A 72,089-nucleotide genomic window follows, 5' to 3' on the forward strand; every position below is an offset into this window, starting at 1 on the left:
TAAGGGGAAAATAATACTGGGAGTATGCTATGGGCCCCCTAACCTGAGGGAGGAAGTGGAGACGGATCTCCTATCACAAATTGGATTAGCAGCAAGGATGGGAAGTGTTATCATAATGGGGGATTTTAATTATCCAGACATAGACTGGGCGGAGGGAACCGCGCATTCATTTAAGGCTCGCCAGTTCCTTAATGTCTTGCAGGACAATTTTATGGGTCAGATGGTAGACGCACCAACTAGAAATAAAACATTACTGGATCTACTGATTACCAACAATACAGACCTGATCACAGATGTGGAAATACGGGGCAATTTAGGTAACAGCGATCACAGGTCAATTAGTTTCAGTATAAATCACACAAATAGGAAACATGAAGGGAACACAAAGACACTGAATTTCAAAAGAGCCAACTTCCCTAAACTACAAACCTTGCTAAAAGGCATAAATTGGGATAAAATATTAGGAACAAAGAATACGGAGGAGATATGGGTTTGCTTTAAGAGCATATTAAATAAGGGCATTAGCCAATGTATCCCATTGGGTAATAAATTTAAAAGAGCGAACAAAAATCCTGGATGGCTTAACTCCAATGTAAAAATGCATATAAAAGCAAAGGAGAAGGCCTTCAAAAAATACAAGGTTGAGGGATCATCCTCAGCATTCAGACTTTATAAAGAATGCAATAAGAAATGTAAGGGTGCAATTAGGACGGGTAAGATAGAACATGAAAGACACATAGCGGAGGAGAGCAAAAAAAATCCCAAGAAATTCTTTAAGTATGTAAACAGTAAAAAAGGGAGGACAGACCATATTGGCCCCATAAAGAATGAGGAAGGACATATGGTTACAAAGGATGGGGAGATGGCAAAGGTATTGAATTTATTCTTCTCCTCAGTCTTCACGAGTGAATCGGGGGGCTTCAGTAACCAAAACTGCAGTGTTTATCCTCATGACACAACACAGGAAGCACCTCCATGGTTAACAGAGGACGGAATTAAAATTAGACTTGAGAAACTTAACATTAATAAATCACCGGGACCAGATGGCTTGCATCCGAGGGTACTTAGGGAACTCAGTCAGGTGATTGCCAGACCGTTGTTCCTAATTTTTACAGACAGTCTATTGACTGGAATGGTACCAGCTGATTGGAGAAAAGCCAATGTAGCACCAATATTTAAAAAGGGCCCAAAAAACATCCCTGGGAATTACAGACCAGTTAGCCTAACATCAATAGTATGTAAACTCTTGGAGGGGATGATAAGGGACTATATACAAGATTTTAGTAATAAGAACGATATCATTAGCAGTAATCAGCATGGATTCATGAAGAATCGTTCTTGCCAAACCAATCTATTAACCTTCTATGAGGAGTTGAGTTGCCATCTAGATAAAGGAAGGCCCGTAGACGTGGTGTATCTGGATTTTGCAAAAGCATTTGACACAGTTCCCAATAAACGTTTACTGTACAAAATAAGGTCCATTGGCATGGACCATAGGGTGAGTACATGGATTGAAAACTGGCTACAAGGGCGTGTTCAGAGGGTGGTGATAAATGGGGAGTACTCAGAATGGTCAGGGGTGGGTAGTGGGGTTCCCCAGGGTTCTGTGCTGGGACCAATCCTATTTAATTTGTTTATAAACGACCTGGAGGATGGGATAAACAATTCAATCTCTGTATTTGCAGACGATACTAAGCTAAGCAGGGCAATAACTTCTCCGCAGGATGTGAAAACCTTACAAAAAGACCTGAACAAATTAATGGGGTGGGCGACTACATGGCAAATGAGGATCAATGTAGAAAAATGTAAAATAATGCATTTGGGTGCCAAAATATGAATGCAATCTATACACTAGGGGGAGAACCTCTGGGGGAATCTAGGATGGAAAAGGACCTGGGGGTCCTAGTAGATGATAGGCTCAGCAATGGCATGCAATGCCAAGCTGCTGCTAATAAAGCAAACAGAATATTGGCATGCATTAAAAGGGGGATCAACTCCAGAGATAAAACGATAATTCTCCCGCTCTACAAGACTCTGGTCCGGCCGCACCTGGAGTATTCTGTCCAGTTCTGGGCACCAGTCCTCAGGAAGGATGTACTGGAAATGGAGCGAGTACAAAGAAGGGCAACAAAGCTAATAAAGGGTCTGGAGGATCTTAGTTATGAGGAAAGGTTGCGAGTGCTGAACTTATTCTCTCTGGAGAAGAGACGCTTGAGAGGGGATATGATTTCAATTTACAAATACTGTACTGGTGACTCCACAATAGGGATAAAACTTTTTCGCAGAAGAGAGTTTAATAAGACTCGTGGCCACTCATTACAATTAGAAGAAAAGAGGTTTAACCTTAAACTACGTAGAGGGTTCTTTACTGTAAGAGCGGCAAGGATGTGGAATTCCCTTCCACAGGCGGTGGTCTCAGCGGGAAGCATTGATAGCTTCAAGAAACTATTAGATAATCACCTGAATGACCGCAACATACAGGGATATGTAATGTAATACTGACACATAATCACACACATAGGTTGGACTTGATGGACGTGTGTCTTTTTTCAACCTCACCTACTATGTAACTATGTAACTAAGTACAGTAAGTACAGTTCTGTAACGTTAGAGGTCCTGAGGTGAAGAATACTAGTGTCTTCTGCTAGCAAACAGTGGGGCCCTTGTTTTAAGAGTAGGTTTAAAGAAGCTTGTGTGGAGCAGTAATCCTCTAGAATGTTCCATTAGGTAGAGATTTAAAAGGACAAACTGCTAGAGATGGCAGCTACAAACATGATTTGGTGTCAAGTATGGTGTCAAGAAGGATGTTGGGTTTGCAACCACTCATCAGTCCTCAGCGCGATGACACAACGATAATCCCAGGTGCTGGTTCAAGGCTCCTGATACTCCTAGCGATCTAGTTAGGCACCGGATCCCTTCCTGGTGGCCGATCAAGATGACTGGTAGCGAAACTGACAAGGATACCAGACAGCAGCCAAGCTGATATCTGGATGGGTATCATGATCCCTGATGCGGCGTAGGTCGTCTTTGCTGAGCTGGGTGGTGCTGGGCTGCTGAGCTGGGTCCCTGCTCTGAATGGTGGTGGACCACACAGCTGCCCCTCTCTCTCTCTCTTTAGCTGGAGTTCCGCCACACCATCCTGTCACCTCACAACTCTCTATTCTCTTCCCTCTCTCTTTCCCAAGCTCCACATCTCCTTCCTTCCTCTCCCTCAGCATGCTGGGAGCTGTGGTTTTGTCCATAAGAGATCCCTTTCTGCAGCCTGTGCTTGGGACTCCACTTCCCAAGATGTGCTGACAGCCCACACTCTCCCCTTGTCACAGCGCCACTACCAGTGTTCTACCTGAAGGGCTCAAGCAGGGGGCAGACTGAGCAGCAGGCGGGAGAGGGACACACATGCCCGCAGATTCCCCTTCTGTTCTCCTCACATACAGCTCTGGACTTCTGCTGTGACGGCGCTCTGAGCGTAGGGTGGGGACCCGCAGCTGCCCGCAGCACAGCCATTCAGTGTCCCCCTGAGACTCCCTGCTGTCCTTGTGGGGGGGTTAAAAAGTGCGAGCAGTGGTGGCAGCTGACACCCACTACACGAATGTTTATACATACACTTTCATGAGTGTTTGAGCTTTGGTGTGCACACCCTAATGCAACAGGCTGTGCACACCTAATGGAATAGGCAATAAACCAGGTATGAGATAGAGACACCCAAGACTGTTTCTTGGTGTCCCTTTCTAATGCTTTGTTTACCACTGCCTATACCAACTGAGCCCTCTCCCCTTACAATATATACTATATTGTCAAAAGTATTGGAACGCCTGCCTTTACACGCACATGAACTTTAATGGCGTCTCAGTCTTAGTCCGTATGGTTCAATTTTGAATTGGCCTACCCTTTGCAGCTACAACAGCTTCAACTCTTCTAAGAAGGCTGTCCACAAGGTTTAGGAGTGTGTCTATAGGAATATTTAACCATTCTTCCAGAATCGCATTTATGAGGTCAGGCTGATGCTGGATGAGAAGTCCTGGCTCACAGTCTCTGCTATAATTCATCCCATATAATTCAACCCTATCAGGTTGAGATCAGGACTCTGTGCAGGCCTGCAGTGGCATTGCTAGGGGGTGGCTTCTGGGGCTATAGCCCCAAAACTGGGGTCTATACCCCTAAGTCTCTAGTGTGACCAGGGAGGGTGCTGAGGCAAAGGGGGCAGTCCGCCCCGGGTGCCACACACTGGCAGGTGTCAGGCCAGTGTCTCCCGCTGTGTCAGCTTTAATTTGAATCGCTGGGTGCCCGCCAGCACAAAATCCCGCCTCCTAGTATGGCTCCTTTGACAGACAGCACACTTGTCCAATGTCAGGACATGTGCTGCCTAGCATAGCTGGCAGCTGAACAAAGAGGCAGCACCTGGTGATTCAAATTAAAGCTGACACAGTGGGAGACAGCCGGCTCTCCTCTTCCTCTCCTCTCTGATCCCCAGCACAGGTGAGGGCGATATGGGCACTGGTGAAGCTGCATTGCTGGGCACTAGGGATGAGCCGAACACCCCCCTGTTCGGTTCGCACCAGAACATGCGAACAGGAAAAAAGTTCGTTCGAACATGCGAACACCGTTAAAGTCTATGGGACACGAACATGAATAATCAAAAGTGCTAATTTTAAAGGCTTATATGCAAGTTATTGTCATAAAAAGTGTTTGGGGACCTGGGTCCTGCCCCAGGGGACATGGATCAATGCAAAAAAAAGTTTTAAAAACGGCCGTTTTTTCAGGAGCAGTGATTTTAATAATGCTTAAAGTCAAACAATAAAAGTGTAATATCCCTTTAAATTTCGTACCTGGGGGGTGTCTATAGTATGCCTGTAAAGGGGCGCATGTTTCCTGTGTTTAGAACAGTCTGACAGCAAAATGACATTTTGAAGGAAAAAACTCATTTAAAACTACCCGCGGCTATTGCATTGCCGACAATACACATAGAAGTTCATTGATAAAAACGGCATGGGAATTCCCCAAAGGGGAACCCCGAACCAAAATTAAAAAAAAAAAAATGACGTGGGAGTCCTCCTAAATTCCATACCAGGCCCTTCAGGTCTGGTATGGATATTAAGGGGAACCCCGGCCAAAATAAAAAAAAAAAAATGACGTGGGGTTCCCCCTAAATTCCATACCAGACCCTTCAGGTCTGGTATGGATTTTAAGGGGAACCCCGCGCCAAAAAAAAAAAAAAAAAACGGCGCGGGGTCCCCCCAAAAATCCATACCAGACCCTTATCCGAGCACGCAACCTGGCAGGCCGCAGGAAAAGAGGGGGGGACGAGAGTGCGGCCCCCCCTCCCTCCTGAACCGTACCAGGCCACATGCCCTCAACATTGGGAGGGTGCTTTGGGGTAGCCCCCCAAAACACCTTGTCCCCATGTTGATGAGGACAAGGGCCTCATCCCCACAACCCTGGCCGGTGGTTGTGGGGGTCTGCGGGCGGGGGGCTTATCGGAATCTGGAAGCCCCTTTTAACAAGGTGACCCCCAGATCCCGGCCCCCCCCCCTGTGTGAAATGGTAAGGGGGTACATAAGTACCCCTACCATTTCACGAAAAAAGTGTCAAAAATGTTAAAAATGACAAGAGACAGTTTTTGACAATTCCCTCTTTTCCTGCGGCCTGCCAGGTTGCGTGCTCGGATAAGGGTCTGGTATGGATTTTTGGGGGGACCCCACGCCGTTTTTTTTTTTTTTTTGGTGCGGGGTTCCCCTTAAAATCCATACCAGACCTGAAGGGTCTGGTATGGAATTTAGGGGGAACCCCACGTCATTTTTTTTTTTTAATTTTGGCCGGGGTTCCCCTTAATATCCATACCAGACCTGAAGGGCCTGGTATGGAATTTAGGGGGACCCCCACGTCATTTTTTTTTTTTAATTTTGGTTCGGGGTTCCCCTTTGGGGAATTCCCATGCCGTTTTTATCAATGAACTTCTATGTGTATTGTTGGCAATGCAATAGCCGCGGGTAGTTTTAAATTAGTTTTTTCCTTCAAAATGTCATTTTGCTGTCAGACTGTTCTAAACACAGGAAACATGCGCCCCTTTACAGGCACACTATAGACACCCCCCAGGTACGAAATTTAAAGGGATATTACACTTTTATTGATTGACTTTAAGCATTATTAAAATCACTGCTCCTGAAAAAACGGCCGTTTTTAAAACTTTTTTTTGCATTGATCCATGTCCCCTGGGGCAGGACCCAGGTCCCCAAACACTTTTTATGACAATAACTTGCATATTAGCCTTTAAAATTAGCACTTTTGATTTCTCCCATAGACTTTTAAAGGGTGTTCCGCGGCATTCGAATTTGCCGCGAACACCCCAAATTGTTCGCTGTTCGGTGAACTTGCGAACAGCCAATGTTCGAGTCGAACATGAGTTCGACTCGAACTCGAAGCTCATCCCTACTGGGCACTAGTGAGGCTGAGATGTGGGCACAGGTGAGACTACATTGCTGGACACTGGTGAGGCTGAGATGTGGGCACAGGTGGGCTGCATTGCTGGGCTCAGGTAAGGGGCTGCATCCTGGGCACAGGTGGGGCTGCATTCCTGGGCACAGGTGAGGCTGCATTGCTGGACACTGGTGAGGCTGATATGTGGTCACATGCAAGAGGGCACAGGTGAGGCTGCGTTCCTGGGCACAGGTGAGGCTGCATTTCTGGGCACAGATGTGGCTGAGATGTAAGCACTGTCCAGGCTGCATTGCTGGGCATAGGTAAGGCTGCAATCCTGGGCACTGACGAGGCTGCATTCCTGGTCACATGTGAGACTGCATTGCTGGGCACAGGTGAGGCTGCATTCCAGGTCACAGGTGAGGCTGCATTTCTGGGCACAGGTGAGGCTGAGATGTGGGCACAGTTGAGGCTGCATTGGTGGGCACAGGTGAGGCTGTATTCCTGGGCACTATTAAGGCTGCATTCCTGGGCACTGGTGAGGCTGCATTCCTGGGCACAGGTAAAGCTGAGATGTGAGCACTGGCCAGGCTGCATTCCTGGGCGCTGGTGAGGCTGCATTTTTGGGCACTGGTGAGGCTGCATTGCTGGACACTGGTGGGGCTGCATAGATGGGCACAGCTGAGCCTTGCAATCTTTTTGTAGCACACTCCTAAACCCTACATTCTTTATGTAGCACACTCTTGAGCCCTGGGGCTCTCTGGGAACCCTGATGTAATGAGGGGGGCTCTGGGAACCCTGATGTAAGTAGGAAGGCTCTCTGGGGACCCTAATGTAAGGGGGGCTCTCTGATGTAATGAGAGGGGCTCTGGGGACCCTGATATAAATGGGGGGGCTCTCTGGGGATCCTGATGTAAGGGGGATCCACACTCAGATATGTAACTATATTTTAAAATATATATATATATATATATATATATATATATATATATATATATATATATATATATATTATACATATACATACACACACACACACACACACACACACGTATATTTTATACATGTGTATGCCCGCCCAAGCATATAACTTTCATTACTTCACTGCTATGGGCTCTAGCCCATTATCTTTTGTAGACCTAACAAGGCCCCTGCAGGCCAGTCAAGTTCCCCCACCCCAGTGGGATCCACTTTGCTGCCCATGTCTATCCACTGACTGAGGGGTCTGTTAATGCACCGTCCAAACAGATGGCAATGCTATTGACAATTTCCTGGTCTTAACCAGGTCCCCCCAGAGGCGTTCCCATTAGATCCTCCTTCAGGGGACACCGACACCTGACAGCCTCCCGGCTGATGAGTGTACGGCTCCTCCCCCCTCTCATGTGGAACGCAGCGTTGTCGACGCAGGTTTCTCCTGCGCCAACTTGATGCCATGCCGTTCAGGTCCTGCCCCCCCACTCTCTGCACCACCGGACCTCTCTCACTGTCCTGGTGACCTACTACAGCCAGTAGAGTGAAGAGATCCGCCCCCTGGGATATGCAATAGATGGGACATGGATCGGGGGTTTTTTTTGCATGCAACTTTTAGCATGCACGCCCCACAGCAATCAGTGTTTAGATGGGTTCATCCCTGTCCCTCCAGATCCATTGAAACCATCCTGGATTTTCCTCGATCCGGGCAGCTCGGGCAACCCCAGGAATCCTCTTCCCACGTTTACCTCTCTGGACGAATTATGGCGGCTGTAAGTTCTTACAATCCCCCCAACCCCTCCTCTTTCCCCTTCCTTTTCCCTTCCATTCCTTGCTATGCCTTCTTTCCCCTTTTTTTGTCCTGTTATCCCTCCTCTTTCTTCTTTTTTCCTCCTCTCTTTTTCCTTTCTTTCCCCCCTTTCCCCACCTCTCCCCCTCTCTCCCCCCTTTCCCCTCTTGTCTTCTTTTCCTCCCCTTCCTCTTCTTTTCTTTCTATTTTTCCTACTTCTGTTCTCCCTTTCTCTCCCCCCCCTTTTCCTCTTTTTCCTCTTGATCACTCCCTTCCTTTCCCTCCTCATATTTCCCCTTTTCTTCTCTCCCCCCTTTCTCCTCCCCCTCTTTCTCTCTCCCCCTGTCTTGCTTTTCTTTGTCCCCCCCCCCCCTTCCCTCTCTTTTCCCTCATGACTCTCTAAGTCCTTGTAATCATATGGCTCATCACACTTCATCATTTGTACATATATAGGGGCCCATCCATTCTCCTCCGTTGAGGCGGGGTGGAGCATGCCCACGGGCTCCAAGGCCTCACATGTCCCATCGAGCTGACATCCTCTGATTGCAGTCTTCTGGTGAGTGGGGATGTATGCTAACGAAGCACTATATCTTATATCGGAAAAAATTTGGATGCTTTATACTTAAACAGCTAATACTATTTAACTGATCTTTTCTACTTAATTGCTTGTGTGAGAAACACCGCTGCACACCAACCAGTACAAATATGTAACTGTACTCACATGTTTAATGTTTCATAGTGTAATATATAAATTCCATTGACAAACATGTACCATGATATGACATTAATGTAAATTTATGCTAAGACCAATGTATCAATATATCTATACCTCACTCATCATGTTTTACTTTAGCTAATCATGTAATCTATGCAGTACTAATTAATAGTTTATTTGTAGAATTCATATGATATTCCATTATGCTACTTTCAAGGTCCTGACGAAGCGGAACTGACCGCAAAACGCATAGGCCATTTCTTTGTTAACTATTAGGGACCTGCACACCCTGAATTCAAACTACAACATAAAGACTGTAATGTATCTTAACCTGAATTGTAGACAATAAAATGTGTTTATTTTTCTATAAATACAGTATTGGATTCTTTTTCTTTATACTTCTCTGAGGGACAATTAAAGTCCCACCCTGTTCTACATTTTTTTAAACATAATCACTTTGCTGCAAGCTTTCTCATTTTCAATTCGTTGTAGATAATAGCACCAACTCTCTTACGTGATATTCCCAGATGGGTAGCAATACTTTTGGCTGATATGACCATGTCATGGACTAAATTTTTATAATTGTGTTCATACAAATATAGAGTTCTTTTGGTGGTATTTAGTCACCACTGGGTTTATTATTTTTTGCTAAATAAACAAAAAAAAAGAATGTAAATTAAAAAAACAAAAATAATTTTTCTTTCATTTCTGATATATAATTTTGCAAATAAATAATTGTTCTTCATAAATTTAGCCCAACATTTATTCTGTTACATTTCTTTGGGGAAAATAACCCAAATCAGAGTATATTATTTAGTTTGTGTGAACGTTATAAGAGTCCAGAAACCATGGTATATGTCTGAAAATTGATCAAACCTGATGTACTGATGGCCATTAATTTCTTGAGGCTCTAAAATGCCAGGACAGTAAAAATACCCCCAAAATTACTCCTTTTTGGAAGGTAGACAGTCCAAGGTCTTTAGTAAGAGGCATGATGGTGAATTACATTGCTACAAGCAAGCATTTTACTGAATGAAACTGAATCAGTCTGTTTTGTTGTGATTAGCTGTGATTGGTCAAAGCTAATCACATGGTACAGGTGGGCTGTGACTGGCCCTGTCAGTACCATGTGATCAAATTGACCAGTCACAATTGGCAACACAATGGTACGCTATGGATGGCATGAAAGGAAGCCATCCATTGTGTACAATTGTCAAGTGACCTGCTGTGATTTGTCACGGCGGTCACATGGTACCAGCAGTGGGACGGTACTCTGATCAGCCATTGGCTGTATCCCGGGAATGTAAATATTTTATTATATCTTTTCATATGACAACACTGAAGAAGTGATACTTTGCTACAATGTAAAGTGGTCAGTGTACAGCTTGTATAACAGTGTAAATTTGCTGTCCCCTCAAAATAACTAGTGGAGTTCCACCCAAAAATGGAACTTCCGCTTTAAGTGTTGGTGACCCCTTGACAAGCCACATTTGGCATGTCATTTTTTTGGGGAGGAGCGGGTACCCTGTTTTTACAGGCACCCAGCTCCCACTTCCTCCCCTGGCTCCACAGCACCGGAAGGAAGATCACCTCTCCCCCCCCTTCAATCTTCTGGGACACGTCACAGGTCCCAGAAGATTGCCCAGCCATTTACACCACAGTTAGAATGCCGGCGCCTCGGAGAGGAGGGGGAGAGGAATGAGGCTTCTTGAACCCACATCACTGGACCATGGAACAGGTAAGTGTCTGATTATTAAAAGTCATCAGCTACACTTTTTGTAGTTGCTGACTTTTAAATGGGTGGAACTCCGCTTCAACGCGCAGCCATTGACCACTTCAGCTCCGGAAAGATTTGCCCCCTTAATGACCAGGCCATTTATTGCGATACTGCACTGAGTCACTTTAACTGACAATTGCGCAGCCATGCAATGCTGTACCCACACAAAATTGACATCCTTTTTTACTCACAAATAGAGCTTTCTTTTGATGGTATTTTTTTTTTACTTTTTGCTATAATACATATCCAAAAAAAAAAAAATATATATATATATATATATATATATATATATATACAAATGTATTCATCAGTTTAGGCTGATATATATTCTTCTACATATTTTTGGTAAAAAAAATTGCAATAGGTGTATATTGATTGGCTTGCGCAAAAGTTATTGCATCTACAAACTACGGGATGGATTTAGGGACTTTTATTTTTTTTATTGCTTTTACTGGTAGTGGTGGTGATCTGCGATTTTTAGCGGGACTGCAACATTGTGGCGGACAAATCTGACCCCAAATGACACTTTTTGGGGACCAGTGACATTATTACATTGATCAGTGCTAAAAAAATGCACTGATCAATGTAAAAATGACTTTTAAATGGGTGGAACTCCACTTCAACACGCAGCCATTGACCACTTCAGCCCCGTAAAGATTTGCCCCCTTAATGACCAGGCCATTTATTGCGATACTGCACTGAGTCACTTTAACTGACAATTGCGCAGCCATGCAATGCTGTACCCACACAAAATTGACATCCTTTTTTACTCACAAATAGAGCTTTCTTTTGGTGGTATTTTTTTTTTACTTTTTGCTATAATAAATATCCAAAAAAAAAATAAATATATATATATATATATATATATATATATATATATATATATATATATATATATATATATATATATATATACAAATGTATTCATCAGTTTAGGCTGATATATATTCTTCTACATATTTTTGGTAAAAAAAATTGCAATAGGTGTATATTGATTGGCTTGCGCAAAAGTTATTGCGTCTACAAACTACGGGATGGATTTAGGGACTTTTATTTTTTTTTATTACTTTTACTGGTAGTGGTGGCGATCTGCGATTTTTAGCGGGACTGCAACATTGTGGCAGACAAATCTGACCCCAAATGACACTTTTTGGGGACCAGTGACATTATTACATTGATCAGTGCTAAAAAAATGCACTGATCAATGTACAAATGACACTGACAAGGGAGGGGTTAACACTAGGGGATGATCAAGGGGTTAAGTGTGTTCCCTGGGTGTGTTCTAACTATATGGGGGGTGGGCTCACTAGGACATGACAGAGATCACTGTTCCCGATCACTGGAAACAGAAGATCTCTGACATGTCATTAGGCAAAATGGGGAATCACCTTGTTTACAGCGATCGCTGGTCGCCGGTGGACATCAAGTTGGGCATGCTCCCACGGCGTGCGCCCGATATCCTCCTTGCACGGACCGATGTACAGGTACGTCGGTTTGTGCAGGAGAGCCAACCTGCCACAGTAAATGTACGTGAGCTGGCCGGCAATCGGTTAACGTCTAAAAAGCTGGCAACAAAAGTGAGTACACCCCTACGCGAAAATGTCCAAATTGGGCCCAATTAGCCATTTTCCCTCCCCGGTGTCATGTGACTCATTAGTGTTACAAGGTCTCAGGTGTGAATGGGGAGTAGGTGTGTTAAATTTGGTATTATCGCTTTCACTCTCTCATACTGGTCACTAGAAGTTCAACATGGCACCTCATGGCAAAGAACTCTGTGAAGATCTGAAAAAAAAATTGTTGCGCTGCATAAAGATGGCCTAGGCTATAACAAGATTGCCAAGACCCTTAAACTGAGCTGCAGCATGGTGGCCAAGACCATACAGTGGTTTAACAGGACAGGTTCCACTCAGAACAGGCCTCACTATGTTCGACCAAAGATGTTGAGTGCACGTGCTCAGCGTCATATCCAGAGGTTGTCTTTGGGAAAAAGACATATGAGTGCTGCCAGCACGTGCTCAGCGTCATATCCAGAGGTTGTCTTTGGGAAAAAGACATATGAGTGCTGCCAGCCAGATGTTGAAGGGATGGGAGGTCAGCCTGTCAGTGCTCAGACCATACGCCGCACACTGCATCAAATTGGTCTGCATAGCTGTCGTCCCAGAAGAAAGCCTCTTCTAAAGATTATACACAAAAAAAGCCCAAAAGCAGTTTGCTGAAGACAAGCAGACTAAGTTCATGTATTAGTGGAACCATCTCCTGTGGTCTTATGAAACCAAGATAAACTTATTCGGTTCAGATGGTGTCAAGCATGTGTGGCGGTATCCAGGTGAGGAGTATAAAGACAAGTTTGTCTTGCCTACAGTCAAGCATAGTGGTGGGAGTGTCATGGTCTGGGGCTGCATGAGTGCTGCCAGCACTGGGGAGCTACAGTTCATTGAGGGAACCATGAATGCCAACATAAACCATGACATACTGAAGCAGAGCATGATCCAATCCCTTTGGAGACTGGGCCGCAGGGCAGTATTCCAACATGATAACGACCCCAAACATACCTCCAAGATGACCACTGCTTTGCTAAAGAAGCTGAGGGTAAAGGTGATGGACTGGCCAAGCATGTCTCCAGACCTAAACCCTATTGAGCATCTGTGGGGCATCCTCAAATGGAAGGTGGAGGAGCGCAAGGTCTCTAACATCCACCAGCTCTGTTATGTCCTCATATGTGGATGACATATGAGTGGAAGAGGAATCCAGTGGCAACCTGTTAAACTCTGGTAAACTCCATGCCCAAGGAGTTTAAGGCAGTGCTGGAAAACAATGATGGCCCAATTTGGACATTTTCACTTAGGGGTGTACTCACTTTTGTTGCCAGGAGTTTAGACATTAATGGCTGTGTGTTGCGTTATTTTGAAGGGACAGCAAATTTACACTGTTATACAAGCTGTACACTCACTACTTTACATTATAGCAAAATGTAATTTCTTCAGTGTTGTCACATGAAAAGATATAATAAAATATTTCCAAAAATGCGAGATACTGTATACTGGAATTTCTTTTCTTTTTTTTATACTAGTAATGGCAGTAATCATTGACTTATAGAGTGACTGTGATAGTGAACTGTCACGGACATCACCAGTGAAATGAATACAGTGATGAGTGCTAATACTATACACTGTCACTGTACTAATGACACTGGCTGGGAATGGGTTAACATCTAGTGGAAATGAACAATTTAACTGTGTGCCTAACAAATGTAATGTGTGCAATTTGCTCTGCTTTTACTAGTAAATGCTGTTGAATTTTCTCCCTGCTTTGCATTTACGTGATCTGGCGTAAAGCGGCCTTCCCGTATATGTGCATGTGGCAGTCCATTAGCAGTTAAACAGAATCTGTACCTAGTTGCTGTATACACTGCACTGATATACCACAGTCCTTGTAGCAACAAATTACTCCAACTCACTATGTCAAAAGTGATGCACGTTAACCTCAGAATGGAGGATCTTTAAAAAAATAATAAATACATGTTTCCATCACATATGCTTTTCTGCACATAAAAACTGACCACTTTGTCTGTACCTATCTTAAAGAAGAACTTAGTTAAAACCAACAAATGTTGGGACAATGAACACCTTGTTTAGGACTATTTAATGTACAACATAATGTATAGAGTGTAGGGGACAGAAGTAACATACAAAAACGACAATAGAATGCAGTCTCACATCAGGTCCCCATAATGCCACTTCCAAATCCGAGTCCTCCCCCTTACTTCAGGGTCCCCAGAGACCCTCTCCTAACAGCAGGGTCCCCAGAGTCACCCCTTTACATTAGGGTCCCTGAGTCACCCCTTTATATCAGATTTCACAGAGTCTTTCCCCATTACATCACAGTCCCCAGAGTCACTCCCTAATACATCAGGGTCCCCAGAATCACCCCCTTACATCAAGATCCCCAAGCCACCTCCTTGCATCTGGATCCCCAGAGTCACCCCCTTACATCATTGTCCCCACAGCTACCCCTCTTACATCAGTGTTCCCAGAGTCATCACTACCTTACACAGTGTCCCCAGAATCACCATCCTGTACATCATGGTCCCCAGAGTCTCCTCTTCTTATATTAGGATCCCCAGAGTCCCCCCGCTTACATCAGAATCCCGAGGGTCACCCCCTCAATCAGGGTCTTTAGAGTTCTCTTATACCCTTCGTATAAGAGTTCACTCTCTTACATTCTCAGTGCAGCCTGCAGCTAGGGGTGAAAGCTGGGAGATGGGCCTCTAGCTGTAGGTCTGAAGGAAAAAGTTCCTTCCACCTCCACTAAATGCTGAGGGTGGTGCAAGCATGTGGTTTGGTTGCTAGGATGCCGAGCAGTCCTAGCAACAAACTACTATCACAGTGGCTGCCAGGTGGTGGTGGTGCTGCAGAGGCGGCTGTTAAAAAACTCTGCTGAGAAGATGGGAAGTCTGTTCTCAGCATTGTGCTTTCCTGCCTTCTCTCCCACCCACATTACACTACTGCTGGAGGAAGGTGAGAGCAGCGTTCTCCCTCCAGCAGCTATCACATCACTGCACTGTTCTCAGTTCTGAATGACAGGATTGACACATTGTTACTCCTGTCATTCAGGTAGCTGGAGGGTGGAGCACTCATCAGCTCTCAGCGATCCCTCTCCACATAGTGCCAATGCACCCATGGCATGTGCCCCCTTCTGCCCACCCCTTGTCCTGGCCCTGTATGTAAGTGCATTCAGAAAAATTGCAATACTAAGCCAGGAAATATTACAGCAATCTAGGTAAATTAGAATAAAAGGAAAAGCAATTAACATTTGGTGTACTGGGAATGGGTTTGCTACTACCAGTCCCTTTTTTGACAAGAGCATCAGCACTACATTATTTTTTTTATTTATGCTTTTCCTTTTTTTAGGCTGTGGCTTCCTTAATCATCTCACCTTCCCCAGAGATCAGCAATACCATAGATGAGCAATAGATGGGCATATTTTCCCCCAAAAAATACCAAGCAGAAAAATATTTGTCTTCACTTGAATAGATTTTGTTAAGGGGTCATGTTCCTCTCTCTGCAGTGACTGTCATGTTACATGGTATATTGGTTCTTCCATCTTCTGTAGAAAATGACAAGGATTGTCCATCAGTTTAACTTATGAGCCTCCAACAACTAGAAATGCCCATTACTACCACCTAGGACAGTCACAAATTACTAAATTATCTCAAATGATGCTCAAAATGGCAGCAACTTTTGTTACTCTTGGTATCAGATTCTTTAGTGAAAATTCCTCTGATAAGTTGTATTTTGGGATAAAATACAATTGTAAGCAATGTAACATTTCCTTAGTCTAAACACAAAAAGTAAACATTTTTGAAAGAAATGTCTTTGATTTTTGCATATTCTTATTTTCTTTTTTAAATCACTGTACCCCAAGTACCTAATTTTTCTATTAAATTAAGTTCACATGTGCCACAGTACATTTACATTACATAGTGGGATGTGCTAAGGGTCATTTCAAAACCGAACAAAGTTTATGTAGCAAAAATATCAAACACATGTCAATTATATAGCTTGCCTTTTCCACAACAGTTTTCACCTTTCTGGCCATAATTTTGGAGCACCAAGGAATACCAAATGTCTGTGTTCTAGGATTAGCACTAGTATAAAAACCAGGTGAGTGCATTCCTTTTAACGTGTTTTTACACAGGGGATATAGTGCAGTTAATTGTGAAATTCAAGTAACTCTTTTTCATTTCATATCAGCAAAGTTCTATCTTTATTATACAGCAATGCAAATAGGAAAGACATCCTTTACACACTGTATAATAAGTCAGCCAACTAATAAAATCTAATATTAGCAAATTAAAGTATGCTTCTTACAGTATTCTCGTTAATTTGCAGCTACACACATAAATGCACTTGTAGTTGCCATGGATCATGTACAGTATGTACAAATTGGATTTATTTCAACATAATGTTCTCAAATCTGGCATTTTTGCCATTCATAACTTGTTGGGGATATTTCTCTTCACTCTTTTTCCTGCATACACAGCAAGAGGTCAAAAGAAATGTCTTCAAAGTAAGGAAAACCTCCATTCAGACATTTATCACTGAAACATTTGTCCTCATCACATGATGTCCCCTGTATTGCTGATCTAGTGATTCCTCCAAATTTTAAATTGCCCCTTACTTTAAGTCTCACTGACAATGGCTAGCAGGACAAATAAAAAAGATGAATCTTCCAGGTGAGAACACAGAAATTAAGAAAATCCTGATGGGGCTCTTTTTTCTAAGTGCTTCCCAGTAGGGATGGTCCCGATGTTCGAGTCAAACTTACGTTCGACTCGGGTGTTCGTCCGTTCGCTGAATACCGAACATTATGGGGCGTTTGCGGCAAATTCGAGTGCCGCGGAATGTCCCATAATGCACTGCAAGATCACAGTATATTGATGTCTGATGATTGGCTAAAGCATGCATCCAACCTGCATGCTTTGGCCAATCACAGTGCGCTCTGCTGTGAGAGACATGATTGGTCAAAGGCAGGGTGCCTTTAGCCAATCATGGCTCAGGGGGCTAAGTCCACGGCCCACACTATATAAGGCTGCTTACACGGCGGCCATATATAGTGTAATGATTGAGAAAACGTTAACTAGAGGCAGGTTGGCTAATGGGTTGTAGGCAGTTTAGTGTGTATATATATATCGGGTGGCATGATTGATGATGGATGCAGAGCAGGACACTTTTTTTTTTTTAATAAAGGAATTGTCAAAAACTGTCTTTTGTGGTTTTTACTTTGTGACACTTTTTTTGGTGACTGGGTAGGTGTACAATGTAGCCAATACCCAATACCCATTCACAAATGGGGGGGGGTGGGATCTGGGGGCCCCCTTGTTAAAGGGGGCTTCCAGATTCTGATAAGCCCCCCACTCACTCGCCCCCCTATCCTCCAAGCTGCATGCTCAAATAAGGGAATGGATATGGATATGGATTTTGAATGGGACCTCACGCCATCATTTTTTTAATTTTGGCGTGGTGTTCCTCTTAAAATCCATACCAGACCCGAAGGGCCTGGTATGGAGTTTGGGGGGACCCCACGCTGTTTTTTTTTTTTAATTTGCATTGAGTTCCCCTTAATATCCATACCAGACCCAAAGGGCCTGGTATTGACTGGGGGAGAACCCACACTATTTTTTTCCTTGATTTTTATTACTGGGAGCCGGCAATACATTACAGCCGTGAACAAGTTTAAAATAATTGTTTTCCTTTAGAAATATCATTTTTCTGCGGGCCTGTAAAACACATTAGACAGATGCTCCACTTTACAGGCAGACTAAAGGGACCCCCCCAGGCACGATATTTAAAGGAATATTTCATATTTATTGTTTTACTTTAAGCATTCTTAAAATCACTGCTCCTTGTTTTAAAAACTTTTGTTTTTGCATTGATACATGTCCCCTGGGGCAGTACCCGAGTCCCCATACACTTTTTTATGGCAATAACTTGCATATAAGCCTTTAAAATGAGCACTTTTGATTTGTCATGTTCGTGTCCTTTAATAATAATTTAATAACTTTTTGCCTGTTTGCATGTTCTGGGGTGAACCAAAGGGGGTGTTCGGCCCATCCCTACTTCTCAGAAATCTTTATAGACAAATGTTGCATTTTTGGTAGACAACCCATTGGTTTAACATGGTGAATTTTAGTTCAAAACAGATCAAAGGAATGATAACTGAATGTGCAGGGAAGGCAACATTTGTCCTTTTCTTACACAGGGAAAGTAGTTTTAACTGGGCATATCTTGGGCAAGATTCTACTAATTTGCCTTGATACATAGAGTGTATGTTCACCAAAGAAGTATGAATAAAATTATGAATACATTTTGGAGAACATTGGGCAAATCACCCGTGAAATAGATTCCTTTGACTTAATTAAGATAAATGTAGTGGTTTTTAAACTGTCACTAACTGTCAGGAACTCAGAACATGTTAGTGGCATTATTTTTAGAAAACATAAACAAATAATGTGCAAATGTATGCAACTGTGTGTGTATGACACTAGATTTTAATAACATTTTGCTAATATGCAATATTTTTGCATTTTTCTTCTATTGCCACAGAATTATCCCTTACATCAATACATTATATAAACCATGAAGCAAACTGATCATTTAGGACTGTACAAAATATCCCACTAGCTAATGGTTTTACTGGTAATCCTTATTGAAAAGTCAGAAATGAATATTCAATAATTTCTATTTCAGGCTCTTGACACTTTATCGATTAGCTTTATTTTCCCAACAATTTTCTAGCAGCTTAGTCACTGTGGATTACATTATTGTTTGACATCTATCTGGAGATTGGCTTTGAAAATCATGTAGAAAACCTTTGAAGGTTTTTTGTCAATTGCTTCACTTTTGAAGAGCCATAACAGCTTCACATCTTTGAGTTATAATGAATTGATGCCTTAAAGTTTAAATCATCTCCATAAGACATAGCAGTAGTTATAGTTAAAAGTTTTCCTATTTTATCATGTGTGAAAAAAAATATTACCATAGGTCTTAGGAACTGGTACTAAAATTCAAGTGAAAATAGACAGTCTTTTGTAAAGCTGTATGATATAAATAAACTGAATTATATGCATAATTAAATGTATACATAGCAGCTTGGGCACCTGTGTTAGCTGTTAGTATTCTTTAATTTTATCTATTAATAATCTGTTATCTTTCTATTGGTGTCTCCCATTTCAACTATGATGTCAGAAAATGTTATAGTAATTTCTAAGCCTGCAATTATTGTTTGTAGGGTCACAATCTTGTGTCCGAATCAGCAGATTTGGTGCTGATTATGCAACTTGGAAGTGAGTTTTTGGTATCAATGTTCCAGTGCCTGACACAGTAAGGGCTCAGTTTTAGGGATTAATTTCAGTGGTGGTTCTTTAAGTAGGCAAATTAGGTGGTCACCTAAGGCCTCGCACTCACTGAGGAGCCTCATGGCTGCCTAATTTGCCTGTGATCAATCAGCAGGGTGGGGTTCCGCCACCTCTGGGGCTGCCTTGTGCTTTCCGGTCATTGCTGTCACTTTTCAATACAGAAGCCAGGCTTCTGCAGAAGTGACAGCACAGCTCTCCGGTCGGCCGCACTGAACCCTCCCCGCCTGGATGCAGCTGGTGCAGCTGGTGTAATGTACAGGAAGCGGGGAGGGGACTGACATCGCAAGTATCAGAAAGCTCAGGCATCCATCTAGACGCTGCACTTGCTGGTGCCCGCAGCATCTCCCATGCCAGTTGCCGCCCAGAGTAACAGAGCCAAGGACACTTTTCATAGGCTTATAGACAGACCACACGAGGAGGAGCCTAGGAGAAATAACATCTCCTGTCATCTGAGGTCTGTGTCGGGACATTTATGGGGGGGGGAAGAAAAGGATTTATGGCAGGTGAAGACGATTTGAGGGGGGACTTGTGCTGGAAGAGGGATGGCGATCCTGTGTAGGATGAGCATTTGGTGGAGTCAGTTTTTATTTAAAGTGGTTGGTGTGAAATGCAGTTCTGAACTGTTCCTTCTGTACATAGCATGTACCTTAACTCTGCTCTCTCTCTCTCGCTCCCTTTATTTCTTTTTTTTTCTCCCTGTATTTCTTTCTTTCTCTCTACATCCCCCCTTTCTTTCTTTCTTTCTTTCTTTCTTTCTTTCTTTCTTTCTTTCTTTCTTTCTTTCTTTCTTTCTTTCTTTCTTTCTTTCTTTCTTTCTTTCTTTCTTCCTCTCTCCATCCCATTTTCTTTCTTCCTCCCTACATCCCTCTTTCTTTCTTTCTTCCTCCCTCCATCCCTTTTTACTTTTTTCCTCCCTCCCTCAATCCCTCTTTCTTTCTTCCTTCCTCCCTACATCCCTCTTCTTTCTTCTTCCCTCCATCCCTTTTTCTTTTTTCCTCCCTCCCTCCATCCCTCTTTCTTTCTTCCTCCCTCCCTCTTTTTTTCTTCCTCCCTTGATTAGTCATGCGATTTGAGAGATAAAATCGCATGACAAGTCGCAGCCTATTGGAGGCAATGGCACTGTTCCAGTCGGTGCAACACCTAATTAGCAGCGCCGCATCAATTTGCAAAAGTAGTTCCTGCACTACTTTTGCCGATTTCAGGTGCGACTTCAATAGACATCTGGGCATGAAGCCACACAAATGTCTATCAAGTAGCACCTAAAATCACGCTGACCTTGCTACTTTGAAATTGCGCAACTTCTAGTGAAGTAGCGCGATTTCCAAGTTGCATCAATGTGAACCAAGGCTTAAAAGCCACAAAAACATGTGAAATATAAAAAATGTAAACGGGAGCAAACAAGTGGAACAAAACTTCAGCCCAGGCCAGATGAACTTAACATTTGGCAAGCATGTCGACATAATCACGTATTCTTCTCTGTAAAGCAGTGGCAGCCTCCTTTATTTGCTCCAGATCATTTAAACACTGCATCATATCTGCACTCATTTGGCCAATTGTGCATCTTGGAAGTTCGTAACCTTAAGAAGAAGAGAAAAAAGTATTAAGGGAACGATGGTCAAGTGGCTGAGGCCCTACATAGTGAATTATGGTCAAGTTATTAGTCAAATTGTGTAAATACTTACCTACCCAATCTATTGTTGCTTGCAACCTGCTTGACCTTCAGACACCTACACTACTAGGAATGAACACACTGCAACTACTATGTAATCTTGGCCCTGGTGCCTGTGTCTATAAAACTCGGGTACCTAGCAACACAGCCAGCTCCTTCCATCTCTTCCTTCTCCATGCTAATGCACTACATACTTTGTTAATGTGTGCAGTGGGTGTTTGGTTTGGACATCTAAACACTTGACATGTATGCACATTTGAACCCAGATTCAAAGAATACTTACTTGCGCAAACAAGAGGCTCACAAATAGTTTCTTCCACTTCTGGGTCTCTTTGGCCCTCTGTTTGACAGGGGATGACAGGGGCATCAGGTGATGTTACATCAACAAGTGGAAGGTCGGTCCAGGTTGGGTCCAGGTGTCAGATCCTATGCCTCAAAACCAACATCCTGGTTCAGCTGACCACACTCATTTTTCTCTAAAAAGAAACAATACACCATTCATTAAGCCACCCCAAGTCACATCTGTTTCTAGCATCCATTTTGCTGCATTAGTTGACTAACCTTGCACTTGGGACAATGTTTGCTCCTGACTAGTGGACTCCACCATGCTGCACTATGTTTTTTTACAAGAAAAATGCATCGAAAAGGGAAGGTGATGTCATTTTTGAAAAACTCATCCAGTTGCCAGCCACCCCTCTTGTCTCCTATGGGATAGGGGATATATGAGGATCATTCTAGCAGGCATGACTCTGTGTGACTGTGATCCCCGGGGCCTCTCCTCTAGCCATGTCTACCCTGGCAAGGCTGCATTAATGGGCACTGATGAGCCATGCATCAACCAGAAAGTGTTCTTTACTCCTTAAAGCAGAGTTCCACCCAAAAGTTAAATTTCCACTCGTGGTACTCCTCCCCCCCTCAGGTGCCACATTTGGCACCTTTCAGGGGGGAGGGGGGACAGGATACCAGTCTTTCACAGGTATCCTGTTCCCACTTCCGGGAGCCTCAGCTGCGGGTATTGACGTCACCGCCCAGGCTCCCTCCTCCCTCCCCGGCCACCGGGCCAGTAGGAGAGAGGAGTGAAGCCTCGCGCATGCGCAGTAGGGTTCCTGTCACAAAGCCACAAGGCTTCACTGCCAGGTTTCCTTACTCACAATGGAGGCGGCATGCACCCGACAGCTGATGGAAACAGTTGCGGTACCGACATCGCTAGACTCCAGGACAGGTAAGTGTCCGATTATTAAAAGTCAGCAGCAGTAGTAAGTTCAGCTGCTGGCTTTTAATTTTTGCAGTGGTGGGCGGACCTCCGCTTTAAGTTCCACACTAATCCCATGACCTTTGGCCCACCTAGAACCACCCCTGTCGGTGGCTAAATAAGTGTGTTTTAAGTTGGCACTTACGATTTTGGGGGGGGAAGATGGCCTTGTTGTCTCTCCTGTTGGGGCCCAAGCGAGGGAAGCCTCCCTTTGTCTGTAGCCTCTTTTTGTTGTGCCTCCCTGTTGAAAGAACAAAAAAAAAATAGTTTAAAAAATAAATAAATGGCAAACCTCCCAAACAACGATTAGAGAAAACAGTAACTTGATTTTTCAAGACCTACTTGGAGAAAGCACATATACAGACAGCTAATTTACCCATATACATATTGGTTAGATACAATTATGTGATGGATGGACTCTATCAGTTCTTGCTCGCGGTGCTTTAGATCAGACCATTGCTTTCGGATTTGGTCCTTCGTTTGTTGCACCAAAAATTCTCCCTTTTAAAATGGTGATGACCAAAATTAGGTCCTTTCGGCTGTTGGGCATTTCATAGTTGCACAGCTTGCAGTCATAGTCGTGGTTCTCGAGGATGCGCACCATCTCCACAATCTCACTCTTGCTCATGGGGGTTGCTTTGTGCCTCCTATAAGCTCCACCACTGCGGGCCTGCCTAGAATTCCCAGAATCCGCCATGTTGTCACTCCCGAATGTTCCGCCATGTGTGTCGCATGCAGAAGAGAGATGGTCACGCCCCAGCGTCATGACGCACTGAGAGTGGAGTTTCACGCATGCGCTGTGAATATAAAGCCATAACGTGCGTTCGATGTAACGACCGTAGGAATGATCTGGGAGTGGGGGACGAACGATCCACATCACCAACACACAAAAGGAGCCCTAAAAAGAAGGTACAATTGTAAATTGGGGCATTGGTGGTTATTGCCCTATACTGCTTATATTGAGGCTTATATTGGGACCAGATGATGAGTTAAGCCTGACATTATGGTTTGTCTTGTGTTTTGTCTTGCAGATATATGATAATTTATCATGGTGGATAAATTCACTGCGCCTGACTTTTTGCCTCAATTTATAGACCAGTACCGGGAGCTGCCCTGTCTCTGGAAGGTGAAGAGTAGGGATTACTCTAAGAAAATCAAGAGGAAGGCAGCAATGGAGAAACTTCTGGAATTGGTGAAGACTCTGTACCCCAGGGCAGACATCAATTTTGTGAAGAGAAAAATTGGGAACCTGAGGAGTACATTTAATAGGGAGCACAAGAAGGTCCAGGAATCCCAGAGATTGGGAGCATCAGCTGATGATATCTATGTCCCCAGACTGTGGTACTACAACAGCCTGTGTTTTTTGTCCAACTAAACCCAACCCAGGCCATCACTCTCAACACTCCCTTCCACATCGGATGAGGCCATAGCTCTTGAGGTCCACCCTGGTCCTTCGACACAGTATGAAGATGTGGAGGAGCCCAGCTTGACCCAGGTACAGCATTGTTGAACATATTTGTATCAAAAAATAGAATGATGATAACTAGACGTTATTGTTCAAAAATTTCTGCCTTAACAAAGTGGTTTCCATATCAATAGACAGTAGTTGCCAAATATGATTGGGACAAGAATGATAAATGCTGGGCTCAGAATGATAGTCTTTTCTATTTCTTCACATTCAATTTGCAACAGACATGAGCTTAAAATTGTGTGTGATTGATGAACAAAAAAAATACTAATTATGTCCCATTTTCATACACAGGAAAGTGTCAGTCAGGAGGAGCCTGTGGCCAGCAGTCACGCAGAGTCCCAGATCCCTCCCCTATGCCTTTCTGCTAAAAGGGCCAGGAAGAGAAGGAACCTGGACGAGGCCACAGCTGCCTTTCTCAGCCACGAGACAACTGCAATCAGTAAGGCCCCAGATGCAGCTGAGGCATTTGGCTGTCTGACAGCTAATAAGTTACGAAATATGGATGGGGAGCAAAGGAGGATGTGCGATGAACTAATCCTGCAGCTCCTTAACAAGGGAGGAAGGGATAAATTTCCTCCAAAACCCATATCTCGGATTTGGATGCCCCACCTCCACAGCCACCACAGCAACCCCACCCACCACAGCACCATGGCGGACATTGGCAATTCCAGCCCCAAGCCAGCTGAGCTGGGGATTTTCAGCCATACAATTACTAATTTGCTTTTTTTTGTTTTAAATTATGATTTTAGTTGTTATACTTTATTTCTTTTTGTATGCAGAGAATGCACTTTTTTGCTTAAGTTATTTAATTTTGATTTGAATGACAGATAACAGAAAAAAAATTGCCTCAGCCGATGTGGAAGGGAGCGTTGACAGCGATGGCCTGGGTTCGGTCTGGTCTGTCAAAAACCACAGGCTGTGGTAATACCACAGCCTGGGCATATACCAGTCATCTGCTGCTGCTCCCAATCTCTCAGAGTCCAGAACATTCTTGTGCTCCCTATTAAATGTACTCCTCAGGTTCCTAATTTTGCTCTTCGCATAATTGAGGTCTGCCCTGGGGTAGAAAGGCTTCACCAATTCCAACAGTTTCTCCATCGCTGCCTTCCTCTTGATCTTTATAGGACCTTCTTGTGCTCCCTATTAAAGAAAAAAAATAATAATTTGAAAAATACTTGGCTATGTGTTTTACTTAAAATGACAATTTGGGAGTAGGCAGGTACATTTAAAAAATACAATGTAAAATTAACAAGGGACACCAACATAGTTGTATCTTTGATCTTAAAAACTATGGGATAATGGTGTTGTGGTAACTTGACCAAAAAAAAAATTTAAAAAAATAAAAAATTATTATTGATATCACTAGCAAAAAAAGCCTTTTTAAATACATTTGGCAGAACTCCATCAGTATCACCAGCAAAGCAGCTTCATTATTATCCCATTATAAAGAAGAGAATGTGCGCTGCATTTCGAGATTTCATAATTTGCAGCGTCGCGAATGTTAACTCTCCATTACGAACGCTAGTTTTACAAGACTGACTGCTTCTGGCTCGTCCTTGCTTCTGAGCATGCGTGTTTGTACTTTGGATCTTTTTCCGACGGACTTGTGTACACCAGCTCGGAAAATCCGACAACAGACCGTTGTCTGCGGAAAATTTTTAAAGCCTGCCATCCAACATTTGTCCACGGAAAATCTGACAACAATTGTCTGATGGAGCGTACAAACGGTCAGATTTTCCTCCAACAGCCTGCCATCACACAATTCCGTCGGAAAATCCGATCGTGTGTGCAAGGCTTAACATTCACATTCTAAACAGGCTAAAAAAAGCTCATCCAAGTAAGACCGGCCCCCAAACAATGTAATCTATGATGAAACGGTGTGGCCTACGATGGTGACGTCATCACACATGCAGAGCTTGATTGGTTTGACAGCCGGTATCCCGATCCCAGCAACTCACAGGCAAGCCACTTTTGCTACTTGGATGTGTGTTTTTTTAACCTGTTTAAAATGTAAGTGTTTCTCTTGCTTTTTAATAAGTTTTATTAAGAGTTTTACACTATGAAAGTGCCTCTTGTATCTCATCTTTGAGCTTACTGGGAGACATACAGTATCTCACAAAAGTGAGTACACCCCTCACAGTTTTGTAAATATTTTATTGTATCTTTTCATGTGACAACACTGAAGAAATGACACTTTGCTACAATGTAAAGGACCTCTGTTTTAAGTTCCACTCTAAGCCCATGACCTTTGGCCCACCTAGAACCACCCCTGTCGGTGGCTAAATAAGTGTGTTTTAAGTTGGCACTTACGATTTTGGGGGGAAGATGGCCTTGTTGTCTCCCCTGTTGGGGCCCAAGCGAGGGAAGCCTCCTTTCGTCTGTAGCCTCATTTTTTTGTGCCTCCCTGTTGAAAGAACAAAAAAAAAAAATAGTTTAAAAAATAAATAAATGGCAAACCTCCCAAAAAAGGAATGTTCATATCTGCTTTATATTTAACTTCATCTTTAAAAAACAAATTCAGACAACGATTAGAGAAAACAGTAACTCAATTTTTCAAGACCTACTTGGAGAAAGCACATATACAGACAGCTAATTTAACATATACATATTGGTTAGATACAAATATTGCTTACTTTTTTGATTATGTGATGGATGGACTCTATCAGTTCTTGCTTGCGGTGCTTTAGATCAGACAATCGCTTTCGGATTTGGTCCTTCGTTTGTTGCACCAAAAATTCTCCCTTTTAAAATGGTGATGACCAAAATTAGGTCCTTTTGGCTGTTGGGCATTTCATAGTTGCGCAGCTTGCAGTCATAGTCGTGGTTCTCGAGGATGCGCACCATCTCCACAATCTCACCCTTGCATTTTTGAGCTTACTGGAAGACATACAGTATCTCACAAAAGTGAGTACACCCCTCACAATTTTGTAAATATTTTATTGTATCTTTTCACGTGACAACACTGAAGAAATTAAACTTTGCTACAATGTAAAGTAGTGAGTGTACAGCTTTGTACAAATTGAACCCAATTAGCCATTTTTCCTCCCCGGTGTCATGTGACTCATTAGTGTTACAAGGTCTCAGATGTGAATGGGGAGCGGGTGTGTTAAATTTGGTGTTATCACACTCTCTCTCTCATACTGGTCCCTGGAAGTTCAACATGACACCTCATGGCAAAGAACTCTCTGAGGATCTGAAAAAAAGAATTGTTGCTCTACATAAAGATGGCCTAGGCTATAAGAAGATTGCCAAGACCCTGAAACTGAGCTGCACCACAGTGGCCAAGACCATACAACAGTTTAACAGGACAGGTTCCACTCAGAACAGGCCTCGCCATGGTCGATCAAAGAAGTTGAGTGCACGTGCTCAGTGTCATACCTAGAGGTTGTCTTTGGGAAATAGATGTATGAGTGCTGCCAGCATTGCTGCAGAGGTTGAAGGGGTGGGGGGTCAGCCTGTCACTGCTCAGACCATACACTGCACACAGCATCAAATTGGTCTGCATGGCTGTCGTCCCAGAAGGAAGCCGCTTCTAAAAATGATCCACAAGAAAGCCTGCAGTTTGCTGAAGGCAAGCAGACTAAGGACATGGATTACTGGAACCATGTCCTGTGGTCTGATGAGATCAAGATAAACTTATTTGGTTGAGATGGTGTCAAGCATGTGTGGCGGCAACCAGGTGAGGAGTACAAAGACAAGTGTGTCTTGCCTACAGTCAAGCATGGTGGTGGGAGTGTCATGGTCTTGGGCTGCATGAGTGCTGCCAGCACAGTTCACTGAGGGAACCATGAATGCCAGCATGTACTGTGACATACTGAAGCAGAGCATGATCCCCTCCCCTCAGAAACTGGGATGCAGGGCAGCATTCCAACATGTTAATGACCACAAACACACCTCGAAGACAACCACTGCCTTGCTAAAGAAGCTGAGGGTAAAGGTGATGTACTGGCCAAGCATGTCTCCAGACCTAAACCCTATTGAGCATCTGTGGGGCATCCTCAAACAGAAGGTGGAGGAATGCAAGGTCTCTAACATCCACCAGTTCTGTGATGTCATCATGGAGGAGTGGAAGAGGACTCCAGTGGCAACCTGTGAAGCTCTGGTGAACTCCATGCCCAAGAGGGTTAAGGCAGTGCTGCAAGATAATGGTGGCCACACAAAATATTTACACTTTGGACCCAATTTGGACATTTTCACTTAGAGGGTGTACTCACTTTTGTTGCCAGCGGTTTAGACATTAATGGCTGTGTGTTGGGTTATTTTGAGAGGACGGCAAATTTTCACTGTTATACAAGCTGTACACTCACTACTTTACATTGTAGCAAAGTGTAATTTCTTCAGTGTTGTCACTTGAAAAGGTATAATAAAATATTTACAAAAATGTGAGGGGTGTACTTACTTTTGTGAGATACTGTATATCTGCTTTTATTTGCTGGAGGATGTTAAGCAGTGGATGTGGTCCATTCATCTTGCTGAAACACTGTTAGAACCATCTGTTTTGTAAAGGGATCATTTCAGTCTGGTAAGGAGCTGCAGTGTATGTCTTCACACCGGGTATTTTTTCCATTACTGGTTAGAATCTTTTGTCACACAAACTCACCAAACACATTATGGTGTTTAACATACTGGAATAAGAGGACCTTCCAGCTTGTCAAAAATGGGGATAAATTGGCATACATTGGGATAAAATATTAGGAACAAAGAACACAGAGGAGAGATGGGTTTGCTTTAAGAGCATATTAAATAAGGGCATTAGCCAATGCATCCCATTGGGTAATAAATTTAAAAGAGTGATCAAAAGTCCTGGATGGCTTAACTCCAATGTAAAAATGCATATAAAAGCAAAGGAGAAGGCCTTCAAAAAATACAAGGTTGAGGGATCATCATCAGCATTCAAACTTTATAAAGAATGCAACAAGAAATGTAAGGGTGAAATAAGGACGGCTAAGATAGAACAAGAAAGACACATAGCGGAGGAGAGCAAAAACATCCCAAGAAATTCTTTAACCACTTGCTTACTGGGCAAGTAAACCCCCCTCCTATCCAGACCAATTTTCAGCTTTCAACGCTGATGCACTTTGAATGACAATTGCGCGGTCATACAACACTGTACCCAAATTAAATTTTTAATAATTTTTTTCCAACAAATAGAGCTTTCTTTTGGTAGTATTTGATCACCTTTGCGGTTTTTATTTTTTGTTAAAAAAAGTAAAAAGACCGAATTTAAAAAAAAAACAAAACTTTTTTTTATATTTTGTTATACAATTTTAAAAAAGGTAATTTTTCTCCTTCATTGATGTACGCTGATGAGGTGGCAATGATGGGCACCAATAGGTGGCAGTGATGGGCACTGATGGGTGGCAGTAATGGGCACTGATGGGTGGCAATAATGGGCACTGATCGGTTACACTGATAGGCAGCACTGCTAGGTGGCACTGATTGGGACCACTGGTGGGCATTGATAGGTGGCACTTGTGGGCATTGATAGGTGGCACTCATGGGCATTGATAGATGGCACTGGTGGGCACTGTGGGCACTGTCAGGTGGCAATGGCAGGTGGCACTGGCAGGGGGTACTGGTGGCACATATGAGGCAGAATTGCCTCTTTCTCTTCAGGACCGATGTCTCTTGTAGATAAGCCAGTGATCTGATTTTTTTTCTCCTCGCGCTGTTAGCGTGAGGAGAAAAAAAAATGATCACAGAGCTTTTGTTTTGATCATGTGATCAGCTGTTATTGGCTGTTGACCATTGGCTGTTGACCGGCCCCTTACTCGGATCGGTGATCACCCGAGTCTCAGTGACTCGGTGATCACAGCGCGCTCCACGCGCCCTGCAGGGCGCGTGCATAGGTGGGGCCGACATATGACGGCCTCCCGGAAATTCAGGTCCGAGCTGTGGCCGTCATTCGGCTATAGCGCGGATGTCAAGCGGTTAAGTATATAAACAGTAAAAAAGGGAGGACAGACCATGTTGGCCCCATAATGAATGAGGAAGGACATCTGGGTAGAAAGGATGGGGAGATGGCGAAGGTATTGAATTTATTCTTCTCCTCAGGCTTCACAAGGGAATCGGGGGGCTTCAGTAACCAAAACTGCAGTGTTTATCCTCATGACACATGGCAGGAAGCACCTCCATGGTTAACAGAGGACAGAATTAAAATTAGACACTTTTTCTATACATAAGATAACACTATTTGCTTCTAGAAGCAAAAAAAAAAAAAAAAAGCTGCTTCTAGGAGAGTTTTATTAAGCTAGTGTGCATGGAGTTTAAAATAAAACTATACACTTTATGTGTGAGATTTATAATGTCTTTAACCCCTTCTCATCCACAGTCTGTATACAATCATTCTTCAGCCCAATTCCCCAAGCTAAGCATATGTTAATAAATGTCATCCTTTTAAGGCCTCATGCACATTGCAACTCAACAAAGCTGCTCCTACAGGTGTTTGAGCTGTTCTGAGCTTTTACTTTTCTCTGCCTATTAACTCCCCTCCATGTTAGCCTATGTGTCCATGCTCACTATAGGCGTTTACATGCATGTGAGTTTACAGGCAGAAAAAAAAAAAAAACATTAGGCTGCATGTGCACTAGCCTGCCTTAACCACGGCCCCGGATACAGGAAAAAGCAAAGCACAGAAAAACGCAAAATGTGTTTTTGACACGTTTGGAATTTTCCTGCTGAAGGCAGTCAAAATATTCCTATCCTGAATGTGATTCTACTGTTAAGAGCCTATCTGTATGTAGCAAGGTCTTCGGCCTTGTTCAGTCTAATGAGGACCTCCAAAGCCAAAGATAGCTGACATCCTTCAATATGTAGTGGGTTGTGGGGCATAATGGGTGCAAAGATGGTCAAAGTCATTGGGCGCCAGACACTTCTTAGATGAAAAAGAGGTTTTATTTCTTTTGACAGTCCTTTTGTATTTTGGGGGGAAAGAGGGTGAGGCCAGGACAACCTTAAGTAGTTATAGATTCAATTGGCAGACTCTGAGACTTAAATAGTTGTAAGGCACCACATCTGCACATGCAGGAATGCTGTCTCCTATGGTGACAGTCTTTAACAGTTCCTAACTCAAACGTAACAGTCCTTTCAGCTCTACTACAACTACTCTTTTGTAGTTCTTCAACACGGAGCTCCCGGTCTCTCACTAGACCCTCTGTTTCACTGACTCTGAATACCTTGAGCTCAAGGTAAGGTTTCCTATGGTATCCCCTCAAGCGTTATCCATGCTTCCCTGCTGGGTCCCTAGCTTGGTACTCCACATACTTCTCAAACTTCACCCCTGCTAACCGGCGAGGTCCCTGGCTTGACTCACAAGGCTGCTCTGCAAGTGTCTCCTCTGCGGGTTGGGTCCCTGACTTGATCACCGCCTGAAGTTTTCCGATTCTCCACCATGCCTGTTCGGTGAGAATGTGGTTCCTGTACTTTCTTCAGTTACTCACTGTGGTCCCTGGTAAAGGTGGTTGGTCCCTTTGTGATGACAGCTTCCCTTCTACCTCCAACCACTGACAGGTTCTCCAGCTGACAAAACCGTCACTTCTGGTTGGACTGAAAGTCGCAATCCCAACCCTGCGCTGCTCTCTTTACTTCTGGATAGGCCTAGCTGCCAGATGACCCCAGGATAGGCCCAATCTCTGGCCTAGCAGCCTGGGGCGTACAACAAACCTCCACCCAGACAGCCATCCAGGTGGCACAGAACACAGATCACCTGACCTCACCTGAATATATAGGTTCTCCCAGCAGGCCAAGGGATTCAAGAAAATCTTTGCCCATTTACTGAGATACCCCATATACTCATAACCTGAACTTTGGTTGCCCTTTTCATATATATTACCACCAAGTACCCGGCCACCTAGTGGTAGAACAGAAAAGTGCAACAACGCCAAACTTAGGGAGAAATCAAGAGATCTCTATCAATCGACCAAGATAACTACTCCTCAAGTAAATTTGTGAGGAGCTCCCTGACTAAACCCCAGGGTGCTACATGTACATTAACATATAGGCTTTTATGGAGTTGAGTTTAGGAGCTTTGGCAAAAAGATGCCAAAAGCTAATAAACTCAAGTTTAGGAGCTGCCAGGGTACATGAAGCCAAACAGTTGCCAGCCAACAATCTGTGAGGCTGCTAGCTGTCAAATATGGCTGTCGCTGACAGCCATAAAGGCTGCAGGCATATAGACTTAATTTTTCTTTAATTTTTGTTTAATGTTTTCAAAGCATTTTAAGGTTTTGCAGTTTATATTACATTTTTACCCCTTGTCATCCTACAATAAAAACAAGAGCAATGGAAAATGTGTCTTCAAAAAACTTATTAGATAGGCATAGAATTAACCAATTTATCAAGTTATGAGCACAAAATGACTTTACTAAATTAGGCTTGCACATCTAGTCTTCCCTGACCTCCAGGCATGAAAGAATTAACTTCTCTGGATTTCAGCTTTCAGTCAGCTAAATATTTCTGTATTTATTACATTAACATAGAAAAAAGCATCCAAGAGGTGCTGGGACTTCCATGTGCGTTCATACAAAGTACTTAGAAGAAAAAAAATGGAGAGCTCACTGGCTCCAGTTAGACTTCTCACAACAGACATGGCTACCCTCTAGTGGGTAGCCAGCAGGTTACCAGAAAAAAAATGTACACATCTTGTTGCTCATACAGATGCTGCTTGCTAGTAAGTCTCCTAGTGCAGCAATTAACTTTCCCACATAGATTTAAGCTGCCCATACATGGATCAAAATTTGTCTGGTTCAGAAGGGACTGTTTGTACAGAAATCATTCAATCGATCAACTTCTGTACAACATCCTGTCATGTCTTTCCAAATGATCAGTGCCTCTGGCTATAGCTGGCAATACTGATCATTCTGTTCTGATGGCAGGGATGGCTCCTTGCTGTAAAAACACAATAAACAAAAAACACATCCATCCATGTTGAATGTGTGGATTGGGGAATCAGCACATTCTTTTCATTTAACCTGCTGGTTGGACAAAAAAAATGTATAATGTACCTTATACAGGAGATTCTGACCCCTTAAATGCATTGGCTGCTTTTAGTGCATGCCAATAAATTAATATGGACTCCTTTATTATTTGTTCGGGTGTTCCTTCCTTTGGTGCATGTACTTTTTACATACAACTTTACAGAATTATTCTCATTGGTTCCTGTCTTATGAATAAGCTCCAGATTTAGACCCCTGTCATATGCACACACTGAAGCAGATGTGGAAAGAAGCCAATTAGCCCACCCTTATGCTTGTGGATTGTGGGAGATTGTATGCTAGATGGGACTTGGACCCAAGACACAGAAATGTCCAGTCATAAGTCGCTGGTGTTAAAATAAATATACAGTAGATGTATAGTTATGAGGCTGTCTAGGCTCCGTCCCCTTTCAGGAAGCATACTGCTATTTTTAAGAGGAATTCAAAATAAAAGGTACATTTTAGGGTTAAATTTTAAATACAATTAACATTTCTAAATGTTCCCTATAGCAAATCTTTACATTTTGAGTTCAAGTCTACTTTACCCTCTTATCAACCGGGCAATTTTTTAAATTTTTCTCACACATGTTAAAATTTGCATAGTTTTCTAGAAACCACTTGCCTACTGAGAACTTTTACCCCCTTCTTGCCAGGCCAATTTTCAGCTTTCAGTGAATGACAATTGTGTGGTCATGCAACACTATACCCATATGAAATTATCATCATTTTTTTCACACAAATAGAGCTTTCTTTTGGTGGTATTTAATCACCACTGTTTTTTTTTATTTTTTGCTAAACAAACAAAAAGTGCCTGAAAGGAAAAAAAAAAAGTTTCATAGTTTGATAAAAAATTTAGCAAACAGGTAATTTTTCTCCTTCACTGATGTGCGCTGATGAGGCCACACTGATGGGCACTGATAAGGCAGCACTGATGGACACGGATAGGTGGAACTGATGGGCACCGATGAGGAGGCACTGATTATGCTGCACAGATAGGCGGCACTGATAGGCAGCACTGATGGGCACTGATAGGTGGCATTGAGGGGCTCTGATAGGCAACATTGGCAGGCAGCACTAATGGGCATTGATAGGCGGCACTGATGGGCACTGATAGGCACTGGTAGGTGGCACCGATGGGCACTAATAGGCAGCACTGATAGGGGACACTGATGAGGAGGCGCCGATGGGTACTAATTGACATCACTGATGGGCTCTGATTGGCAGCACCAATGAGCACTGATTGGCAGCTCTGGTGGGCATTGATTGGCAGTGCTGGTGGGCACTAATTTGCAGAACTGGTGGGTACTGTTAGGACTGCACTGATAATAAGGACACTGATAAACAGTGCCCTCATTATCAGTGCTGATGTCTCTTTAACACAAGCCAGTTATCGTCTCTTCTCTCCTCTCCTTGCTGTCAGTGCTGTCAGTGCGACTAAAGAATAGCCGATAACCAGCTTGTGTATACATCCTTGATTAGATGTCATTGGACACAGCTGATCACATTGTAATGGGCAGCTGTAATTGGCCCTTTACCCCGATATGTGATCAGCTGAGTACAAAAGACTCAGTACAAAAGAGTGATCACAGAGTGTGCGGGCATTGTGTCCATGTATGCTCTCCCAGCAAAGTAAGCCTGTGCTACAGCACGTGCAGAATGTGGTTATACCCCCAAACAAGTATATATTTTCTGGAGAAGAATTACACCCAATATTTAGTAAAATATGAAAGATAGGGTTGCGATGATTAAATGGGTACCAAATATGTCAAGATTAAAATTAAAATTGCATGCATCTGTAAAATCACAAAAAATCACAAAAAAAAAATATTACTCAAAATTCTCCATTGGCGAAGGTTTAAAAGCCTTTATCTATGTTAAAGTAACCATGAATAATTGCCCTACAATTGTTGCTTTTGCTCTGACAGTGATGGCAATACCTCACATGTGTGATGTAAATTATGTTTACATATACATGTGCACCCTACACTGTGCATTTACATTGGGGTAAGTACGTGGTTGCTGTGGGTGTAAGTACGTGGTTGCTGTGGGTGCTTTACCGTTTTAAAAATATTACATTTTTTAACACTTCCCTGGTAACAGCACCTGGGAAATAACAGCTGAGGAATAACACATCACTTCAGGGTTCAGTAATTGTTCATTATTTGTTTCCCAAGCACCTCCCACAGTCAGTAATACAGGCATTTACCAGAGTAATGAAAGAGTCCAGGACCCACTGTGAGTACCACTGGTGTGGGAGAAGGAGCATATTGAGAGGCTTGTAAAAGTTATCACGCGGCGTTAGAGCCACTCAGATCACTTTTACATTAAAGCCCTTTACCGACTTTAAAAATCAAATATTTGTTTTAAACCCTGGAATAAAAAGATGTTAATTAGCATATCTTGGTAGACAAAGGGTTAGGAGGGAATTTCCCCTAGCTCTTTTTTTTTATATTGAGGAGAATGCAGTAGGATGTGCTGGAGCATACATAGGATATCATAAACACCATTCAGAACTCTAATTATTCTCCTGGGTCATGTTACTTAAAGTAAAACTAAATAAATCCATCTTTGGTGTCCTGCAGCTAACAGCTGGGGATTCAAGGAATGGTAACTGTAGGTTCAAAGCTTTAAACCCAGGATTCAGACTTGTTGGCAAATTCTTTACTCCAAAATTTGCATTTTTTAATTTTGCAGAAAATATTTTTTTCTGTTGACTGTAGCACCTCATTTATTTTCAACAGTTTTATTTACTGTAACATTGTGCATTATACAGTGAAGATGTTATCATTGCCCATAGAGACCTGTTCTTGTTAGCATTAGAATTTTTTGGATTTTTTTTTAACATCACATCTGATAATAATGGTCAAATATATCCCTCGGATAATGAAACGTTTGTAACCATTAGCAACTGTATATTTAACACAAATGAAAGGGCTCCTTGTCACATTAAACTAGGTCAATATTGAGTTATTCTACCTCTTTAAATGAGCCTCACAGCATGCAATCACAATGCAGGTTGCGTTTGCACTGCCTATAAAATATTGATATCTTTGCTTATATATAAGTAATTCATTACTTTCTGTTTCTGGGGCAGCATTTCTAATTAAACTGCTGTAAACTGGCTTCTAGTTTCACAGACGTGACAGATAGCACTTCAGAATGTTTCACTTCGTCTGTGAAATGCTTTGCAAATATGTTCTGTGCAATCGAGCTGTGAAAGAAGTTTTTTTTTTTTTCACTCCATATATCATTAAAATCCAAGTTATGTCAAAATGTTTATTGATAATAGATAGAGAGTCTTAAAAAATAATTAAATTGTATGGCAATTTTATGTTATTGTTCTAATTTGTGCCCATATTGAACTAACCTCCCCCCCACCTGAAGCCTTCTGGGACAAATCACAGGCCCCAGAAAGCTGTAGGACCATTCACAAAGTGCAGCACGGCAGCCGGCTGTGAAGCCTCAAGGAGTCACAGCCAGCTGCCCACAGTTAAGGCCCGAAGACTGGTGAAGAAACTGGCCCTGGTAAGGACATCGCTGGATTCCTGGACAGGTAAATGTCTCCTTAATAAATGTCAGCAGCTACAGTTTTTTGAAGTTGCTGAGTTTTTTGAAGCTGCTGACTTTTAATTTTCACAAATATGACTGAAGCTTCTCTTTAACCACTTCAATACTGGGCACTTTTACCCTCTTCCTGCCCAGGCCAATTTTGAATGACAATTGCGCGGTCATACAACAAAGTGCCCATAAGACATTTTTATAATTATTTTCACACAAATAGACCTTTTATGGTATTTAACCACTTCAATACAGGGCACTTAGACACCTTCCTGCCCAGACCAATTTTCAGCTTTCAGTGCTGTCGCAGTTTGAATGACAATTGCGCGGTCATCCAACACTGTACCCAAACTAAATTTTTATCATTTTGTTCCCACAAATAGAGCTTTCTTTTGGTGGTATTTGGTCACCTCTGCGGTTTTTATTTTTTGCGAAACAGATAAAAAAAGACCGAAAATTCTGAAAAAAAATAAAAGTTTTGCTTTTGTTTTTGTTTAAAAATGTTGTAAATAAGTAAGTTTTCTCCTTCACTGATGGGCACTGATAAGGCGGCACTGACGGGCACTGATAAGGCGGCAGCGATGAGGTGGCACCAATGAGCGGGCACTGACAGGCACTGACGATGGGCACTGATATGCGGCACTGATGGGCACTGGTAGGCGGCACTGATGGGTGGCACTGATATGCAGCACTGATGGGCATTGATAGGCGGCACTGATGGGCACTTATGGGTGGCACTGGGTGGCACTGGTGGGCACTGATGGGCACTGTTAGGCAACACCTATGGGCACTGAAAGGTTGCACAGATGGGTTCTTATGGGTGGCACTGATGGGCACTGATAGGCGGTACTGCTGGGCACTGATAGGCGGCACTGATGGGCACTGATAGGCAGCACTGATGGGCACTGATACATGGCACTGATGGGCATTGATGGGCACTGATACATGGCACTGATGGACACTGATACGCGGCACTGATGGGCATCCCTGGTGGCACTGGCAGTGGTAGGCATGGGAGTGGGCACTGATTGGCAGCTGCCTGGGCATTGATTGGCAGCTGCCTTTGCACAGATCAGTATTTCCCTGGGGGTCTAGGGGGCATACCTGGTGGTCCAGTGTGGCTGGTTTCCCTGGTGGTCCTGGGCGGCTTCCCTGGTGGTCCTGGGCGGCTTCCCTGGTGGTCCTGGGTAGGATCCGAGGGGGGGCTGTGCTGATAAACAATCAGCACAGACCCCCCCTGTCAGGAGAGTGAGGAAAAGCCGATCACCGGCTATTCCTATTTACATCGTGATCAGCCGTGATTGGACACGGCTGATCACGTGGTAAAGAGTCTCCGTCAGAGACTCTTTACCTAGATTGGTGTTGCGGGGTGTCAGACTGACACCCCGCAACAACGATCGCCGCGATGCGCGCCCCCGGGGGCGCGCAGAGGCTCAATATCCTGAGGACGTCCAGTCAGGGTATTGAAACCACTTTGCCGACGTCATTCTGCTATATGGCGGGCGGCAAGTGGTTAATGACCACTGCATTTTTTATTTTTGTTCAATAAACAAAAAAGACTTTTTGCAAATAAATAAACTTTCTTCATAAATTTGGGTCAAAATGTAATCTGCTACATTTCCTTGTTGAAAATAACCCAAATCAGTGTATATTATTTAGTCTGTAGGAAAGTTAGAGAGTTCACAAACTATGGTATATACAGTCATGGTTGAAATTGTTGGCACCCCAGAAATTTTTCCAGAAAATCAAGTATTTCTCACAGAAAAGTATTGCAGTAACACATGTTTTGCTATGCACGTGTTTATTCCCTTTGTGTGTATTGGAACAAAACAAAAAAGGGAGGAAAAAAAGCAAATTGGACATAATATCACACAAAACTCCAAAAATGGGCTGGTCAAAATTCTTAACTTAATTTTTGGTTGCAGATCCTTTGGAAAAAATAACTGAAATCAGTCGCTTCCTATAACCATCAATAAGCTTCTTACACCTCTCACTCGGAATTTTGGACCACTCTTCCTTTGCAAACTGCTTCAGGTCTCTCTTATTGGAAGGGCGCCTTTTCCCAACAGCAATTTTAAGATCTCTCCATAGGTGTTCAATGGGATTTAGATCTGGACTCATTGCTGGCCACTTTAGAACTCTCCAGCGCTTTGTTGACATCCATTTCTGGGGGCTTTTTGACATATGTTTGGGGTCATTGTCCTGCTGGAAGACCCAAGATCTCAGATGCAAACCCAGCTTTCTGACTCTGGACTCTACAGTGCGACCCAAAATCCTTTGGTAATTCTCAAATTTAATGATGCCTTGCACACATTCAAGGCACCCAGTGCCAGAGGCAGCAAAACAACCCCAAAACATAATTGAACCTCCACCATATTTCACTGTAGGTACTGTGTTCTTTTCTTTGTAGGCCTCATTCTGTTTTCGGTAAACAGTAGAATGATGTGCTTTACTAAAAAGCTCTATCTTGGTCTCATCTGTCCACAAGACGTTTTCACAGAAGGATTTTGGCTTACTCAAGTACATTTTGGCAAACTGTAGTCTTGCTTTTTTATGTCTCTGTGTCAGCAGTGGGGTCCTCCTGGCATAGCGTTTCATTTCATTTAAATTTCAATGGATAGTTCTCTCTGACACCGATGCTCCCTGAGCCTGCAGGACAGCTTGAATTTCTTTAGAACTTGTTTGGGGCTGCTTATCCACCATCCGGACTATCCTGCATTGCAACTTTTCATCAATTTTTCTCTTCCGTCCATGTCCAGAGAGATTAGCTACAGTGCCATGGGTTGCAAACTTCTTGATAATGTTGCGCATTGTGGACAAAGGCAAATCTAGATCTCTGGAGATGGACTTGTAACCTTGAGATTGTTGATATTTTTCCACAATTTTGGTTCTCAAGTCCTCAGACAGTTCTCTTCTCCTCTTTCTGATGTCTATGCTTAGTGTGGCACACAAAGACACACAATGAAAAGGCTAAGTGAACTTCTCTCCTTTTTATCTGCTTTCAGGTGTGATTTTTATATTGCCCACACCTGTTACATGCCCCAGGTGAGTTTAAAGGAGCATCACATGCTTGAAACAATCTTATTTATCCACAATTTTTAAAGGGTGCCAAGAATTTTGACCAGCCCATTTTTGGAATTTTGTGGGACATTATGTCCAGTTTGCTTTTTTCCTCCCTTTTTTTGTTTTGTTCCAATACACACAAAGGGGATAAACATGTGTATAGCAAAAAATGTGTTACTGCAATACTTTTCTGTGAGAAATACTTGATTTTCTGGAAAAATTTCTGGGGTGCCAACAATCTTATTTATCCACAATTTTTAAAGGGTGCCAAGAATTTTGACCAGCCCATTTTTGGAATTTTGTGTGACATTATGTCCAATTTGCTTTTTTCCTCCCTTTTTTTGTTTTGTTCCAATACACACAAAGGGGATAAACATGTGTATAGCAAAACATGTGCTATTTCAATACTTTTCTGTGAGAAATACTTGATTTTCTGGAAATATTTCTGGGGTGCCAACAATTTCGGCCATGACTGTATATATCTGAAAATCCACTAATCTTGATGTACTGACCTATCTAATTTCTTGAGGCCCAAAAACACCAGAATAGCACAGATATCCCCCAAATTGAGGATATTTGTAAAGTTTTTTGAAGTTGTCATTTTTTTGTCACAATCTTTTGGAAAATTAAGAAATTAAAAAAAGAAATCATACTGTAACCAGTGCAGTACGGTGTTATCATATAACTTGTGTGGTGCTGATCAGGGTCACTGATTAGTAAAAAATATGTAGTCCTTTTTTTCAATTTTTCTTTTCTTTCACTTTCTTTTTTATTACTTTTTTTTTTTTTACGATACACACTGTGACCAGAGCAATACAGTGTTACCATAGTAACACTGTACTAGTCTGGGGAAGTGATCAGAATTTTTAATTTATTTTTTTACACACTATGATTGCTTATACCAATTAATTTCATTGGTATAAGCAACCATTTTTACTAAATTAAATTCATTCAGTGTCTTTTGTTGTGATTAGCTATGATTGGCAAAGGTAATCACATGGTACAATTAGGCTGTGATTGGCCCTGTCTGTACCATGTGATCACTGTGACAAATCACAGCAGGCAACACATTTTTATACAATGGATGGCATGAAAGGAAGCCATCCATTGTTTACAACTGTCATGTGGTCTGCTGTGATTGGTCACAACAATCACATGACACTGGCAGTGGACTGGTCAGTGATCAGTCATCGTCTGTGTCTGGTGGGAGGATGTCATATGATGTCAACTCTGACAGAGGAATATCCGTCTCAGTCATTGATCTGCTATAATTGGGCAGGAAGATGCTAAGGCAGGTGTGTGAAAGATAAATTCAGATTAGTTGGTAGGATTTGCTGAAATGAAAACACTTACTGGTCTGTACTGACTTCAGGAATTAAAACTAGCTACTCATAAAGATTTAAAAAACAATATATTATATACAAGTGCTACACAAGTCATATTGTAATTGAATGTATCACATACCTGGTAGCAGAGCCTTTAATTATGAGGAAGGCCTCTCTTACACTTCTGACTCGGGGCCCTTGGTAGTGTGAACAGGAGACGCAGAAGTGCAGAGTGGCACGAGTGCCTGTAGGTCTTGCTAGTAGTAAAGCAGGTATTCAAGCCAAGCATGAGAGGTTGTCAGTAGTCTTTAGTGAAGCAGTCAGGCTAGTAGACAGCTGAAGGATGGCAAACTGGAGCAGGATGGTACTGGTGACAGCGGGCAGGTGAGGCATGCACTGGTAGCAGACTGTAGAACAGCAGGCACAGCTGCATGTGTCAAGAAGCAGAGTCAGGCAAGGGTCATATACTGGCAGGATGGATCAGGTAAAGAGGAGCAAGCAATAGCGTGGTCAGGGTACAAGCCGGGTAAGGAGCCAATCGCTGGAATAGAAGCAAATGAAGCAGATAGAAGTGGAGATCAAGGACAAGCTCAGTGCAGGCAGAGTTTAGAGAGTGATCAGACAAGCTGGGTCAACAACTAAAATCAGGATACAGGATAACAGGAACACAGGGAATGCAGGGAAGGCTGAAAGACAAAGCAGTACTGATCCCGAGCACTGGCTGAGTTTAAAAAGCCAGTTTGACGCCAAAATCAGTCACAGGTGCATGCATATGCATTAGCCAGTGACCAGTTCTTGCGAGCATGAAAGGAAACATGTTTTAGCCTGTGCACAGAAGGCCTTTCCTTACAGAATGTTAAAAAAAATTACCTTTCATTTTCATCTGCAATCTGTAAAATGCAATGCAATATGGCAGCCTGGAGGCATTCTGTACACAGATGATTTACAGAACGCCCCTCAGAAATGTTATTTCCTGCTTGTGTTATTAGCTTACTGTTTTCCCCAGAAGTCTGTACTGAGATACACATCAGATTTGGACATCCCTTGCAATAAAAATGTGATTTTTGGTAAGATACTCCCAAACGAAAATCATATGCAAAGGGATGCAGACTCAGGGCTGGTGCAAGGATTTATAGGGCTGGTGCAAGGATTTTTGACACCCTAGGCGAAACCTCATTTTGCCGTCCCCTCCCCTTGGCTCCACCCCTGACTCCACCCACTTTGCCCTGCCTTTGTATATGGTGGAGGTGGCGGGAGTCGAGATTTTCTTCAGCCATGGTCCATGGGCCCTGCACCTCTGGACCCAGCCTGAAGACAAATAGTGGCAGCACCAGCTCGCTTCCTCACGCTAGCTTTGGTCCACAGGTGTATAGACAGGCTAGGGTAGTGTATAGACAGGCTAGGGTAGTATGTAGACAGCCTAGGGTAGTATATAGTCTGGCCAGGGTAGTATATAGATAGGCTAAGGTAGTATATGGACAGGCTAAGGTAGTATATGGACAGACTAGGGTAGTATACAGACAGGCTATGGTGGTATATGGACAGGCCAGGGTAGTATAAGGAAAGGCCAGGGTAGTATATAGACAGGCCAGGGTAGTATATGGACAGGCTAGGGTGGTATATGGCAGGCCAGGGTAGTATACGGCAGGCCAGGGTATCATATAGAAAGGCCAGGGTAGTATGCATGGAAGTCTCACTCACCAATTATGCTTTTCCCATTCAGTCTGGTGTCCCTCAGAGCTGTAACAGCTATTGTTTGAAAAGTGCTGCCCAACTGCCCACAGAACTGCTCTTGCAGCACAGAGCAAGTGCATGGCATGCAAGTGGAGTGTGGGCAGGGTTGGGCGGGCACAAATGGGAGGTGGAGTATCGGATTGGTCAAGCAGCAGAGTGAGGGTGTGGTTAGGTGGACAGTGGATACAGGATACAGCATGACTCATATGTAAGCTGGCTTTATCGGCTCTCACTGTGTCACTATGACAGGATGTCAGAGGCTGTGGAGCGCCGGAGATAGAGCAGTATAGCCACTCTCGATCTCCACACTGTACAAGTCATGGTGTCTGGGTCTGGGGGAGAAGACACTTCTCCTGCAGCTGCCCACACAGACTGTGCCCCCTGCTCCACCAGTGCTTGTTTATCCTTATCCTCTGGCCGGCTAATCCTCTGGCTTGTCACCCCGCATCCTGAAACAGAGCTCCAATCTGCTCGGTGCGGCGGGGTGTGTAATAGCAGTGAGCGATGCGGGGTCACTTTGTCAGCAAGGATTTTATCGTCCCTCCTATCCTGCTACCTGTCCTGCCTAATGGTTACACTGGCCCTATGCAGACTCACTGCCACTTTCCTCATTAGAATCCTGCAAGCGCAGCAACTAATTTATAATGATAAAGTCACTCCCATTAACATTCACTTTTCACATGGACACAGACAAACAGCTATTTCTTCATAATAATACAAGGTTGGAATCTGTAACAAAGTTTGTTAAAATCCTTACATGAGAATGCTTATTATTAACAAATGTGTAGTTACACTTTAAGTTATGGCTCTCTGAAAACTGTGAAGCAGTACCGTTAGTTTCTGGTCTGTGGCTTTTTACTTTCGGTCCCTACTCTTTTACAGGTGGATTACGTTGCTGTTATAGAAGTCTATGATGACATCATTTACAATGTCCGCAAAGACTGGAACCACTAAGCTGACAGTATATTATTCTTTTAGCACAGCAATTGGAGAGTTATAATTTGAAAACTACCAAAGTAAAAGTAATCAACACTTTCCTGCCACTGTCCTTTTTAGTATACTGTATTTCTGGCCAGGCAAGTTGTATGCTCAGATAAAGGTCTGATGTTGATTTTGGGGAGGAGCTAAAACTTTTCTATTCTTGTTTGTATGGGTTTCCACCTTAAAACCCAAAGCAGATACACTGACCCACAACCTCCTGTAGGCACACAGCCTCTGGAACCCAAAACAACACCCCTCTGCTAAAATGACCTATTTTGTATAGTACATTTTCTCAATTTAATGGTCCTAACCTTGCTTGGAATTATGTGAGCATGTTTAAATAAGCTTATATGAGTTGATTTTTACACAGGATGGGAAAAAAATGTGTGCTATACAGGAAGATTCCACCTTTGCCTTTACTCCCCTAAAATGAATGATGCCTATTGTTCCTAATGGTAAATCAAACATCTAAAGCTGCCCATACACACACGAGGAGAAAGGAGGAATCTTCTCCTCTGGGACATTGCATTCTGACAGCTGCACCTTCAATAGCAGTCAATCAAATGATCAACTTCTCTCATGCAGGGCCAGCCACGCAATGATCGACATTTGTCTGGTCCTTGCCGAACCTGCCAAATTTCGATCAGTTTTAGCATGCAAACATATATCAGTCAAAGCCATATGCTCTAATGATTTAAGTCTTTGAATTTTGTGTAATGCAACATTTTTTATAACATATTTTTTTACGTACCAATGAACTCATTCATTCTGTGTATATTTATTGCTACTTAACATCGGGTGTATGACCCATTGCATACATTTTGAGAAAACAGTTAAATGATTGCATTTATTAAAGGTATTCCATTGTTTTTTTTTATATACCTTTTACTTTACAACCTTTCTTTTGTGATAGTGATATGAATGACTCACAACATACAGGTGACCACAAATGATGCAGTTTCTTTAATAATTTATCTGTGAGCTCGTTTCTTTCAACTTGGAAGATTCCCAAGATTCTGCTCATCATGGAGATTGTGTTTCTCATGAATATAAGTGCAGTTTTGAGTTCCATTGTGACCAGTTACCTGGAGCAGTTAAGTTATTATTAGTTTATTGTATTTCTGTGTGCAAAAATTAGATATTTTACCTTTTATAGGTCAAAGCCTCTATGCATCACACAAATGCATCAGCAGTCATAAAGGATTATAAGTGAAATCATTTCTTTCAAAACACAGCTGTAATTCTAAAGATTGTCTTACATTTACCAAATAGATATCACAATACAGCCACAGATTGCTAATACATCTACTAAACAGTTATGCTGCGTACACACGGTCGGATTTTCCAATGGGAAATGTTTGATGTGAGCTTGTTGTCGGAAAGTCCGGCCGTGTGTGTGCGCCATCGAACATTTGCTGTCGGAATTTCCGCCAACAAATATTTGATAGCAGGTTCTCAAATTTTCCGCCAACAAAATTTGTTGTGTGTACACAAGTCCGTCGCACAAAAGTTCACGCATGCTCTGAATCAAGCAGAAGGAGCCACACTGGCTATTGAACTTCCTTTTTCTCTGCTCTTCGCGCGTGTAGTACGTCACCGTGTTCTAACGTTCGGAATTTTTGGCCAACATTTATGTGACCGTGTGTATGAAAGACAAGTTTGAGCCAACATCCCTCGAACAAAAATCCACGGTTTTGTTGTCAGAAAATCTGATCATTTGTATGTGGCATAATGCTGCATACACGCGGTCGGATTTTCCGACGAAAAATGTTCAATGGGAGATTGTTGTCGGAAATTCCGACCGTGTGTAGGCTCCATCAGACATTTTCCATTGGAATTTCCGTCACACAAAATTTGAGATCTGGATCTCAAATTTTCCGACAACATTCCGACAACAATTTTTCTCGTAACTTCCGATCGTGTGTACACAATTCTGACGCACAAAGTTCCACGCATGCTCAGAATCAAGTACGAGACAGAAGCGCTCGGTCTTGTAAAACTAGCGTTCATAAGGGGGATAGCACATTCGTCACGCTGGAGTTTTTTAAATCTTTTAATGTATCACATTCTCTTCATCTTTATAATGCTAGAATAATGAAGTTGTTTTGCTGCTGATATTTACACAAAGTTCTGAAAAAATGATTTCTTTATTATTTCTCGTGATCTCCTAAATAATATTATTTATTTTTTTCGTCAGATCTCCATAATAATGTTTTGTATTTTTTTTTTAATAGTGATTTTTTTTTTATAATTATTATTTTTTTTATCAAGATCTGCTCTATTTATTTTTTTCTAGTGATCTCCATATTTTTGTTTTTTTTCGTTTTGTGTGTAAAGTTACCACAACACCATTATTATCTTGTATTTTTTAACTTCAAGGAGGTTGGTTGGTGTCCCTTGTTAATTTGACATTGTATTTTTGAAATGTACCTGCCTACTCACAAACAAACTGTCCATTTTTGAAGTAAAATACATAGGCAAGTATTTTAACAAAATAAATAGCCATTTATTATGGGTCACAACAAAATAAAGAGGAAAGCAATGCTGGATAAACTGGTTAAATGTGCAAAGCCTTTGAACCCCAGGGCACACACTAAAAATATTTTACAGGCAAAATTGGTGGCCTGAGGAGTCCATATAATAGTGAGCACAATCCGGTCCAGGAGTCCAAGAGATCATGAACAGCAGCAGATGACATATATGTCTCCAGGCTGTGGTCATACAACTGCATGCGTCTTTTGTCAGACCAGACAGAACCCAGGCCATCACACTCTTGTCTTCCTTAGACGCTTCCTTCCAGGCTGTGGCTCTGGTGTTGGAGCTATGGCAGGAGGTGGAGGAGGAGGATGCTGCCACTTACCCTCCACCACCTCCTGGCTGAAGCTTTCCTGTGTATGAGAAAGGGACATAGTTTTAGTTTTTTGGTCATCAATCACACACAATGTAGAGCTCATGACTGTTGCAAATTGAATGTTAACAAATAGAAAAGACTATCATTCTGAGCCCAGCATTTTTAATTCGTGTCCCAATCCTTTTTAGTCACTACTACTGTCATTTGATATGTAAACCACTTTGTTAAATCAGCAATTAGTGATCAATAATAACATCTACTTAACATCATTAATTTTACGACAAGAAATATGTTGAACAATGCTCTACCTGACTCAAGCTGGGCTCCTCCACATCTTTCTGCCTGGAAGGCCCAGGCTGGACATCAAAAGCCTCAGCTGAGGTGGAAGGAAGCCTTGAAAGAAGAGTGGAGAGTGCTGGTCTGGGTTCACTCTGGTCTGACAGAAAATGCAGTCAGTCATAGTATCACAGCCTTGAGACATAAATTTCATCTGCTGCTCCTGATCTCTGGGAATTCTGGACCTTTTTTTGCTCCCTAAGATAAGTGTTCCTAATGCCACCAATTTTGGTCTTAAAATAGGTGATGTCTGCCGTGGGGATCATCAGCTTCACAAATTCAAATAGTTTCTCCAGCGCTGCCTTCCTCTTTCTTAGCTTATTAAAAAACAGGTGGTTCACCTGCCACAGACAGGGCAGCTCCCTGAACTCCGCCCGCCCCTGACCTTCTTTCTAGTCTATTCCCCGCCCCTTCTCTTTCTGCGCAGTGGGGAGAGCACATGGTGGAGAAAGTGCATGCAGACAGCAGCAGCAATGATGAAAGCCCAGAGCCATGAATGTCCCGGACCAGGAGGAGATTTAAGGCCTCAAATATGTCCTTTATAGAGATGGTGGACATCTTGAAGAGGGCCGACTATGATGGGAAGCATGGACCTTACCCAAACCCAAATGTGAGAAAGGCCAAGATCATGGCTAAAGTTGTGAGAAGTCTGCACAGGAATTTTGGAGTACGGCAATCCAAGGATCAACTGAGGAAATGCTGGTCAGACCTGAAATTGAGGGAGCACGATCAGTACAGAAGGATCAAGAGAGTTCTTCAAAAAAGTAAGTATTTGTCATGTGTTCCTATTATTATTATTACTTGCATGCTCCTCCATGTGCTTTTCTTTACTGTTGTACAGTTTAAAATGGCAACTTTCAGGTTCGTGGGCACAGTAATCGTTCATAGTAAACATTGTTCGTTCGCCCACTAATACGATGTTTTTGGCAGATACAGGTTAACTACTTTGTTCAGGCCTATTTGTATTAAAAGAAGTTTATGACATTGTTGTCTAGATGGGTTTGTACTAGAATGAAATGCAAACTTGATTCAGTGTAAGGAGAGGACACTTAGCAGCTGTTTACACATCTGGACGCAGGAGCACTAGTGTGGGACAAAAAACAAACATTTTAGGGTGTCCCACACAGGTGTTCCAGTGGATACTAGGGGTGTCTCCAGGTGTGAAAATTGTACAAAAAGGTAAGTATTCCAGCTTTAGAAAGGGAAAAAAATAATGTCTTCAGCTTGGAACTCTGCCAAAAAAGACAAGTGTATGACACTTCCAAGCCATGTTTCATATTACTATTTCTCGCCTCAAATATCTGTGTGCTAAGTATACCTTTTTTTGATTCACATAGGGGAGAAAAGACTCTGGACATCTGAGGACACCAGGGACCCCCCCACCTCTGAAAGAAAAGCAAATCCCCACACCACAAGCAGAAGATGTAGAGGAAGGAGAGGTTTATGAAGTGGGCAAAATAGTGACCACAACAGGTGAGTGTCTGAGACCACAGCTTCAGGTAATAGATGGATGCCTGCATATTTATAATTCATGGTGTGTTTTTTTATTTAAGGTGATGTGGATGTTGTGGAAAAAGATTCGCATTTCACAAGTGCAAGTGCACACGTCCTCATCGGGGAGATCATGGTGTGCAATCGTGATTTACAAAAGATCAAGGAAGACATCAATGATATTGAAAAAAGCCTGAAAAACATCATTGATTTTTTAGGCCGAATCTAAAAAACACCTAAAGTCTTCTTTTTTTGCTATTTTTCACCAATTTTTAAGTATCTTGAAAGCCAAATTTTAAATATGCACACAGCGTGTCAACATGTGCTATCTGCCATCACGGGATATCAAGGTATGCGTTTTGTGGGTGCAACTCCTTCCTCGCAACTAAAGTAGCTGAGAGGAAGGGGTTGTACCCTCGAAACACATCCATTGATCCCCCATGATGGGAGCCAGCACATTTTGACTGAGGGGACAAGACACATATGGAAGTGGAGGGACGGAACCCAGAATTGCCCTAGGGGAGAGGGTTTTGGGGGATGAATATGGGAGTGAATCGCATGGAGGAGAATTGGTGGCAGCTAATTACAGAGCGACACAGAAGCAACAATGGACCCCCATGACCCAAACCCCTAATATAGAGCAAGCAATACACCAGACAGAAATATTACGGATAGACCTGGATAAGGAATTTAGAGACCACTTGAGATCTCTCCCTACTAAAAATGACATACAATCACTTATCTCTGCAGTGGAATTGACCTGTAAGCAAATGGTTGAAGGGATCCAGCACCGTGTACAGTGTATTGCTGTCTCCCAGGGGCACACTGGATTATTTGTATCCTGAATATGCAGCGATGGGATTGTATTGAGCCTTCAGCATTGCATTGGCCCGCTTCCCTCTAATGGCTGCTCCCTTAATTAGGAATATTGTTTACATGCCCCTGCTGAGATATTTAGCTATATCTAATATACTTTCTTACTGCTGATTGAACTTTCTCATGCTACCTTGCATAATTTTGCATTCCAATTTAAGATAGAGAGACATATTTCCTTCTCTGACTCATCTGTGAACCTTGGCTGTGTCCTGAGGAAGCCTAACGGTGAAACGTGTAGACATACAAGGGCTCACTGCACAATAATCATAGATGCTATATGTTACAATTGTCATTGTTTTTTAGATATTGTATTTTTCAATAAATTTATATTTTTTATACTGCTATATCTTCTCCACTGGTTCTTAGCCTAAAAAGTCCGCCTCCCTGGTAATACTCAGTACTACCTTATTTTGTATCCTCAATGATTTATGGACGTGGCTTATTTTTGGTGCACTTTCCTCTTTTTTTGTATCAATACCCTATTATATTAAGGAATGGGAGAGAGAAATAGGAAAGAGGTTCTCAACTTTACAAACAAAAAGGCTGATTAAAACAACTCATAGCTCCTCAATAAGCTCATATATTCAGGAGATGGCATATAAATTTCTGACCAGATGGTACCTTACCCCTGCACGCTTAGCACAAATGTTCCCAAAGGGAGATGCACATTGCTGGAGGGGATGTGAGGGGAAGGGTACATACCTCCACTGGTGGACGTGTCCGAAGATCAAAAAATTTTGGGAGGCAGTGGCCCCTTGGATCAAGAAGATGAAGGTAAAACCCATAGAATTCTCGGTAATGCACTTCTTGTTCCACGGATTGCCATCTGTGAACAAAATATATAAAAAAAGTATTACTCCCCATTTGCTGAATGCGGCAAAGGTATTGGTGCCAAGGTACTGGAAAAATGCCCAACATTGCTTGATTGGAAAAAGGAAGTAGATAAAATAATGGATGTGGAAGAATGGGTATATAGGATTAAGGACAGACAGGAGGAATTTAAGGATATATGGAAAATTTGGAAACAGCACTCAGCTGAGATATCATAGTTTGGAAGAGAGATGCTGGATAGAGCCGTGCCGCGTCGTTTAAAAATAAGATAAGGGAACATGTTTATTTCCGGAAGGTGCCTGGGGGGAGAGAGGGGTGGGTGGATCGAGGTGAGGCCTTGAACCGCCCACCTATTTTTGAGGATTGAGGGAGGGGAGGACTAAGTGTGGGTTTTTTTTTTTCCTTCCTCTTTTTACTTCTCGGGATTTGTCCTCTTCCAACCTCGCCACAGCCCCATAAAAGAGGGGAGGGGGAGGAGGGAGGAGGGTACAAGCAATTAAGGGGCACAAAGGGGGAAGGTGAATATTAACACAGGTATAAGTGTGGGGCACGTGGGTGGAGGTAGGGGGGAGAAGGACACATAGAGAAGGGGGAAAAACTGTTGAATGCTGAAATAATGTGAACACAACGAAATGGATTGAATATAGAAACACGGGGGTAACTAAAGGAGAAGGTTTAAGAATGTAGAAGATAAATGAAGAAGAGGGGGAGGGTGAAGGGAATACACTTATAGAAGAGGGGGAATGTTACGGGTGGAGGTGATGGGGAATGTAATTTTTGGTGTTGCTGGTTTATTTGGTGTGGGTTTTTTTTTTTGTTGTGGTCTCTCTGGTCTCACTTGAAGGACACGTCAGGAAGAGTTGATTAAAAATGTAATAATAAAGGTGAAAGGAGGAAGGAGAGAATTAACACAGGTATAAGTGGGGGGCACGGGGGTGGAGGGAGGGGGAGAATAACACACCGATAAGGGGGAAAAATTGCTGAAGGTTGAAATAATGTGAACACAGTGAAAAGGATTGAATATAGAATCACGGGGGTAATTAATGGAATGTTACGGGTGGAAGTGACGTGGAATGGAATTTGTTTTTTTTTTGGTGTTGCTGGTTTACTTGGTGTGGGTTTTTTTTTTCTTTTTTTTTTTTTGTTTGTTTGGAAGGGCACGAAGGAGTGGTGGAGGGAAGGAAGGGGTAAAAGGAAATAAAGTGTTTAGGAGTAATAAATAGGGAAGGGTTTGGGGTGTTTTTTTTTTGTTTTTTTTGAGCTTGTTTTGTTTGGTGTTTGTTCGTAGTCCCTAACAGATTGATTGTTTGTGATATTGTATAAGTATGATGAAATATCAAAAAGAGTTGTAATATATGATATTTAATTAAGATTTGAACAAGATATAAATAAATAAAAATTTGTTATTATAAAAAAAAAAAAAGAAACACAAGGAAATATTATTTCAGTTTAAATAAAAAAAATTATTTTTAAAATTTTTATTAAACATTTTCTGGCATATCAATGGCCCCCTACCCGCAAAGTACTCCATATATTTTATCTGGACCTCGAATGCGCTTTGGGGGGGTAGGCACTGAAAACCAGATACGAACCCACAAGCTCAAACTGAAGAGCAGTAACGATTGGAAAAGCATGAGGCTGAAAAGCGCGAATCGTCTCTCACCAAACTTCAAACTAACACCGTGTGTATCCAAGAAAAGTTTGAGCCAACATCCGTCGTAAAAAAAACATGGATTTTGTTGTCAGAATGTCCGATCGTGTGTACGCGACATTAGACTAAAGTGTAGGTTTTGTCAGCCCTGCAATAATGTACTCCCTTTAAAGATAGATGTCAGCTAAAACCTTTGTCTTGATTTTTGAATAGAATGGACCTCTGTCATGTTTCTGTTGTCATCTTTGTCCTTACTGGACAGATTTCTCCTCACTTCCAGACCTGGAACAGAAAGTGAAGGAAATTTTTCCAACTGAGACACAGACAACAATAAAAACCCAAGCCCTCCCCACTTTGTCTGAAACTAAAAAAGGTATTTCTAAGCTTCAATTTAGGCGACTATTACATTTTCTGAGCTAGCTAATCTTGTGTCAAAAATAGAGACTTTAAATTATTAATATATTTGTTTGTAAGCTGTTGGTGGAAAATCCGACCGTTTGTATGGTCCATCGGACAATTGTTGTCGGATTTTCCGCGAACAAATGTTGGATAGCAGGTTTTAAAATTTTCCGCAGACAAATGTCTGTTGTCGGATTTTCCGAGCGTGTGTACACAAGTCCGTCGGACAAAAGTCCAAAGTACAAACATGCATGCTCGGAAGCAAGGACAAACCAAAAGTGGTCGGTCTTGTAAACGTGTGTTCGTAATGGAGAATTAACATTGGTGACGTGGTAAATTATGAAATCTCGAAATGCAGTACACATTCTTTTCTTCTTTAATGGGATAATAATGAAGCTGCTTTGCTGGTGATACTGATGGAGTTATTGCAAACTAATTTTCAAAGGCTTTTTTTTTCTAGTGATATCAAGAATAATATTATTATCCTTTTTTTTTTGTTGGGCAAGTTACCACAACACCATTATCCCCTAGTTTTTTAGATCAAAGATACAACTATGTTGGTGTCCTTTGTCAATTTTACATTGTATTTTTTTAAATGTAACTGCCTACTACCAAACTGTCATTTGAAGTAAAACACATAGCCAAGTATTATTCTACCTAATTTTTTTTTATTGTGCATTAAAAAAATAAAACAAATAAAATTAGACATGCTATCTGCCAATAGAACTTAACCGAAAAGTGCATTCTATGCATGCAAAAATATAGAAAATATACCAAATCAAATCATTATTATTCAACCAAAAATTAAAATAAAAGCCTCATGCATATGTTCTGCTTCTTAATATAGGGGGTCAAAAATGCCAAGAGTTGGTGAAAGCAGGAGTCCGTCATCCGAAGATAATTCCGAAAAACATCTGGATTATTCTCCTGGAGCTCCCGCAGCAAAGGCATATGAAATAATTGGTCACGATTAATAAAGCAACCAATTTTTGGTCCGAGAACTCCTCCTCCTCCTGTTCCCTGACTGGACTTGGGTCAAAGCAATAACTCCAAGGTCAATAATAAATAACACGTTATCTCCTCCAATTCCGCTGGTTGACGAATGGCCTTTCAGAAACCAACTGAAAAGCGCAAACTGAAAAGCGCAAACTGAAAAGCGCAAAATGAAAAGTGTGAAATGAAAAGCGCAAATCAACACTCACTAAGCTTCTATTGACACAAAACTAGCAGAAGGAGCCCAAAGGGTGGTGATAAAGAGCTGAAAAACCACGTAGTACGTCACTACATTCATATTTCTTGGCCAACAATTCCTTGCCGTTTGTATGAAAGACAAGTTTGGGCCAACGCCCTTCAGGCAAAAGTCCACGGTTTTGTTGGCCAACAATCCGATCGTGTGTACGAGGCTTAAATCTCTATATAGAGGAAAAACATTCTAAAATATGAAGAACACTCACATGAGGAAACGGAAATCAGTATAATGCACACGGTCAGACATTGATCGGAAATTCCGACAACAAAATCCATGGATTTTTTCCGACGGATGTTGGCTCAAACTTGTCTTGTATACACACGGTCACACAAAGTTGTCGGAAAATCCGATCGTTCTAAACGCAGTGACGTAAAACACGTACGTCGGCACTATAAACGGGGTAGTAGCCAATAGCTTTCGTCTATTCTGAGCATGCGTGGCACTTTGTGCGTCGGATTTGTGTACACACGATTGGAATTTCCGACAACGGATTTTGTTGTCGGAAAATTTTATAGCCTGCTCTCAAACTTTGTGTGTCGGAAATTCCGATGGAAAATGTGTGATGGAGCCCACACACGGTCGGAATTTCCAACAACAAGGTCCTATCACACATTTTCTGTCAGAAAATCTGACCGTGTGTACAGGGCATAGCACAAAATAAAGCAAAAGCACCATCCCTGATCATGCCTGTTTAGGGGAAACACATTGGGCAGAGCTTTGATCAGTGACATCATTAAGGTGTTCAAGTATTCAGACATTTCAGTGTGCTGCTAATTTAGTTTTTCACTAAGCACAAGAATTTTCTTTTTATAGTAACTTTAATTATTTACAATTATTTAAAATTGATGTTATTTTTTATTTTTTTTAAACAATAAGCTTTTATTGATGTTAAAATATAGCATTTGTACAATCATACTAACATTTGTACATGAGTATCATATAAAAATATAACTGTATATAATTGAATTTAATGATAGAGTATTTTACTAGCGAAACCAACAAGATGGCTTTGTAATCAGCCTATCTTTACATCAATTGTTTATTTGAAATACTCTGAATTTATGTTTTAAAATCTATTATTTAATTCAAGAGAAAAATAAATTCAAGGGTCTCTAAAAATACCCTTATAAATATATATAGTAACAGAAATGAAAAGTAAAGAGAGGGATAGAAGAGTAAATGAAATATAAGAGAGATGTAATTATTCACATTTCTTTATGTTAAGAGGTATATCTCTATGTGAAAGTGTTATAAGAATCAGAAAATTTAAAGATGATCCACGGCTGCCATATTTTATTAAGATTTTCTGTATTCCCTTGTGCTGTTGCCCTGATCTCCTCCATACCTTTGAGGAGATGTATCTCTTCCAACCATTCTTTAATTGTAGGTGCGGCTGTGTTTCTCCAGTGTCTTGGTATTACTGTTTTTGCTGCTGTGATTAAGAATCTGGTCAGGGAGTTTTTGTATTTTTTTAAGGTGCAATTGGTAATATTTATAAGACAGCAAGCAGCGTCTAAATGAATTTTTGTTTTTGTGATGTGTTTTATGATCTTGATTACTTGGTTCCAAAAGGGTTTAATCAAATCACATTCCCACCAGATGTGGTATAGAGTGCCTTCTTCCCGATTGCAGCGCCAGCAATGTCCAGGTATTGTCGGAAACCATTTGTGTAATTTTTTTGGTGTAATATACCAATTTGTTAGGATTTTGAATGAAGTTTCCTGTAATCTCACACTGATTGCACACTTGTGTGTGAACACACATGCTTGTAGCCATTGGTCTTTTGTAATGGGTTTGTTCAGGGTTGATTCCCAGAAAGTTTTGTGTCTGTTAGATTCCTGTAAATCACTGGACTGCAACCAAGTATATGTTAATGAACTCCACTGACAACAAACCCTGACTTCCCCTCAGGAATGGTTCCATCCAATCACTTTACAACAGAAACACTCCACTTCTAGTCGCACATTGTTTAAAGAACAACAAAATCAAGTCTCAAGCAGATCTACAAAAAGAAATAGGACAAACACCACTACATTTCAAGGAATACTAACAAATACATGACTTCATCATGAACACTCAGAGACAAAAACATTTCCTTAGACCCTTAACACCCTTCGAAACTATATGTTTTTTGGCTAGATGTTATTTTTTATTTTCATCACATAGGGGACAACAAGTCCCCTATGGCTCTCCTCTGCACCTGGCTCTCCCCTGTACATGGCTCTCCTCTGTACATGGCTCTCTCCTGTACATGGCTCTCTTCTGTACATGGCTCTCCTCTGCACCTGGCTCTCTTCTCTTCTGTACCTGGTTCTCCTCTGTACATAGCTCTGTAGGTAGTTATAAGCCTGTGTACATGGCTGTGCCCCCCTGTGTAGGTAGGTATGGGCCTGTGTACATGGCATTGCCCCCTCTGTAGGAAGGTATAGGTCTGTGTACATGGCTGTGCCCCTCATCTGTAGGAAGGTATAGGCCTGTGTACATGGGTGTGCCCCCATCTGTGGTTAGTTATAGGCTCTGCACCTAGCTCTCCTCTCCACCTGGCTCTCACCTGTACGTGGCTCTCTTCTGTACATGGCTCTCCTCTGCACCTGGCTCTCCCCTGTACATGACTCTCCTCTGTACATGGCTCCCCTCTGTACATGGCTCTCCTCTACACATGGCTCTCCTTTGCACCTAGCTCTCCTCTGCACCTGGCTCTCCCCTGTACATGGCTCTCCCCTGTACATGGCTCTCCTCTGCACATGGCTCTGCCCTGTACATAGCTCTCCTCTGCACATGGCTCTCCTTTGCACCTAGCTCTCCTCTGCACCTGGCTCTCCCCTGTACATGGCTCTCCCCTGTACATGGCTCTCCTCTGCACATGGCTCTCCTCTGCACCTGGCTCTCCTCTCTTCTGTACCTGTCTCTCCTCTCCTCTGTACATGACTCTCCTCTGTATATGGCTGTGCACTCCTCTTTACATGGCTCTCCTTTGCACCTGGCTATACTCTGCACATGACTCTCCTCTGCACATGACTCTCCTCTGCACATGACTCTCCTCTGCACCTGGCTCTCCTCTGTACATGGCTCTCCCCTGTACATGGCTCTCCTTTGCACCTAGCTCTCCTCTGCCCCTAACTCTCCCCTGTACATGGCTCTCTTCTGTGCATGGCTCTCCTCTGCACCTGACTCTCCCCTGTACGTGGCTCTCTTCTGTGCATGGCTCTCCTCTGCACCTGACTCTCCCCTGTACATGGCTCACTTCTGTGCATGGCTCTCCTCTGCACCTGACTCTCCCCTGTACATGGCTCTCTTCTGTGCATGGCTCTCCTCTGCACCTGGCTCTCCCCTGTACATGGCTCTCCTCTGTACATGACTCTCCCCTGTACATGGCTCTCCCCTGTAAATGGCTCTCCTCTGCACATGGCTCTCCTCTGCACCTGGCTCTCCTCTACACCTGGCTCTCCCCTGTACATGGCTCTCCTCTGTACATGGCTCTCCCCTGTACATGGCTCTCTTCTGTACATGGCTCTCTTCTGCACCTGGCTCTCTTCTCTTCTGTACCTGGTTCTCCTCTGTACATAGCCCTGTAGGTAGTTATAAGCCTGTGTACATGGCTGTGCCCCCCTGTGTAGGTAGGTATAGGCCTGTGTACATGGCTGTGCCCCCCATCTGTAGGAAGGTATGGGCCTGTGTACATGGCATTGCCCCCCTCTGTAGGAAGGTATAGGTCTGTGTACATGGCTGTGCCCCCCATCTGTAGGAAGGTATAGGCCTGTGTACATGGGTGTGCCCCCATCTGTAGTTAGTTATAGGCTCTTCCCTGTACATGACTCCCCCCTGTACATGACTCTCCTTTGCACCTAGCTCTCCTCTGCACCTGGCTCTCACCTGCACATGGCTCTCTTCTGTACATGGCTCTCCTCTGCACATGGCTCTCCTTTGCGCCTAGCTCTCCTCTGCACCTGGCTCTCCCCTGTACATGGCTGTACATGGCTCTCCCCTGTACATGGCTCTCCTCTGCACATGGCTCTCCTCTGCACCTGGTTCTCCTCTGCACCTGGCTTTCCCCTGTACATGGCTATCTTCTGTACATGGCTCTCCTCTGCACCTAACTCTCCCCTGTACATGGCTCTCCTCTGCACCTGGCTCTCCCCTGTACCTGGCTCTCCCCTGTACCTGGCTCTCCCCTGTACATGGCTATCTTCTGTACATGCCTCTCCTCTGCACCATAGCTCTGTAGGTAGTTGTAGGCCTGTGTACATGGCTGTGCCCCCCTTTGTAGGTAGGTATAGGCCTGTGTACATGGTTGTGCCCCCCCATCTGTAGGAAGGTATGGGCCTGTGTACATGGCATTGCCCCTCTCTGTAGGAAGGTATAGGTCTGTGTACATGGCTGTACCCCCATCTGTAGGAAGGTATAGGCCTGTGTACATGGGTGTGCCCCCATCTGTAGGAAGGTATAGGCCTGTGTACATGGGTGTGCCCCCATCTGTAGTTAGTTATAGGCCTGTGTACACGGCTGTGCCCCCCTGTGTAGGTAGATATAGGCCTGTGTACATGGCTGTGCCCCCCATCTATAGGAAGGTATAGGCCTGTGTACATGGATGTGCCCCCCTCTGTAGTTAGTTATAGGTCTGTGTACATGGCTGTGCCCCCCTTTGTATGTAGGTATAGGCCTGTGTACATGGCTGTGCCCTCCTGTGTGGGTAGGTATAAGCGTGCATACATGGCTGTGCCCTCCTGTGTAGGTAGATATAGGCCTGCGTACATGGGTGTGCCCCCCTGTGTAGGAAGGTATCGGCCTCTATACACAGTTGTGCCCCTCTGTAGGTAGGTATCGGCCTCTGTACATGGTTGTGCCCTCCTGTGTAGGTAAGTGTTGGCCTGAAGACACACACAGAGAAGGTGACTCACCTCCTTGCAGTACAGGCCCTCGGCTCGGGCCTCCTCTCAGTAGCAGGGCCACCATGGTAACAGATGATTAGCAGTGCCATGTCCTCTCTCTATGTTGCCCCATTTCCCTCTGCCAAGCAGATTTCACTCTCCTCACTGGTAGCCAACTGCAGGTGTCCTGTCGAATAATGCCTCCCATCAGTTAGGGCATCTGATGAACCATGCATGTGCAGCGATGGCTCTGTATGGCATGTGATGGCTCTGTACAATATGTGATGAAACTGTACAGCATGTGATGGCTCTGTACGGCATGTGATGACTCTGTACGGCATGTGATGACTCTGTACTGCATGTGATGACTTTATATGGCATGTGATGGCTCTGTACTACATTTGATGAAACTGTACAGCATGTGATGGCTCTGTACGGCATGTGATGACTCTGTATGGTATGTGATGACTTTGTATGGCATGTTATGGCTTTGTACTACATGCGATAAAACTGTACAGCATGTGATGGCTCTGTACGGCATGTGATGACACTGTACGGCATGTGATGACTCTGTATGGCATGTGATGTCTCTGTACGGCATGTGATGGCACTGTATGGCACTTGATGACACTGTACGGCATGTGGTGACTAGGGATGAGCCGAACACCCCCCAGTTCAGTTCGCATCCAGAACATGCGAACATGCAAAAAATGAGTTTGAACATGTGAACACCATTAAAGTCTATGGGACACGAACATGAATAATCAAAAGTGCTCATTTTAAAGGCTTATTTGCAAGTTATTGTCATAAAAAGTGTTTGGGGACCTGGGTCCTGCCCCAGGGGATATGTATCAATGCAAAAAAGAAGTTTTAAAAATGGACATTTTTTCGGGAGCAGTGATTTTATTAATGCTTAAAGTGAAACAATAAAAGTGTAATATTCCTTTAAAGTTTGTACCTGGGGGGTGTCTATAGTATGCCTGTATAGGGGCGCATGTTTCCGTGTTTAGAACAGTCTGACAGCAAAAATGACATTTCTAAAGGAAAAAAAGTCATGTAAAACTACTATTGCTATCCCCGGCTATAATGAATTGTCGATCCGGCAATACACATAAAAGTTCATTGATAAAAACGGCATGGAATTTCCCCACAGAGGAACCCCGAACCAAAATGTTTTTAAAAATGCGTGGGGGTCCCCCTACATTCCATACCAGGCCCTTCAGGTCTGATATGGTTATTAAGGGGAACCCCGCAACAAAATTAAAAAAAAGAATGGCATGGGGGTCCCCCTCAAAATCCATACCAGACCCTTCAGGTGCCCCAAAGCACCTTGTACCCATGTTGATGGGGAGAAGGGCCTCATCCCCACAACCCTTGCCCGGTGGTTGTGGGGGTCTGCGGGCGGGGGGCTTAACAAGGGGACCCCAGATCCCAGCCCCCTCCTGTGTGAATTGGCAAGGGGGTACAAATGTACCCCTACCATTTCACAAAAAAAGTGTCAAAAAGGTTAAAAAACACAAGAGACGGTTTTTGACAAGTCCTTTATTAATTTCTTCTTCTTTTCGCTTCTTCTTCCATCTACTTTCTTCTGGTCTTCCTTCGGTGTTCTTCTTCTTCCTCTGCATCTTCTTCTTCTCCATCTTCTTCTTCCTCCATTCTTCTCATCCCGCATCTTCCTCCGGCTTCTTCTCTGCTCCATCCACACGATCCGCCTCAGTGGGAGTCTACCGCTGTGTGACGCTTCGGTTCTTCTGACACTTCTTATATAACGGAGGGCAGGGTCACACAGGGACTTCCCTATGGCTTTCCCTGTGTTGTCAGAGGGGGCGGGGTCACCCGGTTACGTAAACGTGTGGCCCTCGTCCCCCTCTGACAACACAGGGAAAGCCATAGGAGGAAGACCGAAGAAAGACCAGAAGAAAGATGGTAGAAGAAGCGGAAAGAAGAAGAAATTAATAAAGGTCTTGTCAAAAAAAGTCTCTTGTGTTTTTTAACCTTTTAGACACTTTTTTTGTTAAATGGTAGGGGTACGTTTCTACCCCATTACCAATTCACACAGGGGGGGCAGGGATCTGGGGGTCCCCTTGTTAAAGGGGGCTTCCAGATTCCGATAAGCCCCCCTGCCCGCAGACCCCCACAACCACCGGGCAAGGGTTGTGGGGATGAGGCCCTTCTCCCCATCTACATGGGGACAAGGTGCTTTGGGGGGCTACCCCAAAGCACCCTCCCAATGTTGAGGGCATGTGGCCTGGTACGGTACAGGAGGGGGGCTGCTCTCTCGTCCCCCCTCTTTTCTTGCGGCCTGCCAGGTTGCATGCTCGGATAAGGGTCTGGTATGGATTTTTGGGGGGACCCCCACGTCATTTTTTAGAAAAATTTTGTTGCGGGGTTCCCCTTAATATCCATACCAGACCTGAAGGGCCTGGTATGGAATTTAGGGGGACCCCCACATATTTTTTTTTTTAATTTTGGTTTGGGGTTCCCCTGTGGGGAAATTCCATGCCATTTTTATCAATGAACTTTTATGTGTATTGCCGGACTGACAATTCATTATAGCCGGCGCTAGCGATAGTAGTTTTACATGATTTTTTTCCTTTAGAAAAGTCATTTTTCTGTCATACTGTTCAATTCTAAACACGGGAAACCTGCGCCCCTTTACAGGCATACTATAGACACCCCCCAGGTACGAAATTTAAAGGAATATTACACTTTTATTGTTTCACTTTAAGCATTATAAAAATTACTGCTCCCGAAAAAACAGACATTTTTAAAACTTTTTTTGCATTGATCCATGTCCCCTGGGGCAGGACCCAGGTCCCCAAACACTTTTTATGACAATACAATGCATAAAAGCCTTTAAAATTAGCACTTTTGATCTCTCCCATAGACTTTTAAAGGGTGTTCCGCGGCTTTCGAATTTGCTGTGAACACCCCAAATTGTTCGTTGTTCGGCGAACGGGCGAACAGCCAATGTTCGAGTCAAACTCATGTTCGACCCGAACATAAAGCAGAACATAGAGCCATCACATCCACTGGGACACTGGTACGTGGTGATGTCAGCACGTCAACTCCTCCCGACATACGTTTCGTCAAAACAATGACGTCGTCTGGGGAACGTGTCGTCCGTTCCCCAGACAACATCATTGTTTTGACGAAACGTACATCGGAAGGAGTTGACGTGCTGATGTCACCGCGTACCAGTGTCCCAGTGGACTGGTGTCCATGCACAGCCGTCTGGCTATTTGCTGTTATTTATCCTCAACACTGTAAGTGTAATCTTAATCTTTTATTAAACATGTCCAGATGGAATTATGCTATGGTGAGCCTTTCTTTTTTGGAGCTTCCTGGAAGCCCATTGAGTTGCCAGTAAACATCCATTAGAGTGTGGATCCCTCTGAGGTATCTGGCCTGTTTCCAGGATACGAGCCCGGATTGGAGATACCTGGTTTGCTTTGGGATAAAGGCCCCAACAGAGTTATAGGTCACAAGCTTGGTAAGCTTGCATTTCACACGGTGGTCACAATTTTGTTGCGGTGGTGGATTTGTCACAAAATCAATATTAATCAATTAATTTTTTGAACACTTGGTTTATGAAATTGGACTGTTGTCATGGTGGGAGAATTCAATCTATATCTTCTGATCCAAGATTCCTTATCTACACAATTTTGTTATATATAATTATATATTTATATTTTTATATATATATTTTTTTATATATATATTGTTTTATATTTTTTCACTATAGCCTTTTCAGTACTTGGTTTGATCATTTTTTTAATTTTTTAGTTATATGTCAAATATTTAGCACAAATGTTATTTATTCACTTCTTATGGCATGTGATGACACTGTACAGCATGTGATGACTCTGTAGGGCATGTGGTGACACTGTACTGCATGTGTCGGCTCTGTATGGCATGTGATGGCTCTCTACTATATGTGATGAAACTGTACAGCATGTGATGGCTCTGTACGGCATGTGATGACTCTGTACGGCATGTGATGCCACTGTACAGCATGTGATGACTTTGTATGGCATGTGATGGCTCCGTACTACATGTGATGAAACTGTACAGCATGTGATGGCTCTGTACGGCATGCAATGACTCTGTATGGCATGTCATGACTTTGTATGGCATGTGACGACATTGTATGGCATGTAATGACTCTGTACGGCATGCGGTGGCTCTGTATGGCATGTGGTGACACTGTGCAACATGTAATGACACTGTACGGCATGTGATGACATTGTACGGCATGTGGTGACACTGTACTGCATGTGGTGGATCTGTATGGCATGTGATGGCTCTGTACTACATGTGATGAGACTGTACAGCATGTGATGGCTCTGTACAGAGTCATCACATGCCGTACAGTGTCATCACATGCCATACAGAGTAATCACATGATGTACAGAGTCACAACATGCCTTACAGTGTCATCACATGTCGTACAGTATTATGGGATGAAACAATCAGCGCCACAAGTAAAAAATATTATGATGTTTAAATAAGATAACCTAACAATAAATGTGCACAGCTACTAAACATTCCAAGTGGTAAAACACTCATTTCAAAATAGATAGTAAAAAGATAAATGTAGCGCAATGTGTAAAAATATATATAAATATAAAGTGCAAGTCTCTAAAATAAATAAATCCTACATATAAATGAATAGTCGATAAAATGAAAAAATGAAGAAATGAAACATGAAAAACTCTTCTTGTGATCGGTGTATCCACACAATTCCACCACAGTGATTGTTCGTCCTCAAAAGGAGTGCACACCACCACCAGTAAAAATGCGCGCTCACCTCCCAGAGTCAAAACTCATATGCGGATCTGCCCACAAGCTCTTTGCTCTCACTTCCTCTTCTCAATCCATGGTGGGTAATCCAGATGGCTCTTTTCTTAATGGTAACTCAGCTCATTAACATCCAAAGAAACAAATCACCTCCCAGCTTGGATCAAGATTCCATGAGTTCAGGACTGGAGATCCTGACAATAACAGCATTTCTTGTTACAGGCTGACAATGCTACACCACTGTAGTGCTTCCACCAATGGAGCCGCTGAATTGTTTTGGGATTTCTCTGCACACCAAACCACCATATCCTTTCCTTAATGGGCTTCCATTTTCTTTCTAAATTCTATTAAATGGTTTCCGCTTTTATGTGTATCCCAGTAGATCAGCAGCTTTTTAAGTACTCACACCAGCCCTTCTGACACCAACAACCATGTCACATTTAAAGTCACTTAAATCCCTTTTCTTCCCCATTCTGATGCTTAGTTTGAACTTCAGCAAGTCGTGTTCACTGTGTCTAGATGCCTAAATGAATTGAGTTGCTGCCATGTGATTGGCTGATTAGCAATTTGTGTTACCCAACAATTGAACTGATGTACCTAATATAGTGGCCGATGTGTGTATATGTTATATATATATATATATATATATATATATATATATATATTTTTTTTTTTTTTTTTTCCAGTGCAGCTGGGACTGCAGCTATGTATTCTGCAGACTGTTGCAACAGTGCTCCACAATAAAATAATACGTGAAGAATAGTTTGGTAAATATTGTTTTCTAAACGGATCTTTAGCAGCTGTGTCAAAAATAGAAATTACAAATTACAGTTACATTTGTTAATTGTTTTTATTTTGTTTATTAAAATGCCTTTCACCCTTCAAGGCTTTGGCTAAGCCCAGAAAAATGAAATGCATTTGAAGGCCATCCTTCAGGTAGAGGCATGCAAGATGTACTGTTTGTGCAGTAAAACTTGCTGAAAGAAGTGATACTACCACCATCAGACTCTTTGTTCCTTATGTAACACCTCTGCACAGAGACGGATGTATTCTCTGCATGCACAGCATCCAGATTGTTTGACCTCTTGGTCAGACAATCTGAATGCTGAGCATGTAAAGAACACAACTGTCTCAATGCAGAAGTGCTGCTGGTGGTATACATTGCACAGAGGATACTACTAGGAGAAAGCGGAAAAAGTTTTTTTTAGCAGAGAAGAATGTCTTATGTCAAAAGCTCCATCTCCTAACATTTTAAAGGGTTTAGTTCTGCTTTAATGGGTTAAAAAAGAAGAAAGAAAGCATCTATGTGCCATAAATGAGTTCTACTTTGTTAAGGAGCTGAATAGTAAAATAGGTTTGTTAAAAGGTGAACACATATTTTGAATTTCTGATAGCAAGAATTTAAAGTGAAAACAAAAACACATTACCCTGGAATTAAGTCTTTACAACTTGAAGCTTTATTAGAGTGAGTGGACTTTTATATATTTTTCTCTATCTATGGTTATCTGCTTAAATTCTCCTAGCAATGTGGATGACATCCAAGCCATGCATACTGTATATGGTCTCAGTGGTGCCTGTAGAAATCTGTGTATGAACATCCATGTACCTTTAATTACAGGCTAAATCCACCTAGAGACCTAAGGATAGTGGGGTTGATTTACTAAACCTGGAGCGTACAAAATCAGGCTCACTTCTGCATAGAAACCAACCAGCTTCTAACTTCAGCTTGTTCGATTAAGCTTTGGCAATAAAACCTGGAAGCTGGTTGGTTTCTATGCAGAAGTGAGCCTGATTTTGCACTCTCCAGCTTTAGTAAATAAACTCCAGTGTGTAAATCCTATACTGTATATTTTTTCTCTGTGGTCCCTGTGGAAGTCTATATGTGGACATTCCTTTCTCTCACAGGTTACAGGCTAAATTCTCCTTGAGACTTCCTTCATATTGGGAGTGCTCAGATTCCTTGGATACCATCTATTACATGCCTACAGATTGGAAATATCACCCCAACATGTTGGCTTCAGTTGATGGTTGCAGCTACTACGACTGGAAGATTCTGCCAGTTAAGAGCCCTTCCTGTGATTGCACATGTTTACTTTTGAGGATTGTTCTATCTTTCCAACACTTAATGAAACCATGACTGTTGGATAACAGATGTTATTATTAAAATCATTATCTAAAAACCCCTTACACTTCTACTCCAAATAAATAAGACCACACCAGCTTTGGAGTAACAAAAAAGGCCGTAGCAGCCTGCTTTATTTAAACAATATCTATTTTCAAGTTAAAATATAAAATTCTGTCATCAAAAAACAATAACCAAAAACATCTGTTACACAACCCATAAATCTAAAGAGCGTTGGTCTGAGCAATAACTTAGCAAATCAATCTGATGGCCATAACAACTATAGCACTGCAGCCCTATATCCAAAATATCTCAAATAGGCCTCAAGCCGACAAGCTGGCTCAGAGACTGCCAATGACCGCAGTGCCCCATTATCACTTCCCGGCTAACCTCCGTTAACCGGGAACCAAAACATCCGGACCCATACCAACGTTAGATCCCACTCTTACTTTTTGCCATCTTCCTTCCCTTGCCCAGACCAACGCCCGCCACAGCACCCCAATAGTAATACCTTACTTTTGGGTGCCCCTCCAAACCCGAATAGCTCGCTGTATCCCATCCTGTAAGCCTAAAGCCCACAAATCTGTGCCCACATCATTGAGATGGACCCCATCACGCTTTAAATACCTCCATGTCTCTAATTCCAGTTCCACATGCCGAATTGCCAACCCCCCATTGCACACCACAAATTTACTCACTTCCCTGTTTATCTTTCTCCTTGCTCTGTTCACACCCTCCACCGACCTGGCCATTCTCCAAGACGTCCGGGCAACCATGTCCGACCAAACAATAATCATCTTGGGGAAGTCCGCCATCAAGCGCCACACATCAAACTTGATGTCGCGTGTGATGTCTACCATAGATCGGATACCTAGGTCATTGCCTCCAACATGTACAACTAATACATCAGGCAGCCCCTCCCGTTGTGCATAATGATGCACCTCCGGAACCAATCTACCCCACAACATGCCAGGTATCCCCAACCACTTGATATACACCTCCCGCCTATCAAAGCCTAACTGCCTACCATCATGCCGAGCGTCCCCCCTCCTCGCCCCCCAACACACATAAGAATGGCCCATAATCCAGACCATTCCTGGCACCGAACCTGGAATTAGAAGAAAACAAGAACACTATACTCAAACACTGATATGCAGAACGACACAACCGTCAATCACTGCAACTTATAACAAAACACAAAAAAAAACCCTTTCTCACTACAATCTTACCGCCAGATGAGGCCGTACATAAGATTGGAATCTGTTAGATCCCCACCGCCCAATCCGTTTTATTACCTCCACATCCATACCCAATCTGGCTGCCTCTGTAGCTTCTCCTATCCTGAATGAGTGGGATGAAAATTCCTTCTCCTCCAGCCCCAAACCCTGCAAACATTTCTTAAAAACTGCCCCAAACTGAAAACGGGATAACATGCTCCCATCCAAATGTACTAAAAAGGGGCCCTGAAACTCCGGCCGAACCGTCAAAAATTCCCTGACTGTGCCCACCGGGCACAGGGGGGATCCCTGAACAGGATAAACCCGTACCATCTTACCTCTTCCCACCTGATCCGTCTTAGACCTCCTTAAGAATAACGTTACCCCTTCATTTTCCAGCTTAACCTCATGGAACCCCACTCCCCCTTGCACTTTTTTAGAAGGACTAACCAGTTCCCCTATCCTGAACGCTCCAAAAAACACTAACAGAAAGGCCACCTTGAACAAAATGGCTTCATAAGCCGATGAGCAAACATCTACCAATTGATCTACAATACCCTTCAAAATCTCAAAAGTCACCGGTCTCCTGGAGTCACGCTTGACCACCGCCCTCTGGTAACCCTTTAATGCTTTTCGCACCCAAAAATCCTTGGGGACGTCAGGCTGCCCTTGTAGCTTGAAAAGGAAAGCCAACCCTGCTAAATTTGTATTAACCACCGACACCGACGCACCCTCCTCCATTTTCCTTGCAATATAATACAGCAATAGCAAATGTACTCCCTGCCCTGTCGGCTCCTCACCTAACCTGTGTACAAACGACATCCACTCCCTCCATACCTTTGTGTATGCTGACCAGGTAGCCCCACTTACAGACTGCTTTATCCATCCCGCGACGATGCCAATGCTATCTCCCACAGCCAGTCTGGACAAGGTACCCCCTGTTGCTCCGCCTCCGGTGCCAACTCTCGGAACCTGTCACACTGGAAGCGAGACAACGCATCAGCAATGACGTTTTCAACCCCCGGTAAGTGGACAGCATGAATGAAGACATTCAGTTGTAAACATCGTAACACTAAATGCTGTAGCAACCTGATAACTGGCGGAGACGATGCCGTGACCCTATTTATCACCTGTACCACCCCCAAATTGTCCCCATGGAAGCGCACCTTCAGATCCCTGAATGATGTACCCCACAGCTCGACCACCAGAACCACTGGAAACAATTCCAGCAGAACCAAATTCTTTGTGAAGCCCTCTTTTACCCAAGATTGCGGCCATGGACCTACTCTCCATTGCCCCTGAAAAACGCCCCAAAACCTGTAGATCCCGCAGCATCGGTAAATAGTTCCAAGTCAAAATTGCTGACTGGTCCTGACATCCACATTGCCCTAAAGTTAAAAGACTCCAAAAAGGTATGCCATACCCTTAGATCCTCCCTATGCGTTTTCACTAACCGCACAAAATGCCTTGGTGATTTGATACCACTCGTGCTAGCCGCCAGCCGGCAACTAAACACTCTCCCCATCAGTAGTATGCGACATGCAAAATTCAGCTTGCCCAACACCGATTGTAACGTTCGCAGTTGCACCTTCCTTAATCCAATCAAACCTGTGATCTCCTTCTTTAAATCCTCCAATTTGTCCTCCGTTAACCTACATTCCATTGCCTCAGAATCTAGTACAATGGCTAAAAATGTGATAAGGTCCCTACGTCTTTTCATCAGCCAATGGAATGCCAAATCTTTCCGCTATATGCTGCAATGAAGCAAGCAACACCGCACAGATTCTAGAAGAGGCCGGGCCTATGCATAGGAAATCATCCAAGTAGTGAATTATCGAATTCACTCCCGATATGTCCCTCACTACCCATTCCACAAAAGAGCTGAATTGCTCAAATATCGCACAAGATACTGAGCAACCCATTGGTAGGCATTGGTCAACGTAGAATTCGCCATTCCAATGGCACCCGAGCAACCGGAAACTGTACGGGTGAACTGGCAGCAGTTGGAAAGCCGACTCCACATCCGCCTTTGCCATCAATGCTCCCTTTCCGTAATGGCGCACCCTCCCCACTGCGGCATCAAATGACGTATAAGTCACCGAGCACGCCTCTTGATCTATGGCATCATTCACTGATCCCCCTTTCGGGAAAGACAAGTGGTGAATCAGCCTGAATTTGTTGGGCTCTTTCTTGGGCACAACGCCCAGCGGTGAAACAACCAAATCGGCTAGCGGCTCTACCGGGAAAGGACCACTCATTCTACCCAATGCAACCTCCTTTTGCATTTTCTCCGAAACCACTTCCGGATGTTGCAATGCGGACCACAAATTTGGAGGCACCAGGGGAATAACCGTTAATGTGCATGGGATCTTAAAACCTACCGAAAAACCTTCTTCTAATAGAAGTGCCGCTTTCCTGTCAGGATACTTACCGAGAAACGGCCGCATCCTTTCCACTATCACCGGGGTCCTCTCTTTTATTCCCAGCCTCTCCAGGTTGACCTTTTCCTTGCTTAAAGCATCTGGATGCTGGATGAGTTCCCCCACAGCCTGAGCACTCGTGCTTATACTTACATGTCCCTCTGAACTTACAGGCTCCGGTATTATACTGCCAACAAACCCCTTTTTTGTTTTCAGCCAAATGTCCCTGGGCCGAAGGTCCACCGGCTCCTCCCTGAAAAAACTGGTTTGGTGCCCTCGCCGTCATCATCAAATGCATCCACAGGCTGATGTCTTTGTGGTCCCAACGTAGATCCGAACGTATCGCTCTCCGGCTCTCCGCTGCCGGAACTGTTCATCGTACCTCAGCCACGCTGTGCCACCATATACTCTATACGCTTCCCCTATCGAATCTTAATAGCAGAACAGCGCCGAACAGTGTTCAGGTTGCTTTTCCCCATAACACTTGCCATAATTGCAAACACTTGCAACCAGTTAGCAAATGTCCTAGGTATCAGCCGATACCTCCTCTTCTCCTCATCTTCCTTCTTGGAATCATCTGGCTTGACTCTATCGAGGTTGAACTTCTCTAAGGGCAGCAGTGAAAATATTTCCACATACTCACCCTTCCACAATTTTTCCCGCACCTCCTGCTTTAGGTGAGCTCCTAACGGCCCTTCGTAGCACACATACAACTCACATCAAGCTGCGTAACCAGCCTAATTATGTCCTGCCTCCCCGCAGCCTCCACTGACGATGCTGCTTTCTCCTTCCCCTGTGTAACTCCACTCCCCGTGGCATCCGGAATGGGCAACGTGACCACAGCTGCAACTGCTGGTGTCCCGGCCCCCCGCCCCGTACCATCCAACTCTGCCCCTGCCGGCGGAACCCAAGCGGCCATCGGGCCCACAGCCGGCCTCTCTGCAGCCTCAAACCTCTGCACTAGCTCCTTTATTCCCGCTAAAAAACACAATAAACCCAAAGTCACCTCAACTGCGGCAGTTCCCACCGTACTGTCACCTGTCACCACTGCCTCAACCCCTACACCCGCAACATTATTCAAAATCGCATTGGACCCTAATTGTGACGACTTACCGGGCTGCACAGGTGTCGCCCCATCAGCCGACCGTCTGCTCTCTCCTGGCACCGTCCTCCTGGAAAGGGGGGCCGCCTCCTCTTCTGACCCGGATGCCTCGTCCCGCACACTCCGACCCGACTCTTCTCCGTCCTCAGATGAAGGCCCACCCGGGTTAGTGACCGTGGCTGCCGCAGAACTCGCCATCCTTCCCCTCCTCTGTGCAGCGAAACCACCTGTTGACTTCCGGACAGCCTTCCCAGGACTGGTGTGGGATACCGCAGTCCTGCAGGCCTCCGCTCTGTTTGGTGTCAGTCCAGGTCTTCCTCTTTTTCCTCTCTTCCTGTCCCCTGCCGAGGAACTAGAAGGCCCAGGGACCCCTCCATGTACTACAGCAGCCGCAATGGTGGAGCTCCCTGCCGTCATCCTGGGGGCGGGGCTCGCGCTCTCCGCATGTCCCCTTCTTCTAGGCCGCACTGTGGATGTTTCACCCTCTTGTCTCCTCTCCCGTCCCGCCGGGGCCGCGTGCCCACTGTCCCGTTCTCCTCCCGCTGCTCTTTTAGCCGGTGGGACCACCGGGAGTCCTGCATTATGTAAAGATGTGAAAACTCAAACAACTGTGCCCTCCTTGAGTCCCCACCAGTGCACTCAAAGCCAAAAAAAGGGGGCGTTACCCTCCTGTGAAAAAAGTTGCTGTGATAACAAATGTGACCTAATACAAATAATACAAAGCAGCCACTTTAAATAAAAAACTGAAAAAACCTCTATTGATACCCAGAGTCCAAAGGGATCTCTATAAATCAATAAGTGGCGCTACTAACAGTGATGACACCACCTGGTGTTCGAAAAATGTGTTAAACCCTTTGTGCTAAAGTGTTCTAGTACAATTGCGTGATAATAGAATATACCATACACACAACAATCTGTATCAAAAATAACAAACGTGAAAACGCATGACGTGATAATGCATGATAATCTGATATACCATACACAGCACAATCTGGACAAAAAATATATCAAAAATGAAAAATATAAAATAGTCTAAATATATAGTCCATGAAAAGTCCATAGAAAGAACACCGTGAAGAGAGTGTGCGATATAGTCCTGCATTATGACTGCCTGATTGCCGCTGTGCTGCCGTCACGCGGTCCGGAGGGAACCGCTCAGGCGGCCGGGAACGGCGCGCTCTAGTGCCACTTCTCTCGCCCCCACTTGCCTGCTGCTCTGTCCTGTGGAGCGTGGAGGCGATCGTCTCCTGTAGCCATGCCGTCCCTCGCACCGCCGCTTCATCCCGCAGTTGGGCCATCAGATTCTCCAATTCGGACATGGTGCTGGAACTTTCTTCAACTCTCTGTTGGCCCTCCCACAGCGGGAACCCCTTTTATAAAACCCCTCCATATAGTCCCTCCCCCTCGGATCCACTATACCAAACTTTCACTTAACCCTTTCACTGCTACCACTGTCATGTGCGCCCTTTGCATACAGCATTACATGCTGTTACCCCAGGCTTTTCTTTAATGATTCCTCCCTGAATGTGATTTGGAGGATCTACAATATAATCATAATATCTTTATGAATAAAGTGGCCTAGTATATCTTTGACTTACAGCTATTTTATTCACTCAAGTATCTATCATTCTGTTTATATAAACATTCAAGGGACTATTGTTTGACTATTGTGAACTTCTGTGGCAGCCCTACATAGTGGAGATTTTTATAGGAGTGGTTACTAGTAGTAGTTTTCTCTTACAGTCTCCAGAAGTGTTACATAGTTTTTTGAAAATTAGCAAAAATAGTTTTTATGTATGCCCAACTCAACTACCAGGAGATCTGTGGTAAAGAATCTGATTGCAAGTCTGGGTATTGGACACACCCAGTGTATGTTATACACTGTCATGGCTTCCTTCTTATGATTATAAATCTCTTTCGCTACATAGTTCCCAAGTACATATAACATGTTTTGATGTACAGGAACAAAAATAGTGTCTTATGTAAACCCCACAAACATGCACAGGAAAAAAAATTTAGACCATGTCTGCTTTTTAAAAATAGGACCTTCATGTCCTCCTATAGTTACGTACACTTGCAGTCAGTAAGGCCATTAAATAATTATTATGGTCCATTTGAGAGTTGTAAAAGACAGAATAGAGGGGGGCAAATGTCTCAACTGTAAGACTTTTTTATAATTAGATTCAAATTGGAAGTGCAGAAATTCAGGGGACCTTGGAACTACAGATCCTAATAAACCCTATTTAATAATGGAATGTCAAAGTGAGGG

This window comes from Aquarana catesbeiana, linkage group LG11, assembly GCF_042186555.1.
Source record: "Aquarana catesbeiana isolate 2022-GZ linkage group LG11, ASM4218655v1, whole genome shotgun sequence".
NCBI classification, from domain to species: Eukaryota; Metazoa; Chordata; class Amphibia; order Anura; family Ranidae; genus Aquarana; species Aquarana catesbeiana.